Source organism: Lissotriton vulgaris, chromosome 2_2, assembly GCF_964263255.1.
Source record: "Lissotriton vulgaris chromosome 2_2, aLisVul1.2, whole genome shotgun sequence".
In the NCBI taxonomy this organism is placed as follows: domain Eukaryota; kingdom Metazoa; phylum Chordata; class Amphibia; order Caudata; family Salamandridae; genus Lissotriton; species Lissotriton vulgaris.
In genome coordinates, this window is record NC_141688.1 from 48,091,197 (window position 1) to 48,163,285 (window position 72,089).

Genomic DNA, 72,089 nt, shown 5'->3' on the forward strand with positions numbered 1-72,089 from the left:
GCCCCTCCTAGACCTCAAAGGATAAGTCAACGCGTTAGGCAACCCCTGTATGACATATGAGGGAAAGCACAGGATTTCTGTGTCAAAGTGGGCCTCCACATCGCTCAGGACTTACCGCCAGTAGTCCTGCAGGAACCTGCATTCCCAGAGGATGTGTGTTAACGTACCCAAGTGGCCACAGCCCCGCCAGCAGAGAGGATCTTTACTACTATCCATCTCATAGAGACGCTCTGGGGTGTAGTACCAATACGTCGCAACTTTCGTGAGCGTGTCTGTGAGCCCCATGTGATAGGCTGAGTGTCGCGCTCTGTAGTATATTCCTTCCTATTCCTTGTGTGAGAGAGTTCTCCCCAGCTGCCGCTCCCACCGTGCCCTACTCACGCTGTATGTGTACTTGTGTTTGTGCATGAATGTCTTATAAAGGTCTGAGATAAGCTGCTTGTCAGATGTGTGGGAAATCAGCCAGCGCTCAAAGTCCGTCATCTGCCTGTCCGCTGTAGCTCTAATCGCGGGGTTAAGAGCCCAGTGTCTGACCTGAAAATATCGGAGTCTCTCAGATTCGGGGAGGCCTTACTCTTGACGGAACTGTGAGAAGGGGATGGCTCCCTCCGGCCCGTACATATGGCAAAGAGCACGGCAGCCCGCCGGTTTCCAACGTTCGAAGGCCTTCTTATCCTACCCCGGTTGGAAGTCAGGATTGTCAAGGATGGGCGTAAGCGGCGACGGTAAGGTAGTAAGACCTAGTGAGACCCCTACCCGATCCCAGATCTCCATCGGGACTCGCGTGATGAACGACGCATACAGGTTGGGCGGCCTGTTTACACGGTGCATGAACGGTATCTCCTGCAGGGTCCTCCCGGTGATCGCCTGGTCCTGGAACAACCAGTGTTTCCCGGACTCCCAGCGGCCCCATTCTGCCAGAAAGCATAGCTGTGACGCCTGGAAGTATGTTGCTAGATTCGGGATACCAATTCTGCCCTGCTCCGATGCTAGCCTCGCTATCTGCGCCTTCAGGCGGGGCTTCCTCCCATTCCAAATAAATTGTGAAAGCTCTGACTGTGCCAGCTTAATCCAGCCCTTGGGTGGAGCAAGGGGTATAGTGCGAAAGATGTACAATATTTGGGGTAGAACCGTCATCTTGACTGCCGCAACTCATCCGAGCCATGACAGAGGGTAGTGTTTCCACTGCCCTAGCTCCTGCCTGATTTACCGCCGTCGCTGGGAGTAATTAATATCCACCGTGGTCTGAAGAGAGGGGGCTAAACGTATCCCGAGGTACAGGACCGCTTCCGTGGCCCACTGCAGAGGAAACTTGCCTTGCAACTCTGCGCGAGTGCCTGGGTCTAAGGACAGGTCTAACGCTTCCGACTTCGTCATGTTGACTTTGAAGCCTGACACTCGACCAAACCTGGTTAGGTTGTCGAGGCATGTCGGGAGAGAGCTCTGGGGTTCAGCAAGGGACAAGAGGACATCATCGGCATACAGGCTTATAGTATGCACGACCCCTCCGAACTTGATCCCCTTGACCTCCGGGTCCATCCGAATTAACTGCACCAGCGGCTCCATATATAACTCGAACAGCAGGGGAGATAGTGGACATCCCTGTCTGGTGTCCTGTTCGATCTTGAAATGCGGCGAGGGGCACCCGTTCACCTGGACCATAGCCAAGGGGTATTTATAGCAGTTCAATACTCTGGTTCTGAACTTAGGACCCATACCCGCCTTTACCAAGACCTTCTCCAAATAGGGCCAGTGCACCCGATCGAATGCCTTCTTGGCCTCGATCGCCAACATCATGTATTCCCCTTGCGTTCAAGATGCTTTTTCCAAGAGATGGAGGGCTCGTTTGGTGTTGTCGGAGGTTTGACGCTCCGGTATGAACCCCGACTGGTCCGGATTGATCAGTCCCCCCATGTATGGGGCCAACCTGGAAGCAAGAATCCCCGTGTAGAGATTGAGGTCAACGTTCAGAAGGGAGATGGGCCTATATGCCCCACAGTCCATGTGATCCTTACCCGGCTTAGGTATGACCGCAATGGAGGCTTCAAGTAGATCTCCCGAGATCGTCCCCTCCTCGGCGAATGAGGAGAATAGCCTAGAGAGCAGTGGGGCCAGCTGTACGCAGAAGGTCTTATAAAAGCTCGCGGGGAAGCCATCCGGGCCAGGAGCCTTGCCCAGCTTAAGTCGGGAGATAGCCGAGATAACCTCCTCCGGCCGGATGTCCTTCTCCAGACTGTCAATCTGTTCTTGGGTCAGCGCCGGCAATGGGATCAACGCTAAGAAATCCAGTTCGGCCTCTGGGTCTGACGGGCTGGCCTCATATAGCTCTGTGTAGTAATCACTGAAGGCCTCAGCTATTGCCCGGTCCCCCGTGACAGGTAGACCGTCCCCTCCTCGCAGCTCCCAAACCTCCAGTTTCTGCGTGATTGTGCTCAACTTGTGCGCCAGTAGGCGCCCACATCTGTCACCGCCAGTGTAATAAACATGCTTGAGCCTCAATGTAGCATATTCCGCCCTGTCTAAATCTAATGCGCCAGTTGCTGACATGCAGCTTTCAATTGACGCCATATTCGAGGAGCCCCTGTCCTCCTATGAATCAGCTCCAGTTCCCTAGTCTCCTGGGTGAGTTTGTCTCTTTTAATTTGGTGGTCCGCGTTCTCCGCCGCCGAGATAGAGATAAATTCTCCCCGTAAAACCGCCTTCATAGCTGCCCACTGAGTGGCCGGTGTGGTGTCCTCGGTACTGTTGTGCGACAGATACTCTTTTATCTCCCTTTGGATTGTGGCGACCGTTTCCCCTTTGTGCAGCAACAATTCTCGTAGTCGCCACACCCTATTGGCCCGTGGTGTCACCGGCCCGGAAAGTGTGATGGTGACTGGCGCATGATCGGAAAGAGACGCTGTGCCAATTTCGACACCCATGACAAGAGACTGCGTAGGCACCGAGACAAGCAAGTAATCTAGGCGTGCGTATGCTTTGTGTGCAGCCAAAAAGTGAGTGTAGTCCCTTTCCCCGGGGTGTAGTGTGCGCCAAACATCTACTAACCCTAGTTCCTTCAAGCGAAGCACCCGTGCCGGTGAAAGCGCCCCCACCTGACTAGTGCGCTGGCATTACCTATCTAGCAAGTTGTCAAAGACTAGGTTGAGATCCCCTCCAAGCAAGAGATGATGATCTATCGTGTCAGTGGCTTCAGCAAGCGCTTTATGCAGGAATTTCTCCTGCCCCTCATTGGGCCCGTAGATGGAGCCAATCGTGTAGTTCATTCCACCAATTGCAAACCTATAGACTAACAATCGGCCTTTAATTTCCGCAATTTTACCCAATACCTTGCCCCTAAATTTGCGTGCAACTAGAATTGCCACTCCGGCTTCTTGTCTGAACAGGAGGAATAGAACTGAAGGGGGAACTTACTAGACTGAAGGTGATGACAATCCCTACCTTTGCAGACACTTACTTAAGCCAATTGTTCAATAGACCCACTACTATTTTCTGTTGTTATAAGTTTGTATTAAGGGGTTATAGTAGTAGGGTCTTTAACCATCCCCTTGGGCCCTCCCCTCTCTCTTTTGTGTGTAATGATGACAATCCCTAGCCAGCAGATGTGTTTCTTGTAAGAGGCATATGTCTGCCTGGGACTGTTCCAGAAACAGTAGGACAGCTTTACACTTCACCGGATTGTTCAGTCCTCTCACGTTCAGCGTGAGAACAACCACTTCACTCAACCCCATCTAAGGGAATATGACCCTGCATTGCCATGATATCGGGCTCGATCCCAGCGCCAAGCCTCTGCACTCGCAAACAACCCTCCAGGACATCGGACAGCCCCCTCTCCTGCCGACCAAAGACCCACCCCAACCCCCTCAACCCCTTCTACCCTCTCAACCCCATCCCCCGACCAACTCCATCACCACCCCCTCCTCTCCCCTCCCCAAACTTTAGAACGTAGAAACTGAATATGTCCATTGTCCACACCTGACCAATCAGTGTGGAAAACAAGTTGGGGAAATATGTCTGGATCCATCGATTCTCCCACCCGCCGCCGACCACCGCTTCACTCCTTGCCCACACTCAGGGACTCCGGGGCGTTGAGATCAGAGTTCATCCGTTGTCCGTTGCCGCCAACTCCAGGGCTGCTGTTTCGACTGCCGCTCTCTGACCTTCCTGAATCTCCCCTGGAGGTGGGCGTCTCGGCCTGCACCTCCTTTTTTGCTGCCGCCATTGACTGGTGGATCTGGATTCTGGGACCCCCCCAGCGTGGGAGCCGCCCTCTGCCTCTGGCTCCTCAATGCCCAAGAGTTGGCACGAGTCTCTGAGCGACCTCAGCTGGTACACTTTATTCTCCCATTTGAACACCAGGCAGAACGGGTGACCCCAGCTGTACGGTATGCTGAGGCGTCGCAGTTCGGCGGTGACCGGCTTCAAAGACCTACGTTTTTTCAAAGTGATGGAGGCTAGATCCTGGTATAGGGTTGGTGAGTGACCGCCAAGGGAGATGGACCCCATCTGTCACGCCTTGCCTAGGATCTCTTCCTTAGTGAGGAAGTCTTGGACGCAGACTAAAATGTCTGCCGGCAGTGCCGCAGCTGCTCTGGCCGGGCCAGTCCGGTGCGCTCTGTCCAGGCGTATGTCCGTGTCCGCCGGCCTGCCCAAGATATGGTTGAAGAGGCTTTGAGTGAAATGAAAGAAGTCTTCAGTGTCAGGGGAGTGCTTCACCCCTCGGATCCTAATGTTATGCCGCCGAGAGCGGTTCTCCAAATCCTCGACATGGGATTGTAAGTCGACCTGTTGATCATGTATGCGTATGATCTCCTGCTGAAGCGCCTCAATCTCAACATCTCGGCTATCGCTCCTCGTCTCCAGGGCTGCCACTTTCTCTCCTATGGCATCTGTGTCCCGGCGAAGCTCCCAGATCTCCTCCTTCAGTTCAGTTTTAAGGAGTTGGAGGTCTTCTCGCAGTCCACTGAACAGGGACTCCAAGAAAGTCTTAGTGATGGGCTCCTCCGTACACTGCGACCCGGCGCTGGGCGAGCTGGCTGCCATTTTGTTGGTTCCTGCCTGTTGCCCAGGGACGTGGGGCTCCGTCTTCTTCCCCACGGTGCTAGGGGTGAACAGGTCCTTGATGGATCTATCTTTGCGCACTCTCCCCGCAGCCATGTCCCCCAACCCCGCGACAGGCGAGGAGCGGCATGGCATAGCACGCCGCCCTGGATTATCCGTGTGCAAAAGCTCAGTTCTGTGTTGGGGGGTCATGATCGTCAGCTCTGGAACCTTTCCGTGGAGCCCGCCGGCGCACTCTTCTCAGCCCTAGGGGTCGCCGAGCCCAGCTCCAGTGGTCCACCCAAGTCTTGCCGGTCAGCCCCCACTGCGAGTGCCCAGGTGTAGATCTCCAATCTCCCCCGCCCGAACTCAAGCCTCAGGGGTGAACTGCCACTGAATTGTGGAGATCGACTGCCCTTACATTGTGTGGGTGCATGTCTATCTGTGGCAGGGCAGGGCCAAGACACCTATGGTGCCTGTTGCTTGTCGCCTTACAAGATGGCGGCCAATGGTATGCTGCACCCCGGAGACCACAAGTCGCCCGGCCGTCTCCTAGGGCTGGTGATAAGCCCACTTTTGCCGCCTGCCGTGTGCCCTCTCTGGTCACTTCCTCTTCTCTCTGTCGGGCGGGTCACTCCACTCTGCCGCGGCATCGCGGCCCTGGGCTGTGCAAAACCGGGGAGGGGGGCCTCACAGAAACCCACCGCTCCTCACCTCCTCACGCCTGCGGGCAGGTCCCGATGATGCGGTCTTGGCACCTGCCCGCGGACAGGCGCCGTCGCAACCGGGTCACCTTGGCCTTCTCTCTGTCTTCTAGGCCGGTGGCGGCAGGTCCACAGAAGCCCCCCAGTGTGGAACCTCAGGGGGCCTCGCCCTGCACCGCGCGGGTCAGACCCGCCACCAAAGCACTGGACCGCGGTGAGCCGCGGCCCGCTCTGGATGTTTCAGGGCCGGGCACACAGCGCCGCCCATCTCGACCTCGCTTTCACTGCACCAGACTTCACAGGCCTCGCCAGGCCACACCCGGGCAGCCCGAACTCGGCATCCCACAGGCTCCGCTGCTATCTGTTCCAAGCTCCGCCGACAGCTGGTACCCAGGCGCAGCAATCGGGCCACACAGGAGTCCAAACCAGGGCAGGGAGGTGCTATAGAAATCGCTGATAAGGCGGCCGGCAGCGGGAGCTCCGAGAGGCACGTCCTCTCACACCGCCATCTTGGCCATGCCCCCCCCATTTTATATTTTAAACAGTTTTTTACAACACTGTAAACGATAATCAGTGCTGAGGTAATGATTTGTTTTCCTTAAAGTCGACAGCGTTTCGACTCTTCCAAAGATACAGGGACGCTTCAGCACCTAATGGAACCTTGGGACGTCGGGAACAGATAAAATTGGTGTGCACAGCCATGTGGGTGGAGTGAAAAAACACCGGTCAAGTGCAAAAGGAATGAAGGTAAAGATACTCAAACTGGACACGGGTACTCAGTGTGAGGGAAGGGGAGAGGGAGGAGGGCTGACAGCAGTAGATGAGGTAAAGCGAATGCAGCAAAGGAGATGATATCCGTGCTGAGTCATCAAGGTATTGGAAATGGAGCAGAGACGTAGTATTCAGGTGGGAACAAGGTGTGTCTCGGCTGTTGGTTATCTTCAGAATTAATCAGCGAAGGACGCTTGCAGTTGCTATGGGTCTCCCTTTCTGCAAATGGTTCAATGACCATTGACCAACAGCCGGGACACACCTTGTCCTCGCCTGAATACTACGTCTCTGCTCAATACCTTGATGTCTCAGCACGCTTTACCTCATCTACTGCTGTTTCTTGAGATACAATACACACCCTGGTTCTTCATGAGTAGAGTATCCCTTGTGTTTGTTAGATATTACTAGATATCAGAGATGGCAGCTTCGATAATTGAGGACTCCGCATCACAGTCTCGCAGCTCTCCTGAACCAACTCATCGGCAGCTGTGCTCCTCATCTCCGATGCCAGGATTTTGCGTCACAAGCTGTGTCAGCAGGATCTTCAACGTTGATGTAATAGGACCTTGCACCGCAGCCTCGCTGCATATCAGAACTGCTGCATTCCTCTGGCTCCACGGTGCATCTCCAACGCAGATCCATGCAACACTCCCCAACCAGAATTTAGGGTACTTTGTTCAGTGGACATATTTTGCTAAACCTGTTATGGACTCTTTTTTTGGTGTGTTTTAACTGTTTTACTGTTTGAAGTGTTGCAGAAATACTTTACAAATTGCCTCTGTGTTAAGCTTGGCTGATCTGCGCCAAGCTACCAAGGGAGTGAGAGCTAGTTAATTTGGGGTTTGCTTGTGCCTTACTCTGACAATGATTGTGGTTGATGCCTGACCATTCCTTACACCCTAGTCAACCAAGAGCCCACGACAGTGGTTTTGCCAAAATCAAGATGAGCAGATATGGTGATTTTAAACTGGACTCTTAGAGCAAGAATACATGATGAACTGGCTTGACAATATGAGGCTTGAAAGAAGGGATACGAACATTATACCCAGATTTCTGGCCTGCCTAATGGGAACTGGAGGGTTGTTCGTAAACTGCAGCAACCAGCAACGAGTTCATGGAGGGCTGGTATGATCAAAGATCAGAACTTCAGTTTTGTTGAGGTTAAGCTTGAAGTGGCTTTTAAATATCCAATGGGCAAAAACCACAAGAATTCGTTTGAAATGAGGAATTGTTCATGCACACAGTGAACGGTATATTTTCAGCACAGCTGTAAAAGAAAAAGACCAACGATCCTTTAAGTGGCTCCAAGAGGGCCACGGTCATGTTAATCAGCATAGAGCTCAAATATGAGCCTTGAGGAATTCCACAAGTCAACTGGAAAAACTGGAATTGTCAAAAGGAACAGAGCTATAGCTTGTTCTCAGCGTCCAAAAAAACATGGCCTTACTCCCCGATATTCATCGTTCTGTTCAGTACATTTGAGTGGAGCACTATTTGAACGGCTGCAGATCAAGTGTAATAGAGCCTATTTGTGAACCATGGGCAGGGGTACTAGATTTACACTGTACATCAGCACCATGGCCAGGGGTGCTTCATTTATACTGTATTTCAGCGCCATACAGTAAGGGTCCTACACTTGCACTGTTTATCAGCATCGTGGACAGAGGTGCTACACCTAACTTGCATTTTAGCACCATGGGCAGGGGAGCTGCACTTATACTATATGAGCACCATGGAGAGTGATACTACACTCACACTGTATGCATCATGGGCAGAGGTGCTGCACGTATATGTGTATCAGCATCACAGACAGAGTTGCTACACTTACATTATACATCAACGTAATAAAGTTACACTACACTTACACTGTATATCAGCATCCTATACAGAGGTAGTACATCTATATTTATTTCAGCACCCTGGTCGGGGTAGAGCACTTATACTGTATATCGACACCATGGACAAGGGTAAACACACTTACACTGTATGTTAACATCATGGACAAGGGTAAACACACTTACACTGTATGTTAACATTATGGACAAGGGTAAACACACTTACACTGTATGTTAACATCATAGACAGAGGTGCAACATGCATATTGTATCTCAGCACCATGGGCTGGGGTACTACACTAACACTGTATATCAGCATCACGGACACAGGAGTTGCACTTATACTTTACATCAGCACCATTAACAGGGGTACTGCACTTGCCCTCTATATCAGCACCGTGAACAGAGGTGCTACACCTAACTCGTATTTTAGCACTATTGGCGGGCGGACTACATTTATACCATGTATGAACAAAATGGAGAGGGATACTACACTCACACTGTATGCGTCACGGACAGAGGTGCTACACGTATATGTATATGAGCACCACGGACAGAGATGCTACACTTACATTGTATATCAACACCACTGAGAGCGATACTACTCTTACACTTTATAGCAGCATCATGGACAGAGGTAGAACACATATTTATTTCAGCACTATGGTCAGGAGTAATGTACTTATACCGTTGATCAGCACCATGGACAGGGGTACAGCGCTTACATCATTTATCAACATCAAACAGAGGTGCACCGTGAATGCGGTGTTTCAGCACCATGGACGGGGGCACTGCACCTCTGCTGTATATCAGCGCCATGGACGGCGGTACAGCGTTTACACTCCATTATATACACTATGTTTTCTATTGTATTTCATCACTATGGACGGGGGTTCTGCATTTATACTGTATATCAGAGCCATGGAGGTACTGCACTTACACTGAGTATCAGCTTCACGGACTGTGGTGCTACACTTATACATACTGCATTTTTAAGCACGGAGAGCAGGTTTACTCAACTTGTACTATATATTCGCACCATGGACTGAGATTATGTTCATGTGAGGCCCCATGGACAGGCGCACCGCCCACACACATCATATCATCGCCATGGACAGTATCGATCTAAGAACTGTGGAGAAGTGCGTCATTGTCTGAGTACTGTGGATAAAGCCCCAAGGACAGTGTTTGTTGTCCGGAAATTACATCAGCGAAATGTTCAAGAATGAATATCTCTTAATGAAAGCCCAACCAAAAATAAGGACAGGTCACGGCCGTTTGCGTGGGGTCAACAAACACCTTCCCGGCATTGCCGAAGTTGCTCCTCATTGAATAAGGCATCAGAGTACCAGACCAGCCAAGAGCACAGTGCTTGCTTTGGAATCAGTCGAGATTTGCTAACTCTATGAAGCTATGAACGTAGTTATGTCAATCTTTCATCAAAATACCCGGCAGGTGGCAAAGGCTCCAAATCCCCCCCCCCCAGGCCCCCCCCCCCCCTTTAAACCCCCTCCCGACCCTCCTTCCCTTCACCCCGCGACAAAATCTACAAATTCGGGCATGGGGCACAGTTAGCTAAACTGATTTGCCGCTATTCACACAATTCCTGCCCAGTGCTTAAGCAGGGATTCGACTCGAGAACCTACAAGTGTCCAAATAAACACACGTGTAGGGCACGCCTCAAGGGGCATGCCCTGGCGTGCCCTGGAATGTTATTTCTCTGGTGGCCTCTAAATTACTCGAGTTGAGCCTCCCAAAAGGAACCAAGCGGGCAAGAATGGCAAGGAACTAGCTGAGTTTAAATGGTATGGGACTAGAGATACAAGTACGATCACAAATTCCAGAATATCGGGGTTTAAATAATGTCTGAAAAAAGTATTGTCTCCCAAACATTGTTTACACAAATGGCGCACAATGTTACACAACCTAGATGAGAGAGAACCTCAGTCTGAAACTTTGGGGCATATTTACAAGGGTCTTGCCTCATGTTCGCAGCCACATAACGCCCCAAGTCATATTTATGAAGTCATGCAAAGCCAATTTGCCTGGCTAAGCTTCAGAAATATAGAGTAAGGCAAGCAAGCGCAAACTGCTACTTTGCCTTACTCTGCGAAAGGGAGGCTTTCCATGGGCATTGTGGTGGGTGCTCCTATGCAACTTTTATGGTTTTTGATAGATTCCCAGATTTACAATGACTTGTAAATCTGGCAATTTGTCAAACTCTTACGCCTCCTCAGGTGAGGCGTACAAGAAGAAATATGTCTATTTCGCCTTGTTTTTTACTCTATCAATGTGGGCTGCCTTCTGCAGCAGACACAGAAAGTGGAAACACCTCTATGGGTTGTTTTTGTACAAGAAAGTGCTTTGCGTAGCTTCATGAACATGACTTGGGGCTTTGTGTTGTGTCTGTACCATGTTGCATGGTGCAAGCATGATGCAAGGCCCTCCTAAATGCCCCTCTGTCTTCATACCAACCACTATCAGGCACTGATAGAATCTGTGAGATGGGATTCATCGGCTCTTTCCTGCACAGAGTAGCCCATTTGTTCATCCGTGTCACATTATCAGCTGCTGTGATAGGACGAACTGGCCTTTTTTATTCATTGGACTGGTGTTCTGACAGGGTTCGCACTTCCAATTAAAAGGCTTCCTCACATAACCTCTTTCTGCAATGCCTCATTGAGTCACTGCCTCCCTGAAAATAAACTATTTTCTTTTCCTCTGCACGCTGTATACAGTCTGTGTTATCCATCTCCCTGGAGTAATTCTGGTAAGGGAGCTCTACGTTTGGGATCGATAATCATCACATTGCCTCCTGTTAGACAAGCAATATATCATTCAGGGATTACTGCAGCTGTAATGGCGCATGCATGGCTGTCACTGAGCTCATGGTCGTTACCGCAGGACACTACAGACGGGCCTTCCCTGGCTGCACATATTCATCTGTGTCTCTTACACCCTTCGGCATGTCACTGTGGCGCGTGCTTGGTTTCTGCTTGAAGAAAGTCTTGGACTTTTTCTAGATCAGGGGTGTCCAACGTAAGCCCAGGAGGGCTGTGCCCGTCCTATACCTTTAGGATGATCACTGGCCCAATTACTTCACTTTAGTGGATCTAAGTGTACCTTTCGAGTATATTTCAAAACTGTTGCACGAGCACCCCTGGTCTTCATAAACAGTGGCTTAAGTACAATCGGATCTCATGTTAGCTGCTGTTAAGTCGCTAACCATAATGAAGAAACGATACAAGTAGAGGCGAGTGAATTACTTTGTTCTGTGCCTTCCAACATTCTACTTTCTCCGACCCTGTTTGTTGTGCAGATTCCTGTTCTTTCCCCAAAGGTAACTTCATGTCAATTGCCTTCTGACAAGCATTGATCAGTGTTCTCAGGGCCCTAGACCCACACTTCAGCTTCCATCTGTTTGAGTTTCATTATTTATCTGAGACAGTCCTCTATAAGTCAATGGGATGTGATTACTGTGCTCCCTGACCATGTTGCCTTTCCGACTACACCCCAGGAGTCTTGTCTTTGGCTGTTCTTCCTGGGCCTTCCACTGACCTTTTTTACACTGTTGCTGCTGCGGGGCCTGTCTAGTGGTTGATGATCTTGAAGCGGAATGCATTCCTTGTGATGAACTGTCCTGATCAAGTTGCATCAATCATGCTGTCTTTCTTCTCCATCACCATTAGTGGTTTCAAGTCATCTGGGTATGCAGCTTCTTCCTATATTGTGGTTTGACTTCCGCCATTCCCCTCCCTTTAAGACAACTTCGTGAGTTTGCCTCTGGGCATCTTCATATGGCTTCATCTTCTTCTCTCTAGCAGTGTCCCTGACTAGCCCTCCTCACTTAGGGCGGTTCATTACAGCAGTTAGGATGACTGGGCATTCTTCTGTTGTTAAGTGTGGTGTAGTTCAATATGCTCGGAGGACCAGACAAGGTGCCTTTGTGACTGCTAAGGCCTTAATATTGGTTGGTTGTATTGACCGAGTTAGTGTGTGAATGAACCCTTCCGCCATACAATTTACTTGTGGCCATACAGATGTTATGAGTTGGTGTTCTATGACCAGTTGAGCTAGAAAGTCTCGGAATTCTGCAACTGTGAGTGGTGGTCATTTTCTGACTTAAGGCTCTCCGGGAGTCACCAGGCTGCACAGATTTCATCTGGTGGCTGAATCGCCACTGAGAAGCAGATGGAAGCGACAATCTTCACAATTGGGGTATTGGCTATATTCATCCATTAATATAGAAGGTATTTACCAGAGGACATGGGACCAAGGAAATCTATGACAATGAGGTCCTATGCTTGAAGTTTTGTAGACATTGTTGTCGGTGGCTGTTTTGATGATGCGGAGATGCACTTGCATATGTAAAACATCTGCAGTTCTAGTTCCAACATGTCATCTAGATTTGGGAACCACTGGCATTCTGTTGGAGACCTCTTGGTGGCTACTACTCCTTTCTGTCTTTTGTGTCCGAGGTCAATGGCTTGTTTTTGCAGGCTCCTGGGGAGAAAAATTCTAGCACCCCTAAAAATAAGGCCTTTTTTCGTGATTGCTAGTTTTTCTTGAATGATGTGGAATGCTTTGATTTACTTGGGGTCTCCTTCAAATTTGCTGCTGTGTATCCACATTTGGGCCTGTTGGAAGGTTGATTTTTGGTAGCGGTAAGTGTGCACCTACCACTAGTAATAAGGCCACCAACGCAATGTAAGGTCCAGTCAAGGTCTCAATACATTAGCCCATGGCTCAACCCTGGTAATTGGCTGTGAGCAGGCAAGCTTTATTCAGGATACAAAAAGGGGTGGGGTCGCACACTACTCACACACCGGCGGAAGTTGCCCCTAAGGACTCTGGTCATTGTAGTAGAGTGTTCGCGATGCATCATCTTTCGATCTTGCTATCTTCGCTGTCTTCGCCATCCCTGGACATGTGTTTCGGGTTATCAACCCTCGTCAGCAGGGATAGGCAGTGTTCTGGGGTCGCCGATGGCTGCCAATATCTGCCAGGTATAGTACCACTCCGGCGCGTAGGTGCGGGATCCCAGGCTCGTCAGCCCGCTGCTCAAGGGAGCTTTAAGTTACAAAAAGGGGTGGGGTCGCACACTACTCACACACCGGCGGAAGTTGCCCCTAAGGACTCTGGTCATTGTAGTAGAGTGTTCGCGATGCATCATCTTTCGATCTTGCTATCTTCGCTGTCTTCGCCGTCCCTGGACACGTGTTTCGGGTTTTCAACCCTCGTCAGCAGGGATAGGCAGTGTTCTGGGGTAGCCGATGGCTGCCAATATCTGCCAAGTATAGTACCACTCCGGCGCGTAGGTGCGGGATCCCAGGCTCGTCAGCCCGCTGCTCAAGGGAGCTTCAAGTTACAAAACACGTGTCCAGGGATGGCGAAGACAGCGAAGATAGCAAGATCGAAAGATGATGCATCGCGAACACTCCACTACAATGACCAGAGTCCTTAGGGGCAACTTCCGCCGGTGTGTGAGTAGTGTGCGACCCCACCCCTTTTTGTAACTTAAAGCTCCCTTGAGCAGCGGGCTGACGAGCCTGGGATCCCGCACCTACGCGCCGGAGTGGTACTATACCTGGCAGATATTGGCAGCCATCGGCGACCCCAGAACACTGCCTATCCCTGCTGACGAGGGTTGAAAACCCGAAACACGTGTCCAGGGATGGCGAAGACAGCGAAGATAGCAAGATCGAAAGATGATGCATCGCGAACACTCTACTACAATGACCAGTGTCCTTAGGGGCAACTTCCGCCGGTGTGTGAGTAGTGTGCGACCCCACCCCCTTTTTGTAACTTGAAGCTCCCTTGAGCAGCGGGCTGACGAGCCTGGGATCCCGCACCTGCGCGCCGGAGTGGTACTATACCTGGCAGATATTGGCAGCCATCGGCGACCCCAGAACACTGCCTATCCCTGCTGACGAGGGTTGAAAACCCGGAACACGTGTCCAGGGATGGCGAAGACAGCGAAGATAGCAAGATCGAAAGATGATGCATCGCGAACACTCTACTACAATGACCAGAGTCCTTAGGGGCAACTTCCGCCGGTGTGTGAGTAGTGTGCGACCCCACCCCCTTTAAGCTTTATTTAGGAGACAGGTGTGTGAAACATTTAAAAACACCAATACGTTAAATAAGTAAGACACAACATATAATTAAAACATTATAAACATAGAACAACATTTTATGATTCAATTGACACCAAAACTGCAAAACTCTAATTTAGGGAAACAGATATATTATTATTAAAGAATAAACTATTTTTAGGGCCTGAAAAAATTAGCATCAGCTTGTTACATCTGGTCATATTTGACTTGGACAAAATCCAAGTTTGAGGCCGACCGAGATGGAGCCGTAGCAGGATAAACTAAGCAGGAGACCCCGGTCAAAACTGTTTGCTTTGTAACCATGACAGCGAGTTCCCATATAGCTCTAGATTTCTCGGTTAGTCAGTTGGCTGGAGATACCGGCTGGATGGTAGCTGCCGTCGTGGGTCCTTTTCCTGTAATAAAAGTACTTTTGAAAATGTACTCTACCTGTGCCCGGATCTTCTTGCCTGCTCTTCACATTTTGGTAGCAGGAGTGGGATGAAAGATCTCGCCGACCCACTGACTGCCGTTCTGTTCCTGCTGCCTGGATTTCCTTAAAAACAAAGACAAACAAGGACCGCTCAGCATAGCAACTGCATCTTCAGAGTGGATGCTGTCCCGCATGTATGCCATCTGCCGTCGTTTGAAGAGGTTTGGGTGAGTATCTTTGCAGTCGCACGAGGATTCTGTCCATCTCACATCTATTACGCCCATCGAGCCGCGCACGAGGTTTCCGTGCGGCTCGTGTATCCAGCTCGTTCCATCTCCTACCTGGTTTCCGCACCACAGTGAGAGGTGGTCCTGTGATGCAGGCTTCCTCTGTAGCATTGCTATGACAGCACGTGTAATCTGTAATCTGATGTAATCTGGTAGACAGTAATTGATGCAGGGAAGATGTTTATTAAAAGCAAACAGCTTAAACATCAACAGAGCTCAGAAGTCTCTCTCTCAGTGCTCAACTCCTAGAAACAGAATGTTCAGGCACAGAAGAAACTTAACAATTCTAAATGATCTAATACAGAGAATACTACACACTTTCCCCCCTAAAAAAAATAAAAAAATAAATAAGATTAATGAACAAAATCCCGCAATTTAACAGGAGTTTGTTTGATACGAGAACTTTTCCTTAAATCAACCACATTGCTAGGTTCTGTAATAACATTATCCACATGTTTGTCATTGTCAAAGGATAAGCAAGGAACAGAATCATGAGATGAGCTAGAACTCATAGAACTAGACGCTGCAGAATCAGAAATTGGTGCATCACCCCCAAATGTGTCTAACAGGGCAGAATAATTTTCATCAATGTCACCAGATTTGGATGAACAAGGTTTTTGCAAATTTCCCATTTTACATAAAGATATACGTATGAAATTCCAAATTTTGCCACCCTCTACTCTGACAGCCTTGCTAAAAGCTTCCAAAACTCTGCAAGGATAAGACCATTTAGCCCACCTATTGCCATGAAGATTTCCAAATTTGACGTGAACAAAATCACCAACCTTGATTTTCGAACCACGAGTTGAAGTTTGTGAAGAATTACCTCTCATCCTTTCCTGATACTTCAAAACCTTATCTCTAACTTGATAAAAATCAAAAGACGTATTACAGGGTATTTTAATTTTCATCCACAAATGTAAAAGTTTTGAACCAGGTTTTCTACCACGTAACATTTCAAAAGGGGAAAAACCTGTAACAGAATTAGGAGAAGTGCAGTATGACAACAGAGTCGCACGTAACGCTTTTCTCCACTCCAAACCACTTCTGATAGCTAACTGGATCGACTCTTTAATTAATCTATTGAAGCGTTCTGTTTGACCATTGGCCTGAGGGTTGTAATTAGAAACTCTGTTATGTACTATCCCACATCTATCAAGAAACAATTGAAATTATTTGCTGATAAACTGAGGACCATTGTCCGAAACAATTTCTGCAGGAATACCCTCCCTGTAAAAGACTTCGTCCAAAAATTCAATCACTTGTGCTGATTGCTGAACCAATGTTATCAACAACCTTCATTTCTGGCCATTTAGAGAAGTAATCAATTAACACCAAAGCAAATACATCCTTATTAGCAGACAAATTCAGTGGACCAATAATATCGATACCAAGTTTTTTCCACGGACTTGTGAAAAATTCAATAGGGGAAATGTCAACAGCCACAGGTGTAACAGATTTGTCACTCTTAGCACATGGAGGACATAACCTAACCCATTTATCAACCATACCATCAACTCCTGGCCACCAATAAAATTCCCTTATACGCCTTTTTGTGCTGGACATGCCCATATGGCCTTCATGAGCCATTAAAATTATCTTTAGCCCGATTCATGAAGCTAAATTGTGCTCGCAAAGGGCCAGATTCTGAGAATCTGGCCCTTTGCGAGTTCAATTTTTGCATTTGGAATTCATCATCCCAAATGCAAAAATCGCTATTTGCGAATTCGCATATTTGCGAGGAATTGGATTTAAGGAATCTCTATTATAGATTCCTTAAATGCAATTCATTAACCAATTGGAAATTGCGAATTCACAATATTTGGTCGCTATTTACCACGAAGTCTGACTTCGTGGTAAATAGCGAAAAAATAGTAAAAAGGTATTTAGTGCATTTTTTTCTGTTGCATGTTGCACACACACATGTCCTTTGGACATGTGTGTGTGCAACACCTGTTTAAATTTGCATTCCAGGGGTGCTACAGGGTGTCCTTTGGACACCCCTGGCACCCTTGAAATTGCTATCTTATTTGCAATTAGCAAATTGCTAATCGCAAATAACTCCCCATTCATTCCTATGGGCCTAAAGGAATGAATGGGGAGTTATTCCTTATTTGCGATTAGCAATTTGCTAATCGCCAATAAGGAATGTGTAGGAATCGCAATTTATTTTGCGATTCCTACATGAATCCTGTTTTGCGGGTCTGTAATAGCGATTCCTTATGAATCGCTATTAAAGACTCGCAAAACAGGTCTTTCATGAATCTAGCAGCTTATCCCTTAAAGTCCTTGGAGGAACAATTTTATCACCTCTAATTATGAAACCGTGATCAAACGTAAGTTCATCTTTTATTTTGTAAAAGGATGAAAGATCACCAGATAATTTGCGACATTCAGCCCAACCTAATTGCATGAACTTTATGACTTCAGACAAATCTTTATCCTGACCCATAGCAGTTGTCCATTCAGTTTCAGAAATAACCTCCGACAAAACTTTAGAGTTCTCACCGTTAAAATCTTCAATACAAAATGCTACATCAAGATCTGTACAAATATTGGCAATATCCAGAGTGTCAGATGACGGCAACTGAGACATACAGTCGGCATGTACATTAAAACGACCTAGTACATATTCGACCACACACTGATACTCTTGTAATTTAGCAGCTAAACGTGCCAAACGCGCAGTCAAGGTTCTACCACCATCAGCTGTTAACATGTTGATTAATGGCTTGTGATCAGTTCGTAGGCGAAACTTGGTACCCCATAAAAACTGTCTAAAATGTTGCACAGTCCAAGTACAAGCCAATAATTCTTTTTCAATGGTGGAATAGTTATATTCAGCACCACAAAGAGTTCTTGATGCATACGAGACTACATACTCTTCATCCATGTTTCTTTGCATTAATACAGAACCCAACCCAACATTGCTAGCATCAACTGAAACAATGCAATCTTTACCAATTTCAAATGGTCGTAGAAAAGGAGCATTCACAATTTCCTTTTTAAGCAAATCAAATGAACACTGTTGTTCCTTGTTCCAAGCAAATTTTACATTTTTCTTTAGTAAAGATCTCTACGGATGAACCTTGGAAGAATAGTCTTCTACAAATTTGCTATAAAATTCTGTGAGACCAAGAAATGATACAAGCTGTTCCTTTGTAGAAGGAGCTGGGGCATTGGAAATACTTTGAATGTGATTGAATTTGGGGTTGATACCTTGGGAAGAAATCTCATGACCGAGATACTCCACTTTACTCTGTCTAAATTTACATTTAGAGGATTTCAAAGCCAAACCTTTTTCCTGTACACATTGTAATACTTTATCTACATTTTTATCATGGTCTTCATAGTCTTTTCCAAAAATTAAAATATCATCCTGGAAGGCGATAGCACCATCGCATCCATCCAGAACTTCTGTCATGAGTCTCTGGAAAACCGAAGCTGCACTGGCTAGGCCAAATGGCATGCGGCGATACTGAAACATACCTATGGAGTGATAAAGGTAGTTAAAAATGTTGATTCTTCATGCAAGACCACCTGTTGCTATGCGCTAGCAAGGTCTAATGTGGAAAATTCACAAGCGCCAGAAAGTGTGGAAACTAATTCATGAATATGAGGTAAGGGGTGCCTGTCAATCCAAATCTCTTTATTTAAGCTACGAAGATCCACACATAAACGAAGCTCGCCATTGCTTTTAAGGGACAAAACTACTGGAGAAACCCAGGGAGAAGATTCTGTGGGTTCAACTATTTTTTTTGATACAAAATCAGACAGAATTAATTTGAGTTTGTCCCGGTAAGCCAATGGAACATTTCTAACCCTATGTCGAACAGGAACAGCATCCTCCTTGAGGATAATTTTATGTTAGAAATTAAAAATTTCCCTAAATTGTCGTCGAAGATTGAGGGAAACGTATTCCTTACTTTACTTGCAAACTCATCTTCCTCAGGAGACACAACATACACAGGTGGAGATGCATTAGGTTCAAGTTTAATGTCCATTTCGTGTTGATATGGCCAACCAAGGATAGATGCTCCGTTGGTTGCAACGTAAACCTTCCCTCTGGTTGGCCTGTCCTTAAACCTAAGATCAGCCCACTTGAACCCATCAAGGTCAATGTTATTACCAGAATAACCACCTGGTTGAACATCAGGTGGTAATAATTTATACTTATACTTAGTATCCCCAATACACAGTAAACTGTTGATTTCTGCCGCTTGTTCAGAGTCTTCACTTTCTTCAACTGCTACTAAATGAACTTTTTGCAAAGATCTACACATCTTATTAAAATGTCCCGGCTGTTTGCATTTAATGCAAACTGTATTCCATGCAGGACATCCTCTGTAGCTTCCTGCAAGGTCAGTACCACCACATCTATAGCAAACTATTTGAGATTTTTTTCCAAAAGACTTATTATCCTTTCCAAAATTCTCTTTTTTTATAGGATAGAAAGGAGTTTTCCTAATATTGAGATGGTCTTTTACTACAGCTACTTCAGGAATTATTTCCTTACATTTGATTGCCTGACGTCTGATTTCGCTAACAAAAATTTCTGATTGTTTAATTCCTTTAGCTATATTAAGTACAGCACTTAAGGAAGATTCAGTTCCCATCCATAACCGCTCTTGAATTTTCTTACTCTTCGTCTTCATCATTATCTGATCCCTCAAAACTTGTTCAAAATTAATTGTTTCAAATGCACACAAACTAGCTAAAGTCCGCAATGCAGCTACATAATCTTCAATAGATTCTTTTTTTTTTTTTTTTAATATTTTTATTGAGAAGTTTTTTCCCCTTTTTACATACAGGGCACGGCACTATTTACATTAAACAAGACATATCATATTTTGAGAAAAGATGAGGGGTGAAGAAAAAAGCATAAAAAATAAGGGAAAAAAGAGAGAAGAAAAACCAAATAATACCTAAAAAGGTAAAAAAAAAAGGGAGAAAGATCGCCAACCAGAGGAGATGAATATGAAATATAAGAACACAGATATTGAGAGTCCAAGCAAAGTTACACTAATTTTCCCTCCTGATTGGGCCAACATCGACATACATAAATGTAGCTTAAAAAAAACATCTTGACATGATATCTTATTCAAACATTTCAATCCATACTCTCTTCTTTCCAGTGAGTGATGGGATCCCAAATTTGTCTCCCAGTTTTTCCTTCCCTTTTTCCCTTTCCTTGCATAGATTTCAATTTCCAAGTTATATATTGATAGTAATTTAGCCAGCCATTGATGAAATGACGGTGGTAAAGGATCCAGCCATGCAGATGCAATACAGAGCCTCATAATTGACATAGCTAAAAATAAACAGGATTCCCCTCTATCCGAGTGTTGACCCTCATCCTCCCTTATACCCAAAAGAATTATTGAGGGGGTAAGGGGAACATTTGTTCCTAATACTAGATTCAAGAACCCCTGTATACCTTTTATAAGTGGCTGCAGGTGAGGACATGTTGCAAATACGTGTATTAAATCTGCCTCTGTGTTTCCACATCTAAAACAGTTAGTTCCTACCGTTCCACCCCATTGGGCAATCTTTGCAGGCGTATGGTATAGATGGTATAGTGTTTTATAATGTTGCGCCTGGAGAGGTGCTGAGCATAACAGTGTGTACCCCATTTCCAGAGACATATAAAAGCTTTCCTCCCTGACTTCCAAGCTGTCTTTCCATTTGTTTGCCCATTTTTCGATATCATCCTCAATTGAATTTAATAACTCAGCATAGAATCTCTTTATAGTACATTCCTCACCAGCTTCGATCAATTCCATGATTGCATTTTTACTAAACCCTGACACTCCACCTTTTTTATTATGCAAGGAACTCCTTATTTGTAAGTACTTAAAAAATTGCCTTTTATCTTTTGCAAACTTAGCTTGTATTTCGGAAAACTGGTAGACCCCTTGCTGTCCCATAAGGTCACTTATCCTTCTAACTCCTTTTCTTTCCCATTCTGCAAATGTGATATCGGAGACTACTTCCACAGGTAGGTTTGGATTTCCTCTCAATCTAGTGTATAAGTTATACCGCCCCAGCCCGAACCTTTTAGCAAAGGCTTTCCAGACAGCATGAGCCGCTAAAAGCGTTTTAAACCTTGTCCTTTTGTAGTAGCTGATTTCCGTATATTTAAAAAATATATTTTCTGCTTCTGGACCCAATAATAAACCATAGATTGCTAGTGATCCCACCTCATTCCAGCCTTCAGATTCTCCTCCTCCCACTAAGCCAACCATGTTTTGTAGGGCTGCTGCCCAATAGTAAAACTTTAAATCTGGCAGTGCCCACCCCCCCCCTCCCGTGGAAGTGTCATAAATCTAAGTGCTCTCCTGGTTTTCCCCTTTGCCCATATGAATCTATTAATCATATCTTCTATTTTCTTGAACAATTTAGCCTCGAATAGTAAAGGTATTGCTCTAAAAAAATAAAGAAAATTAGGTAAAACCAGCATCTTTACTACATTTGTTCGTCCCACAATTGATAAATGTAGATTATCTAGTCTATCTAGGTCTTTCCGTACTTTGTTGACTAAAGGTGTTAAATTCTTTTCCGCTAAGTGGTCTAAATCGGCTGAGATAGATACTCCCAAGTATGTACCCGCCTGAACAACTCGGGTATCTGTGCACGTGGTGTTATGATTTTTGATTATTTGGGTCTTATTGGTATTAAATTTATATCCCGAGATTTCTCCAAACTTCAAAGCCTCTATTTCCACCTGAGCAATAGCCTCCATTGGTGTTGGTGTAATTATTGCGACATCGTCAGCATACGCTAGTATTTTACAATGACCAATTCGAGTAGGCAATGGTTTAATTATGTGACACATCTCTATTCTCCGTATTAGTGGGTCCATATACATTGCAAATAGCAATGGGGAACAAGGGCAGCCTTGTCTCGTGCCTCTCCTTATCTGGAATTGTGTTGTAATACCCGCGTTCACGCGCACGGAGGCCACAGGGTCTATATATAACGCCTGGATTGCTTTAATAAAGTTTTTTTTGACTCCTGATCTTTCGAGAGTATGCCACAGGTAGTCCTAGGAGACTCGGTCGAATGCTTTTTCAGCATCTAGCAACATAATCGCCATTGGGTCCCCTGAGACTGCTGTGGCATCGAATAAAGTTATTACCTTGCGTGTATGGTGCGTAGTGCCCCTTCCAGGTATAAAGCCATGTTGGTTATTGCTCACTACTCTGTCTATTATTTTGGCATATCTTGTTGCTAATACTTTAGAATTTTTTTTAGTATCCGTGTTCATCAAAGTAATGGGCCTATATGACCCTGGTTCTTCCGGAGGCTTCCCTTTTTTTAAAATGATCACTATTTCAGCCTCTCCCCATGACCTAGGTATTGAATCTCCTATTTGTGCCTGTTGCAATGTCCTGACCATATCGACTTCTAAGATGTCCCAGAATACTTTATAAAATTCTATTGGAATCTGGTCTGGGCCTGCAGCTTTTCCAGAGGGGAGATTTGAGATAGCATTTTTAATTTCTTCCCCCTGAAAAACTTCCTCTAAAGTATCTGCCTCTTCATCCAAAAATCTAGTCACCGGGATTTCCTGTAGATAATCTCTAATTTTAGTATCATCTCCCCTTATTGGTTCCTCATATAACTTCTCATAGAAAGTTCTGAACACTTCCCTTATCTCCCCTGCCTCTGTATGAATCCTACCAGAGGTATCCCTAATCTCCCTTACCGTTCCTAGCGCTTCTTGCTTCCTTGTTCTAACAGCTAATGTTCTGCCCACTGTATCACTGAATTCGTGGCATTTTTCTCTTTTTGCTGTATATAGTTTTGCAGCCTTTTTTGCAATGTCTCCCTCTGCATCCCCTTTCACTTTTAGGAGTTCCAAAATTGCATTATCTAACGGGGTGCCACTTACTATACATTCCTCTAATTTCTCTTCAGACTTGAGCACTGCCTTTGCGAGTTCCATATTTCTTATCTGTTCCTGTTTTCTCTTATAGGAATTAAAGCTCAGAGTTTCCCCCTGGATCCATGCTTTAAAAGCATCCCATACTACCCCTACAGTAGAACTATCTCTATTAATCTCGAAGAATTCTCTGATCCATACTTTCATATGATCCACATATTTTTCTTCCTGCAGTAAACCTCTTTCAAAAGTCCACTGTCTTCGCTCTCGAGCATTTACCGGTTTTGGTAGTGTAAGGATTAGAGGGTTGTGATCACTTAGGATCTGCGGGAGTCTTTCTATTCTTGATTCCTGTATGAGTGCATTTGATACAAAAAAATAATCCAATCTTACGCAAATTTTATGTGGGGCCGAATAGTATGTATATCCCTTATTTCCCATTTTTTTTCCCCCAGACATCAGATAGTGTATTATTTGCCACTAAACCCTGCAGGGCATAGCATACCCGCCTCTTTCTACCAGAATATTTACCGAATGAGCCTAAGCCTAGACCATCAGCACCATTGATATTCAAGTCCCCTGCCAAAATGATTCTAGGTGCCCAAGTAGCTAGTTCCACATCTAAAAATTGAAAAATCTCCGGGTCATCCTCGGTTGATCCATATACAGTTACCAGCGTGGTCCATTCCCCATCTATCACACATTCAACCATTGCCCATCTCCCCCATTGGTCTTGTGCTTTTTTTCCTAGGAGCAGATTTTTATTTCTGGATAGTATGGCTACCCCTCTCTTTTTAACACCTTGCTGTGAACTTACTAAGACCTGAATGCCCAGTTGTTTTAGACAAAATTCTTGTGAAATCATGACATGTGTCTCTTGTAGAAAGATAAAGTCCACATTCATTTGTCTTAGTAGTACTGAAGTTTTGGACCTTTTCTGAGCATCGTTTAGCCCCCACACATTCCATGTTACATATCTAGTTCCCATAAGTGATTCATTTTTTTGTTACCATATAAATTTATATTTTACATTTTATTTTATTTTACCATATTTCCCATCTCCTCACATCTGTACCCCTCAACCATTAAATCCCTTTCTTTCATCCCCAAGTCTCTTGCCCTGTCTCCTCTTTTCCCCTCCTCTGTCTCTGTTTCTGTGAACGATTCTATCATTTGGTGCCCTACCGTGCCCTGTATTCCCAGCCCCCTCCCCTGACCCCTGCCCTCCCACCCTCCCTTACTGGCAAACAGGTCAGTAATGACCTGTGTCTGACAGCCAATCTCCCCCAGGAGGCCTCTCCCCCTGCCGCTCTCCCATAATCTCAATACCCTTTAATTTAACCTACTTTGTCGGGTTTGTTTTATCCATGCTACTCCCTCCCTCATTCGCTCATTCGCTTATTCTAAGTTCTCCCTTTCACTTCTTCTTTTTTTGCAACATATGAGCAGTTTGTCTGATAGTTACAGCTCTCTCATTTTGCGCTTTCCCATCTCTTTGTGCCTTCCCCTCTTTTAGGTAAGACAAGTATTCCTGTGCCACTATTTCCGAAAAGAAGACCCTGAATTGGCCATTAAGGCCGACCTTGAGTCGACATGGAAACATCAAGTATACCTCGCATCCCACATTCTGGAAAGGCGTTATTAGTTGCCTCAATCGCCACCTTCTCTCCACAGTAGTGTGGCAGAAGTCTGGACGGGCAAAGAACGTTATGTCCTTGTAGGAGCGCTTAGCTGTCGGCTTCGCCTTGCTGATCACCTCCTCTCTTAATAAGAAATTGCCCACATATACTAGGATGGCCCTCGATTTGGTGTTTACGTTATTTCTTTTTTGTGTCAAAGGGAACCTGTGCGCACGTTGCACTTCCTTATCCCAGTCCCATTTATCCATTTCTGGGAAAGCTCCTTTCAACAATTCCACAGTAAAAGCACGCACATCCACCCTCTCCTTCCCTTCTTCAATCCCAAGCAGTCTGATATTGTTACGCCTCTGTCTATTCTCGAAATCTTCGAGCTTCCATAGCACATCTGATGATATTTTTTCTTGTTCGTCTCTATACTCCTGTAGTTTTACGACATCATCTTCTACTATGCCTGTCCTCTCCTCCACCTCCACCAATCTACCAGCCATTTCCGCATACATTTTGTCAACCTTTCGTAGAGACCCTTGTATTTTTTTATTTGCTTGTTTGGCTCTTTGGCTCTCCCGTCGAGCCTCCCCTTGTATCTGCTTTAGGGTTGAAAACAAAAGGTCGAAGCTCGCTGCATAGTCCTTGCCCTGCATCTGGGTCTGAGCTTGTGGTTTATCAGCGCCACCAACTGCACCCTCCTGGTACAGCTGCGAGGTGGCTGCATAATCCCAGTCCAGTTTTTTAGCCACACCTGCTTGTATAACACTCCCACGTTTCTTTGCTCTTCTATGATTCCTTCCCTTGTTTCTGCTTGACTTACTCACTAAGTTTCGCTTTAATACGGTATTGTGTGACTCTGACTCAGTATCTAACTCTGAGGTATCAGTCTGCGATACCTCAGAACCGCTTTCCGTGGATGTTGGTGTGTCACCTAGATCATCAGATAAGTTCTGACTTGATTCTGATTCCTCAGCCTCTTCCTCATTCTCATCCCTGTCATCATCGTTCCAAGTGAAGTAGCAGTCATCACTGGGTGAGCCAGTGGTCGCAAGCATGTGCTCAATCCTACTGTTCATATTCCCTTTATCCATGCCCTCAATTCCTGCTTGATTGTCATCTGGGACCCCCTTGTGAATATTGTTTTTGTTAATACCATTTTTAGCGTTGCTCGTGTTATCCACCAAGATATCCGCAAAATTGTTTACTGGACCATCAATGTCTGCTATCTTGTTACCGGGAGAAATGTGTATCAGTTCAGGTGTAGGAATGCTCTCGGCCCCTCCCCCTTGCTCCTTACCCGCTTGAACCATTGTATTTCCATCCGGTTCTGTTTCTCCCATTAAACCACTTATATCGCCAGGTTGAAAATCAGGCATTGTTACTGTTGGCAGCGATGGTGTGACCACTGAAGGGACTTCTACCACAATTGTATTCTTACTCAGCTCTGTTTCACCAATTAAACCACTCGTATCGCCAGACACTGCGCCTGTCTTCATTAGCGTAGCCGTCTGTTTTAGGCCCATGGATTCCATAAGCTCATTTCTTCTTAGATCTTCTTTCCCGGCTCCGTTCACTGTTCCCTTTGCAGAATCCAGAGCTGAGTCCTTGCCTGCCGTCAGCTCGCTGCTGAATCCCGCTGCGGCGCTCCTTTCGTACATCTGACACATCACAGCTGCTGCCCCGGATCGCTCGCTCCTTGGCTCACTGACGTCATCCTCCAGGCTCCTCGCAGCCTCTAAGCGGTCAGCCTCAGTTACATCCTGCAATCCAGGCCGCTGCTCTGTAACACTTCCTGACCTGTAACAGCCATTCAGATCTGCATCGTTCACGCTTACGAGAGCATCCCCAGCGCTCTCGGCTCTCAGCGACGGGAATGACTCGAACAGAGTCGGCTGCCGCAGGGTAGCTTCTTTCGAAGATTCAGAACCAGCATCATTTCCTTTTGTGAGTCCTTTTCTGATTAATTCTTTCTTTTTCCTCTTTTCCGCTTCTTTGTCTTGTTTTCTCCTTTCCGTGGCAGCTAATCTCTCTTCTTCTCGAGCTTTAGCAGCCTCCCTCCGCAATTGGGCTCTATGCCGTGCCTTCGTCCTTACATTTGTTGATATCTCGGCATCGCTAGCACGCAAATCTTCCTCCTCGCTTCCAGCCATATCCTTGCCTGTCTTCAAAGCCTTCGGAGCCATGAGTTGCCTCCCAATGCGCCAGCTATTCTGGAGTCGATGAATCACCTCCACAATCGCAGCTCCAGCCATCTGCCAAATGGTATATGACTCTCTCTTATAGACAACAGTGGTTTGTGCAATGGGCCCCTCGATGAAATCAAACCAGCTGAGCAAATCCTTAATCATCACGCTATGTAGTGACTTAATAATTCAGCTAAACAGATCAGCTTCTGCTCGTTATTTTGGGCTAAAGTTCGGACACAGCTTCAATAGTTTGACTAGCTCTCTTAACTCCGCTTCATATTTACAGAATTGTAGCACATCCCGGTGTCCTTCTTAACGAATCCAGGTCTCCCGACTTTTCACCACGGGAGAGCGTTCGGGTGCTGCTGCCTCCAACGGTCTGTCGGCGGCCATCTTGCCTCCATCTTCAATAGATTCATCTACTTTCTGTACCCGGGAATAGAATTTGAATCTCTCCATAACTGTGTTGATCTTTCTACCAAATCTTATGCTCATTTGTTTGGCAGTCACTTCAAAAACATTGATATCACCAGAGTTCTCTATAGCAGGAAGATTAGCTAGTTTCTTCAAACCAGCTCCTCCTAAACAATTTCTTAAAAGTGCAAGTTTTCTTTTAGGAGAACACCCATCTTCTTCTAATACATCTACATTGGCCAAAAACATTGGGTACCATAGGTCCCATTCCATTTTTGGTTCACCTGCCACTGGTAAGAAATGTGGAGGGGCGGTGATATTGGACATATTGAATGACCTATAATACACAACTTTACACAAATAATTTGTTAGATATGTACGTAGAATACAAAAGGTTGAATATTTAAATAATAAATTAAAATAATAAATGTAGTCACCGATTTCCTTATTGATGAAATGTACATGTTTTCATGTAGAAGTCAAGTCAACAATAAAAATAACCGGTAGCGCTCTTACTTGAACACAGCCTTGAAAGAAAACAAAAATGTTGAATATAGCTGCCAAATACCTCCACAAAGTGCTACAAATTCCTCTAGATAGCGGCATGAAAATGCTGAAATTGTAAAGTTACTGTCTTACTCCGTGATCCACGTTGCTTTGGGTTGCTGGTAATGAAAAAAAAACAAAATGGCAGTCAAAACATAACGTGGTGCGTGAAGATATGTGCCGATGTCATTAGGTTAACAGGCTTCCTGACACAGCAAACTTCGTGACATAGACGCTGTGAGAATTCCAAGGAGACAGCGAAGCAGCGAGCCGCGCGATGACAATGAGTAAGAAATGCACTTTTGAATAATGCTTTATGGACGTTGTCGCTAAAAGATGTTGCTGGTATCAACAATGAGTATCTTAAAACCACATTGAATAAAATCGCTTTACATCCACACTTTAAGAATGCTTTAGCAACACCGCTGTCCGATAATGACAGCTGAAAACACGATATTTGGTGCAGAACACAGGATTGAACGGATTGAATAGACCAAATGACTGATCACAGTCAGGCAAAGATTGGTTAAAACATCCAAAATGACATTTAGAAAAAAAAATTGTTTAATGCTGATCCAATGCCTCTGCATCTGAACTATTTCCACAGCGCTTTGGGTCCAAATACACAACAGTGCTTCACGTTAAATGTACCAATGTGACAATAATAACATTCAAAACCATAAGATGTAGATAATCAGCCGCTGGTGCAATCAAAACACAGACCTAATGAACAGCCGCAGGTGCAATCACCACACAAATTTAACACATTAAATACCTTTTGAGAGCAGTGAACGCTGTTTGCCAAAAATGAAGATAAATAAAAAAAAATCTTCTTGTAGGGTTCCTTTCCTTTGTAAAATCCCAAATCGTCGCCAAAATTGTGAAGTAATCAGGTAGACAGTAATTGATGCAGGAAAGACATTTATTCATAGCAAACAGCTTAAACATCCATAGAGCTCCGAAGTCTCTCTCTCAGTGCTCAACTCCCAGAAACAGAATTTTCAGGCACAGAAGAAACATAACAATTCTAAATGATCTAATACAGAGAATACAACAGCACGCCCACCGGATCTGACGTCAGGGCATTGGGTTAGCATGCAGCCATCTTGGTTGTGGCCTGTTCAGCTATTTTCATTGGCATGGTCCTTCATCGGGTTGGGAAGCCAGTATCTCTTCAGAATATTTTCTTGCTGCAGGGATTTCGCTTCTTAGAATTGCAGGTCTTCCTACAGAGACTTCAACTTTCTTTGGGGCAAGTTTATTTTCCTGTTTTCCTGCTGAAAGAGACATTTTGCACACTGATTAGGGAGAACACTTATACTGGTTTGGAAACTGGATCTGGCACTGCTGCTCCAACTCGGGTAACATATTAAAACGGTGTGCTACCTGTCTGTGAGGCTTCTTTACTCTTTTCGCCTTCACCACAGTGGAGAGTCCTTGTGTTCTGCTTGGAACTCTGCTTAATCTCAGCAAAGCATTTCTTAAGTCGTGGCCTCTGCCCAAAGAGTCATTCAGCCTCCACCTTTTCGCTCAAAGCTGGTACGCCAGAAATTAAATGGGAGGAGTGGCTAAAGATTTTAGAAAATTACACAACTGCAATCCTCCTAGGAATATAGCTCTGTTGTTTAATCATTTAGGGATAGCTGCGCAGAGGTTAATTGGCAATCATCCCCCTATACCCGCACCGGAGGAGAGGGTGCCCCTTGGAACCCTTATCTTGAAGCCAAAGAGAGGATGAGAAAACAGTTCTCTGGAGAGTCAAGCGTTTTACTTGAAAGATTTAACTTTGCTATGTGAAAACAGTCAGCTTAGGAGTCTGTGGAAGAGTATGTGGCTACTCTCAGGATCTTACGTTCAATTGTGAGTTTGGACCCAATGTTGATACTCACATACAGGACCAGTTTGTGTTTTACTGCTTCTCCAAGAAAATCTGAGATCGTTTACTCACCTGCCGTATTGTTTTCAAATTTCAGAGCGCATGGCTGCCCGTGAGCGTCCCAGCGCTAGTAATAGAATGTGTGAGGGCAAATGCGGGGAAATTAGGGAAACAGTCAGGTCTTAAGGAGCTTACGAAAGGAAAGGAGATTGGGTTGGGCGTGGATGTCCAGTTGGAGTGAGTTCCAGAGTTTGGAGGCGTTTTACGAAAAGAGGCGGCCTCCTGATCGGGCCCTCTTGATCCTTGGTATGGCGGTCAAATGTAGATGCGTGGATCGAAGAGTTCTGATGGTTTTGTATGGGGAAATAAGGTCCTTTAGAATAGGCAGGGCCTCGCCATGCAGAATTTTATGGGTAACGCACAGGGCCTTAAAATGTACTCTTTCGAAGATGGGCAGCCAGAGCAGTGACCTGAGGGCCGGCTTAGCTGAGCTGCGGTTATTGGCGCCCGTTAAAATCCGAGCCGCAGTATTTTGCACAACCTGCAGTTTAGCTGTCACTTTCTGTGGAGCGCCCAAATACAATGCATTGCTGTAGTCCAGTCTGGATAGTATAAGGCCCTGTTTCAAAAGCTTCCTGGACTGAATGGGCAGCAGCGAAAGGATTTTTCGTGCCGTTCGAAGAAGGACGAAACAGGCTCCCGCAGTTTTTCTGGCTTGAGTATTAAGTGTGAGGCCTTGATCGAGCCAGATCCCCAAGCTTTTAATGTCTGATTTAGGAGTTGGAGGCAGTCCCATACACGGAGGCAACAGCGTCTCTGGGCGGAAATAAGACTGGTTGCCCATAACCATGATCTCTGTCTTGTCGCTGTTAAGATTGAGATGGGACCTGTTCATCCAGCTGGCTATGTCACTGAGATAGGAGTACAGATCGATGGAAGGGCTGTCCTGTTGACTGAGTGCCACACCCAGCTGGGTATCGTCGGCGTAAGTCAAGAGCTTAATGCCATAGGGGGTAACAATTTTTTCAAGAGGGGACATATAGACATTAAAAAGCGTGGGGCTCAGGGATGAACCCTGGGGGACGCCACAGTGTATTGGGGTTGTATTGGATATAAAACTGCCCTCTGCCACCTGAAATGACCGATTATGTAAAAAGGATCTCAGCCAAGACAGAGCAAGTCCTGAAATACCCAAGTCCCTCAACCGCTGAACCAGCGTTTGATGGTTAACAGTGTTGAATCCCGTGCTCAGATCCAGGAGGATCACTGCCACTGATCCCCCTAAATCTATGATCTTCCTCGCCTCTTCCACCACTGCTATCCCACCTTGGCTGAGACCTTGGATGTGGCCAAATGGATTGAGCGGACTATAGTTACTTCTAAAGTACTGGTAAACCATATGGGCAGTTACAACTGTCTGTTAGCTCAGTTTTGAGTAAAGAGGTTGTGTGTGCTGGTACCAATAGATATGCTAATGAGAGGAGGGTCCATGGGAATCAGCCAACTCGCGGGCAGCAAATATGAAATAGATGCGGTTCCAGGAACCACATTGGCAATGCCATAAGATGGGTGATTTTCAGGGGATTTGTAGAGGTGCTGTGGCAGTGAGTAATTTTAACATTAGAGTCAAGATTAGCAGTGTGAGTCTTGAGGATGTTGAAGTGAGATGTGTGACAACACCGCCAAGTTCTCTAATGATCAATTAACATTGGATTTGCCCACAATTGTATCTGCTGTCTCTGGCAGGGTTATCAAAGACCCCACTGTGGATGCCTTTATAGATGGCTAGCAGGTGCATTTGATGGCTCATTCGAGGGTGCCTGTTACTATTTTGGATGATTATACTTGATGCGAGGACCTGGGCCAAGGATGCATTGTACAGAGGCTGTTCCAAGAGGCTGCTTAGGTGATGTGGGTCTATGCAGAGGGTCCAATCCACATAGTAGCTGCAATGCATCAGTTCTGCTCAGGATTTCACTGCTCAGCAGAAATGTATCGGTTCAACTTGCAGAGCACCTTAGTACCACTTCCAAGGGTCTAGGTCTGGGTTAGCACCACTTAGCAGCGTAGACTCGCAGATGACAGAGTCCAGGTGCTGGGGTTTAAGTTGTTGGAGCATTCAGTCTCTGAGGCTAAAGTTAGGAGGCTAGCCAACTAACCTTTGGAGCCACTCAGGTGTTCCTGGGTTCAACAGATACAGGTCCAGTTCTTCTCACCCAGTCAAGAGGGCAGCAGGCAGCAGGCAGCAGGTCAGCACAGCAGGGCAGCAGTCCTTTAGAGCAGCAGCCCTTTCAGAAGCACAGATGCCCTTCCTGACTGAGTATCCACTGGTCCAGAAATGTGTCTGGGTCCATTATTTACACCCAGTTGGTACTTTGAAATGGGGGAAGCTTCTAGAGGGGTTCCTTTGAAGTGCACAGGTGCCTTACCTTCCTGGCCCTGACACAAGACTAACTACAGGGGTAATGCAGCCCTTTGTGTGGTGGCAGGGCACAACCTATTCAAGTGTATGTTGGGCTATAACCAGCTCCTCTCTCCTATCCTAACAGTGCTGGCCCATCTAGGCAAACCTAAGCTCCCTATAGTGTGTGGCTGTCTAGGAGCAATACATAAAGCTAACAGGAACCAAATGATTGGGGCAAAACAAAGCTAACTTTCTAAAAGAATTGAACAACAGGGGGTGGTGATGGACAGAGTTTCTGAATTAAGCAGAATACTCTCACCCAGTCAAGAGATCAGGGCTTAATCCAACACCGTTTTTTAGCTCACTGCACCATCCCAGCTCAGAACCTGGCTATATGCAAATTAGTCTGTCCCTGGCCCAGTGTATCATGGGAACAGGGCAAACCAAACTACCAAGCCAATTCTTTCACTGGTAAGGAAACAAGCTACCGGGGACCGGTTTCTGGCATTTCAGCCGTCTTCGGCCCGGCTTGCTTGAATCCTGATGGTGCAATGAGCTAGGGACTCACGTCTGAGTATACCCTTCCACGCTTATGGTGGACAAAATAATTAAACTAAAAAACGGTGTTGGATTAAGCCCTGATCTCTTGACTGGGTGAGAGTATTCTGATTAATTCTGAAACTCTGTCCATCACCACCCCCCTGTTGTTTAATTAACTTTCTAAAAGAGGCATTTTCAAAATTGTCATGAAAAATCCGACTTTGTCATCAAAGAGGGATTTAGACACCAAACTCGATCTGTCTATCTGGCCCCAATTGGTAGTTATAGCTTATACAATGTTATCCTATGGGAGAGGTTTGCTGTGCACTAGTGAAAACCTTTTTTCACTACTACGACATGTAATCCTTAAAAGTACAGGTGCAACTTTTAAAATGCTCTGCATTCTGCCCTTTGGGGTGTTTGGGACCGACCTTAGTGGTGACTTATTCATTTTAAAAAGGAAGTTTTCAGCCTTGTAGAAAGTTTATTTTTACAGGTCTAGATGGCAGTTTAAAATGCACACACAGGCTGCAATGACATGTTTAAAAGGCTACTAAAGTGGGTGGTATAATTAGTGCCATAGGCCCAATGGTAATATATTAGTCTATAAGTTAAATGCTACCACTGGATTGCAACACTTGTTGTTCTATCCAATGAGTGGTACTCTACCATTGTAGCCTGGCTGTGCAGCATTAAAACTCCAAAATCACAGTGTCAAAATAACCTCTTTGGACAGACCTAAACCTTCCTTTTAAATATTATTAATTCACCCCTATGTAGACTTTATATCCATAAGACAGGGTGCATAGCATTAACAAGTAGGACATATAAAACATTTAACATTAAACATGTCCTTACAGTGACAAAAGCCCGGAAAGCAATTTTCAAATGAAGCAGGGTTGGCTGTTCTATAGGGATACAATATTAGGTTTAATGAATGTTATCTCTACCTAGAAAACAGCTACAAATGTAATTGAATAATTTATTACAAGCCCAATTTACTGGTGTGATCTGATTTGTAATAGAAATTTTGTAAAGAAGACTTTAAAAATAAAAGTTACTGTTGTCCTTCCTAAAGTGTCTGGAAGATGAAGCTACTTTTTTCCCACCAACTTCGTCCAGCCAGTCTTTGGCATTTTAATAGTCAGTAATGATGTGACCTTGCTCCCATGTAGGGGACAAAAGGCCTTTTATATGGGCAGGTGTTGTAGTGCCCTTGGTAGGATGGCCTGTGCCTAAGGACTTCATTAACTTCAAAGAGGCCTACACTGTCACAAGCAGATGTAGCTAACAGCCAGGCCTGTACCCTTTTTTGTCCCCCATGCCAGACCAGCCTCCATCATAGTTGGCCTCTAGTTGACATCCAAGTATCAGATCTTGCTGGAGTGTTATTTCAAATCCACATCAGGAAAGCCTCCTCTATCATGTTTGTTGGCACTTTGGCAGGGACATTTTCTTCACCCCTCTCCCACCAGACAGACATGCCCCAATCACAATTCGCCTCTTTTTGAGTATACAGTGTCAAAGTCTGTTTGACAAGTCTGTTGGGTTCACATAGAATTGGAGCTCCCAGTATTCTGGTAATAATTTTTTTTAACATTTCCATCTGTATTTAGTCATATTTATTTTTGGGTCCATTTATCTGTATTTATCAACATTTATTTTGGTCGCAAGCAAAAGAAAACACTTCAGCTAGTGTTTGATCACATTTATTTAAATAGACAATGCACACTTGAGCTCAGTTGTTATAGGTCTGTATATATATACAGACCCTTAATAGACCTTTATATCAAACAGACTTTGACACTGTATATATATATGTCATCAGTGATGTCATTTGAGATGTCATCAGTGATATCATCAGTGATGTCACTGACCATGTCGTGAATGATAAAATATTTGACATCATCAGCAGTGGATTGCAGGTGCGCAAGTTATAGGTAGCAGAACTAACTATAACTGAGGAATTTTAATGGTTTGTACGAGTGAAATGTCCAGCTAACTAAAACACCCCTAAAAGCTAAGATCTTTTCTGTGAATTTCTAAGGTTTTTTAAATGCTAATTCCTAACTATAACATGTCTGAAACCAATGGTTTTTTCAGTGAATTTCAAAGGTTTTGTAAATGACAATTTTTAAATGTATTAATTGTTATATTTATTTTTCATACTGATTTACTACACTTTTTTAAACTATTTATTTTTGATATTTTATTTTTTAAAGTACATTATAACTATATATTATTCATTACATTACAAAATATACTTTCTCAGAACAAATTACTTTAGTTTAAATGCTTTGTAAAGAGGCAATAGACTTTTAAGTACAGTAGTTACAGTTGTTGCAATGGGCAACACAATTTCAAACACAATGCAACATTGACCTCAATGGGAATTTCTAGTTAAAAGCAATTAGTTACTTTATGGATTACTTTTGTAACCACAGGACTGGTTCCTAGATTCAGTCCTGGGACATCTCCTGTAAACAGTTGCGTAAAATCGTTTTAGTCACAGAAGTGATTTTTAAGGAATATTATTGTATTTTAAAAGGTGACACTTAGAAACTTTTTCACATAGAATCACCAATGTTATCCAATGGGAGGAAATTCACTTAGCAAGTAAGTAGTGTTATCGTTACTTTTTCTTACTCAGTGGTGGATCCTGGATCTAGCACTGGTGCATCTCCTGTAAACAACTAAAGAATGCGTTTAAGTTATACAGGCGATTTTTAAGGAATATTTGTAGTTTGTGAAAATCGATTCTTAGATACTTTTCTTGTGAAAACCAGACAATGGATTCCTATGGAAAGAAATACTGCTACTGGTAAGTACGCTTAGAATTACTTTTCAGGGTCAGTGCTGGGCTCAAAGGTGCAGCACTGGTTTCTCTCCTGATGACAGGTGAGTAAATTGGAAATCGTTATTCGAATGATTTTAGGTGAATATTTTAAAGTTTGAAAACTCCACACTTAGAAGGAAATTCAAGTTACTGGTAAGTACGGTGAGAATTACTTTTCAGGATCAGAACTAGGCTCAAAGATGCAGGACTGAGGTATCTCCTGATAACAGGTGAGTAAATCAGAATTCGTAGTTCAGCTGATCTTAGAGAGTCACTGGGGTCAACTAGCCCACTAGGTACCTCCAATATGCACCACAGAGCTGTGTTGCAGAGAAGAGTATAAAAAAGGGGCATGGCCTCTGAACACCTCTCTGCAACGCAGCATCCTGGCACAATCTGGAGATACCTGTTGGGCTATTTGGCCCTCAGGGACAGTCAGTATCGAAAGAGAATGAATTCCCCAACTTAAAAACTGCAAAGGGGTACAGTGGTGAAGGAAGGGGACGTGGCCTGAGGTGACATGTCTGCAAACACGCTCTGTGGTGCGTTTTAAGTTATAGAATTAATTCCTCCTCAATCCTCTGGGTCCCTGGGGGCCAACTAGCCCACCAGGTACCTCCAGATTTTCAGAGATGTGGCAATCAACTGTGCATAAGGGAAGGAACTCACACATCAACAATAATGTATTTATTTTAATACTCGAATAGATAAAAAAAAAACAAATAGCACCTTTTTTTTAAAATAAGGATAATAGGGGTTTTGGATGGGGAAGTTTATTAAATTTGTGGGCAGAAACTGTTTTCAAAATAAATACAAAGGTATTTATTTTAATACTTGTATAATAAAAGAGAGAAAGAGATAAAAGAAAAAGAAAGAACAAATACATATGAGGAGTTAAAACGAAACTAAAACTTTATAACAAGTTTCACTTTTACAAAAACACGTTCGAAAGTTAAACAGTGGAAATGTGAGCACGTGTCAACTGAAAACGTGACAAAAAAATGGGAGGAGCACTAAATTAGTTCCATAGGAAACCAAAATGTACCAAAACGTATATAAACCACACCTGTAGGATGATTACTTTCGTTTCTGTGATTTAATTACGGGTGACCAAACTACGAGCAGGATAAAGTTTGCGATTCATCTTCAGTTTATCGTCCATTCCCTCAGAGGGAACATAAAGTCAATGTATATATTGTAATATATAAAACATTATGCCCCCTCCAGAGGAGTTGGATATATGTCGACGGAAGGTGAAAAGAATTTTAAAGAGAGGTAAATTAATAGTAAAAGTATATGCTTTATATACTATTCTAATGCAAGAATATTACTATGATTTCTAAATGTAGTATGTAAAAGTATAATTGTACTTTAGAAACAAAATGACGTAAGAACAGTTCATGTATTATCCTCGCAAATTAAAAATACTACGAAGACGCAGAAAAAAGAAAGTTTTAAATATGTATAAATCCAAAAAATATGATCAAGTAATTCTCTTTTTCTTCTAGAGTGAAAATGGGTTTATCAGTATGTATATTGTGTAGTACTGTGACGTATTTTCACTCATGAAGAACTGGAGGTTTATTGTTGCAAGCAGTAAACATGTAAAAAAATATTAATGTCATTTAAGAAATAATAAAATAACCCTTTTTAACAGTCACACTGTTTTCATGAAGAGTAATTGAAAAGACAAATAAGAAAGATGAAGTAGTGATGGAGTGTTTGTAGTAGCACTTCTATTCTACTTTATCTGAAAGTAAATCATGCCCTCTTATATTAATAAGAATTTGTGGCAACACTTTAAAAAAGATTTGAATAGAAAATAGTGTTTGTGGAGAAAAAAGGGAGTGTGTGCATGTTTATATAGCGTGTAGTCAACCCAAAACTATATCAGTAATTTATATGAGCACCGTATTTTCAGTACATTTTCAGAAAGGCGTAGATTACGTAATTTCTCTTCAATAACAGGATGTGTACGCTCCTCAGCGGCTCGAACACTGATTTCCAGCACCTAGATCGACAGTGTACCTGAATGACCACAAACGTTTATATATTAGCTGCCCTTCATGTGCCAAAAACTGCATCCTAAAGCTTTCATAGCCCTGTATTACTACAGCTACAACACTCCACTGAATGCACACATCGAGCATGGCTAGTTAGGCATGTCTTAAGGATGAGTGATACATTATGCAGGAAAGCATTCTATGGACACATGGGCCAGTATATTACTTTTTTGTTTTTAGGAACTCTTTTTTTACAACTTCTTTATCTCTCTCTTTTATTTTGTGAAAAAAGGTGGCAAATAAAATCATGCACTTTTCAGAATTGGTATAGCACTATTAAATGGAAATTGTTAGTGAATGTTCCTTTTACTCATTCCACTTATTGTAAGCAGTTTACGTGGATCAACTACGCCAGGAAGATTCTACTCTGCCTAGAGCATGGACTTCTGAGTGCACCTGAAAGGAATCCCAAATACAGTCTGAGCAGCTCTGATCTAATTTCAAATAACTACTTGGTGCCATTTATTGATTGTTCCCAAAATACTCCCACTCCGTTTCTCGTGCCGTTGAGTAGGCATTTCTGAACTGGAGTTACTTCTTTCTTTTACAGAGTTGGTCATTCCCCATTAGCTGCTGGTTTTTTTCTCGTATTTTATGGTTCCTCACTGGAAAACATTTACTTATGCTTATTATATTATTACATACACATGGGCCCTTGCCTTCTGTAATCTGTATATCTGTAATTGTTCACCCCTTCGCCGGTTGTATCCTGTGTCTGGTTCCCATTGTGTCCCTTTTTTGCCTTCTGTATCCCTGTGATTGTGTCCCCCTCGCTCCCCCATTTTCCTTTTGTGCCCCCCCGCTTCCCGCTTTGCCCTCTTTCCCGCCGCTGCTCCCTGCGGCCCGCCCCGCCCTTCCCATTCACCACCCCGCTCCCACCTCCCAGCTGCTCCTCCCTCCCTCAGCCCCTCATATGGAGGCCGCCCGGTGGTAAAGGGAGCGATCCTTGACCCTGCCTCCAGGTAGGTCGCCCCCCTAGCCACCGCGCAGTCCTCCCCGTGCTGTGAGCTGGTGCGACGCTCTGACCACTGCTGTTCCTCGCTTTCTCGCTTCTTCATGGTAAACTTGTGCCGATTTATTGTTGTTTCTCCCCTGCATTGCCCTTGCCTTCTGTAATCTGTATATCTGTAATTGTTCACCCCTTCGCCGTTTGTATCCTGTGTCTGGTTCCCATTGTGTCCCTTTTTTGCCTTCTGTATCCCTGTGATTGTGTACCCCTCACTACCCCATTTTCCTTCTGTGCCCCCCTGCTTCCCGCTTTGCCCTCTTTCCCGCCACTGCTCCCTGCGGCCCCGCCCCCCGCCGTTCCCATTCGCCACCCCGCTCCCACCTCCCATCTGCTCCCCCCACCCTCAGCCCCTCATATGGAGGCCCCACGGTGAACGTGCAGCGGACGCGCGCAGCGGGCGCGCCGATTGTGTGCCGAAGGCGTGCCAAAGGCAAGCCCGTCTGCGCCCGTCCGCGCCTGGACCATGCCCCCCAGTGCCAGGACCCCTGGCTCCCATCGACGCCAGACTACATGACGGACCTAAGACACCGCCACCCTCCACGAACTAAACGCCGGCCAAAGCCTTGCCTGCTACCGAGCCACCCCGAAACGCACCCACGGACCCTTCACATGCAAAGCCTGCAAATTCACCTGCCTCCGGACCTGGACCGCACCCGCCAAGCCGAGCACCAGCCACAACCACCTCAAGTGCATCCTGCTCAACACCCGCTCCGTTCACAGACACGCCGTCGAACTCTGGAACCTGCTCGACACAACATCACCAGATGTCGCCTTCCTCACGAAAACCTGGATGAACGCCTCCTCAGCGCCTGACATCGCCATCTCCATCCCGGACGGATACAAGATCGTCCGGAGGGACCGCGTCAACCAGACTGGAGGAGACATCGTCATCGTACACAAGAACACCATCCGCATCACGACCAGATCCGACGACACCTTCACCGCCGCCGAACACCTCCACTTCCAGATACACACCGACCCCAGGACCACACTCAGAGGCACCCTCATCTACAGACCCCTGGGACCACGCACACAATTCAGCGAAGACATCACAGACTTCACCAGCCCTCCCCTCCGCTGACTACATCCTCCTAGGGGACCTCAACTTCCACCTGGAGAACAACAAGGACAGCAACACCACCACCCTGCTGGACAACCTCGCCAACCTCGGACTCAAGCAACTGGTGAACACCCCCACCCACTACGTCGGCCACACGCTTGACCCAGTCTTCTCCTCCAGCAAGTACATCGCCTTCAGCAACTCCACTGGACTTCATTGGACTGACCACAGCTGCGTCCACATCAGCTTCAGAAGAACCACGACCACCCACCACCACCCGCAACAGGCTCCTCGCAGGAGCTGGAACAAGATCACCGCCGACCAGCTCACCACCTCCCTCAGCCAGAACCCTCCCACCAGCACAACGGACCCCAACAAAGCAGCCAGCAACCTCACACAGTGGATCACCAACTGCGCAGATGACCTCACACCACTGAAGACCCCTCCCAGCAGACACGGCAGCAAGAAAGCCTCTTGGTTCACTGACGAACTTAAGAACTCCAAGAAGAACTGCTGCGCCCTCGAGAAAGTCTGGCGCAATGACCAGACCACAGACAACAACATGACTGCCCTCAGGCACGCCACCCGAAAACACCACCTGCTGATCCGCACCACCAAGAAGACAGCATTCAAAGAATGAGTGGACAACAACGCCCACAACAGCAAGGAACTCTTCAGTATTGTCAAAGAGCTCTCCAACCCCAGCACCGGAAACAACGACATCACTCCCTCGCAAGACCTCTGCGACTCCCTCACCTCGTTCTTCCAGCGCAAGATCGCCGAAATACACAACAGTTTCGGCGCACCAACCACGCACCCAACCACCGAGCCTACGCCCCCCACCACCACCCTCTGCGTCTGGACCCCAGTCAGCACCGAAGACACCATCTGCACGATGAACACCATCCACTCCGGATCCCCAACCGACCCCTGCCACACCACGTCTTCAACAAAGCCGACTCCAGCATCGCACCCCACAAATGGATCCCTCGACCACTCGCAGTCCAGTTTCCGAGCTAACCACAGCACCGAGACCACCCTCATTGCAGCCACTGACGACATCAGATCCCTGCTCGACAACGGGGAGACAGCGGCCCTCATCCTCCTGGACCTCTCCGCAGCGTTCGACACTGCCTGCCACCGCACCCTAGTGCAGCGCCTCAGCAACATCGGAATCCAAGAGAAGGCACTGGAGTGGATCATCTTGTTCCTCGCCAGAAGAACCCAGAGAGTCCGCCTCCCCCATTCAGATCCGAGGCCACCGAAGTCATCTGTGGCGTACCACAGGGATCATCACTCAGCCCCACCCTCTTCAACGTCTACATGAGCCCCCTCGCAGCCATCGCACAGAAACACAACCTCAACATAATCTCCTATGCCGACGACACCCAGCTGATCCTCTCCCTCACCAACGACCCCTCCACCGCCAGAACCTGCCAACACGAAGGAATGAAAGATGTCGCCGAGTAGATGAAGAACAGCCGCCTGAAACTGAACTCAGACAAGACGGAAGTCCTCATCCTGGGGTCATCTCCCTCCACCTGGGACGACACCTGGTGGCCCCCCTGCCCTGGGCACCACTCCCAAGCCAACGGACCACGCACGCAACCTGGGCTTCATCCTGGACTCCTCCCTCTTGATGACCAGACAAGTCAACGCCGTCTCATCATCGTGCTTCAACACCCTGCGCATGCTCCAAAAGATCTTCCGATGGATCACCACCGAAACCAGGAAGACGGTCACCCAGGCACTCGTCACCAGCCGTCTGGACTACGGAAACACCCTCTACACCGGAGCCACAGCCAAACTTCAGAAAAGACTCCAACGCATCCAGAACACCCCCGCATGACTCGTCCTGGACATCCCCCGACACAGCAACATATCCGGGCATCTGAGAGACCTGCACTGGCTCCCCGTCAGCAAGAGGATCACGTTCAGACTCCTCACCCACGCACACAAGTCCCTCCACGACCTGGGCCCCAAGAACCTCAACAACCACCTGACCCTCTACACGCCCACCCGCCAGCTACGATCGACCAGCCTCGCCCTCGCCGCCGTTCCACGCATCCGCAGAGCCACCGCCTGAGGAAGATCCTTCTCCTACCTTGCAGCCAAGACATGGAACTACCTCCCCATCCACCTTCGGCTAACCCAGGACCATCTCTCCTTCAGAAAGCAACTCAAGAACTGGCTTTTCGAGCAGTAACGGACCCCTCCCCCGCAGCGCCTTGAGACCCTTCCGGGTGAGTAGCGCGCTATACAAATGCCATGATTGATTGTTTGATTGACATAAAATACAGTTCAACTGATTAGGAGACCTATTGCATTGTCCCTGCAAACATTGAACTCAGAGGGTGCTCTGTCCATGTCAATGAGTGTCACTGTAGCTGGTGTTTGATTGGTTGTGATGTCATTGACTGGGGGCGCATTATTCAGCTGCGCATCTTTCACTTTCAGTGGCATCAAACGATAAGCTAAGTGTAAACAAATACTCTCAGCAATTAATTGAAAAAGACACCTGGATTCTGAAAGAACTCTCTGAGCTCAACTTACTGTCTTGAAATAGTTTGGCAAAATAACCACCGCACCAGAAGACTTGCACCTTAACGGAACAACGGCCATAGCTCCGGAATCATGGTTAACAGCCTCGCGCAGCATTGGCATACGCCAGTCCAGCCCACTAAACTTACGCTTCCAGGAAACCACAACAAATTTAATGACACTTTCCTAACGCTAAAGCAACGATAATTTTAACGCTGTCCTTGTAAATATGCCCCCAATATCACGAGAAATACAGTGAAAATTATTGTTCGCAAGTGAAATCCTTGTTAATATGAGACTGTGCACTTAACATATCAATCCACCTCGCATATTAAACATGTTTAAGACTACTTCAGAACACATGTTAGGATCCGACATAAATCACAATTAGCAAGAGTTTTCTATCAGTCCTTAAATCCAGGGCTGCCTTGTAAATACAACGCTGTTGTCATACCTCCCTCTTCCTTTTTATGTTCCCATAGAAACACCTACCCTCCCACTGAGAATGCCTACATTGCAACTCATTGGAGATACGAAGCGACCCGTGAGTAAACCGGCAGCTAAAATGCATTAATGCATCTTAGCGTCACCTAGTAAATAGGGCAATATAATTTTCACAGCATTTTTGGCTTTTTAAAAAAAAATTGCGGTGTACTTGCACTTGTTAATATGCCCTCAAGTTTGCTATGACACAGCGAAAACCTTGACTCCCTCCCTGCCATAGCAAACAGCAGTGTCCCAGGAGTGGACACCCCGAGACACAGCAGGAGCCGCTCCGGGGGGTGGTGTTCCCCCAGGATTTACACTGCTCCGAAATAGAGAGCACGCGGCCCCCCCTCCCAAAATATGAAAAGCCCCAGATGGCGGTAATCCCCGGGGCTTTAACAGCACTTTGAGCTCCCTCACCCTGTTATTTTGTAGCACTGATGAATGACAGTCCCTGGGCTATATGGCCCATCTGGACAACTATCAAATGTAATATTTTAGATCCCGAGATTTGACCATCCTGGGAGCTCATTTTTAAACAAGCACAGGAGCTCGCGCTTTGCTTTTATTTTTTTTATGGCAGATCCATGCACCCAGTGCACATTTCTCAGTTTAAAAAAAAAACATTTTTGGGGAGGCCATAGGGATCACTGTGGGAACCCCTGAGCAGGTCTAGAGGGTCAAAATATTTCTTACTTGCCCCCTTTATACATTTTGAACACTTGTTCCACTAATTTCTAGAGCCTCGCTTCTACCAAAGCACAAAATGGCTTCGAACACTTCCTGGTTTAGAATGTTGACAACCACTTGACAGCCAATTAGCATTCAGTGCATGATCGGGAAGGTGCACTTAGTATGTGCGCAAGATACGCGCATCTACCGAGGCCATAGATATATATGGACTTTTACTTGTAATTTTCTCAGACACTACTGAACATATTTACACCATTTAAACAAAAGGCACAAGTCTGAACCATGGACTACCTCTTTGCAAATTTGGTATAATTCCGTTCAACCGTTTGGCCTGTAGCCGCAATGAACATTTCCTGAAGAAAATTGCATGGGGAAAACACGTTTTAGGAATCCCCTTTTTCTCAGCCCCCGTTTCACAAATCACCTCAAGGCTTTCAGGATAGGAGCGGACCGGAGCGCCCAACCAGTTTAGAAAATGTTTGCAAAGATTCGTCAACCGGCGCGAAAGTTTCCAAATAGAATGTTGCAGACTTCCTATGGAAAATAGGTCCTAACTATAACTACCTACTGGAGAACGCCAGTAGGTAAAAAACATGTATATATAAATATATATCTTTTACAAATGTTCCCGTAGCAGAGGGAACTGCTTGCGTCGGTGCCCGCGTTGGAGACCGGGAGCGTGTCTCCTAGTAATCCAAAAACAAAGGCAAGGACGCGGCACTCTTCTAGTCACGGTAGATTTATTAAGGTCTCAAGCAAAACTCCTACGCGTTTCGAACAAACGTTCTTGGTCACGGCAGTGTTCTACAAATGTCCCTTTTCTCTTTCCACATTATATACATGCTCACTTCAAATTGCTCAGTGAGGGATTATGGGCCTTGTAGTTTTTACATTAATTGTATGTTAAATAATAATTTTTAACATTATTCGTACATCATTTGAATGGGTCGTAAATGTGGGTAGCATTACATAAAGGAGCTACTCAAGGAATGTATTTACTGACTGAAATAAACAATCTTATACAAAATTAATGCATAATGTCCGTTTGTGCTTATGGTTAGGCACCACTTACAGGACTATCAACAATTACTGTTTCTTGTTTTAGTTGCTTCATGTTTTACGGACTAAGTGCCGTATGCCCCACATTTTGACCCTCTAATAAACATTTTTAGGCCATCAAATTTGATCACACAGAAATAGGGGGTCATTAGGATGGCGGACGGAAGTGCCTCCGCAGACCCTGAGTATGCGGAACAGGCCTATTTTCCGTGCGCCCGTCGCGGACACTCCGACCGCCAAATCAGGATACGAAATACGTGCCAAAATCCGTCCGCGGCGGTAGAACAAGGTCCGCCGCACCACCACACCCAACTACGCTGCGGACGTAACCTTACCAGAGACTCCGCCGTACGGACTGACGACTAGGACCGACCTCCAAATCAAGATGGCGGAAAACACACATAAAAGCGCTGCGGATAAACAACCTGCCTGAACACGGCGGATGCTCCACAGCGACCATACCCACCACGAGCCGCACGCCGACATGGACCCTGCACTACAGGCTTACCCGATACTCTACGCGATCCAGTACGTCCTCGTCTTGGCCCACCATCGACGACGACGCAGGTAGGCACCTAAGCATTCGCTGTCTGAAGAGGAGTACCGGCAAGGGCGGTGACGTAGGGAGGGGGGAGTGACAAGTCCCAAAATGCACAAACGCCTGTGTACGGCTACGCCTCCAAGGGCCGTGACCCAGGTAGGGGAGAGTGACACGTAGCAGAAGCAGGGCACAAGTCGGGGTACCACGCGGGTGGACGGCGTCCCCCCACCAATTTAACAGGGAGCATGATAACCATAAACTGCAACTGAGTGGAAGCCACCTTTTGTGTCGTCACTTCCTGTCGTGATGTCAGCGTCCCCCCACTTCTTTTTGCAGGACTTGGGTCCTGAGCAGAACCCACCGCCCCCAAGAAAATACCAATCCACACCAGCATCACACACGCAAGAATGACTCTGACAAAGCACGACACATTAATCCCCATTTATTTAAGCAGATTCGGAGCAAAGTCACAGTCTAGGATGGAGCATGGCCATAGTGGACACCAGAGCAGGTACATCAGATGCAGTACATCAGTATGAGGATAGCAACAGGGCAGTGTGGACACCAGAGCAGGTACATCAGATGCAGTACATCAGTATGAGGATAGCAACAGGGCAGCAACAGGGCAGTGTGGACACCAGAGCAGGTACATCAGACGCAGTACATCAGTATGAGGATAGCAACAGGGCAGTGTGGACACCAGAGCAGGTACATCAGATGCAGTACATCAGTATGAGGATAGCAACAGGGCAGTGTGGACACCAGAGCAGGTACATCAGATGCAGTACATCAGTATGAGGATAGCAACAGGGCAGCAACAGGGCAGTGTGGACACCAGAGCAGGTACATCAGATGCAGTACATCAGTATGAGGATAGCAACAGGGCAGTGTGGACACCAGAGCAGGTACATCAGATGCAGTACATCAGTATGAGGATAGCAACAGGGCAGTGTGGACACCAGAGCAGGTACATCAGATGCAGTACATCAGTATCAGAACAACAACAGGGCAGCAACAGGGCAGTGTGGACACCAGAGCAGGTACACCAGATGCAGTACATCAGTATGAGGATAGCAACAGGGCAGTGTGGACACCAGAGCAGGTACATCAGATGCAGTACATCAGTATCAGAACAGCAACAGGGCAGCAACAGGGCAGTGTGGACACCAGAGCAGGTACATCAGATGCAGTACATCAGTATGAGGATAGCAAAAGGGCAGTGTGGACACCAGAGCAGGTACATCAGATGCAGTACATCAGTATCAGAACAGCAACAGGGCAGCAACAGGGCAGTGTGGACACCAGAGCAGGTACATCAGAGGGCACAGTACAGCAACTTACAGCACACTATCAGGTGGATTGCGTGAAGTACCCGCATCGGACACACTGGCAGCACCAGAAACCGGAGTGTGACACACAGCCACAGATGTAGTGACTGACACGTGAGCCACAGACCCAGATACACTGCCAGCACCTGATGCAGGAGTGTGACACACCGACACAGCCCGAGTTACTGACACATGGCCCATAGACCCAGATACACTGCCAGCACCTGATGCAGGAGTGTGACACACCGACACAGCCCGAGTTACTGACACATGGCCCATAGACCCAGATACACTGCCAGCACCTGATGCAGGAGTGTGACACACCGACACAGCCCGAGTTACTGACACATGGCCCATAGACCCAGATACACTGCCAGCACCTGATGCAGGAGTGTGACACACCGACACAGCCCGAGTTACTGACACATGGCCCATAGACCCAGATACACTGCCAGCACCTGATACAGGACATGTCTCGACTGATACCCTGCCACTAACAGACACATGCGAGTCAACTGCACCAGCGCCACTGTGACCACTGAAATGATGAGCCACAGGGCTGTATGGTCCAGGAGGCAGGGTGGCTCTGGGAGCGGGGGATAGTTGCAATTGGCCGATATCGGATTGTGCATGTGTCAATGCTGTGTGTCTACGCTTCTTTTGGACATGTACCTGCACCCTGGACAGGACAGGACTCACAAGTCGACCGGACTGAGAAGCAATGTCACCCACCATGGGAGGTGCATGTGCTGGGGGGGGAATGGTCTCTGGGGACGTGCTGGAGCCTGCTTGTCGTTTGCTGTGTGGCTGCCTTGTGGGCTCTGCAACATGTGTCATGGGGGATGCCACGACAGGGTCCACCTGCATCCGTCCCTGACGGGCCATGATGGGAGTGGAGGTAAGGGGTGACTCCACTGCTGAGTCTTCTGTATTCCGTTTGCCAGAAAACAGCTGTCTCAGAGCAACTATGGGTGATGTATGCCTGTCCCTGACAGCACCACTGTTCATGGGCGAGTCCTTGGGCCTTGGATGTTCCATTTCTGTCGGAGTACTGTAGTCTGTGGACTTGCCCTGTTCCCTGGATGGTGCCCTCTTCCAGGCAGCAGACTTGTCGTCTGTGGTGTACATATCAGCAGGACACCCCTTCTGCCCGTGTGTGTCCCTGCCCCTGGGACTGTCCGTGCTCCTCTTAGGTGCGTTTGTCTTGTGACTATTCTTGTCCCTGCCCTTGGGAGTGGCACCTTCCTTCGTAGTATCCCTGCCCTTGGGAGTGCCTACATCCTTCCTGCTGTCCCTGCCCTTGGGAGTGGCACCTTCCTTCGTAGTATCCCTGCCCTTGGGAGTGACTACATCCTTCCTACTGTCCCTGGCCTTGGGAGTGGCACCTTCCTTCGTAGTATCCCTGCCCTTGGGAGTGACTACATCCTTCCTGCTGTCCCTGGCCTTGGGAGTGGCACCTTCCTTCGTAGTATCCCCGCCCTTGGGAGTGGCACCTTCCTTCGTAGTCTCCCTGCCCTTGGGAGTGCTTACATCCTTCCTGCTGTCCCTGGCCTTGGGAGTGGCACCTTCCTTCGTAGGCTCCCTGCCCATGGGAGTGCCTACATCCTTCCTGCTTTCCCTGCCCTTGGGAGTGCCTACATCCTTCCTGCTTTCCCTGCCCTTGGGAGTGCCTACATCCTTCCTGCTTTCCCTGCCCTTGGGAGTGGCACCTTCCTTCCTAGTGTCCCTGGCACTGGGAGTATGTGAGCCCTCAAGAGATGTATTCGTCTTCTCACTGTCCTCGTACAGGGTAATGTCAATGGAAGCGGGAGTGAGTCTTGGCCTGGTAGTACCTTGTGTGTGGGATGGCTGTGCAGCATGTGTAGCCATTGCACCCAACCCCTCTTTTGCCTCACGTGTGTGTACTCCACTACATCTGACGTTGTCCTTGTGAACACAGTTACCTGACCTAGGGGATGGGGTCCGAGGCCTCCGTGCCTTGACGTGCTGGCTGACGCTGCTTCTAGTGCAATAACCTCTATTAGAGTCCAGATCAGAAAATTCACTCCCCCCTGACACATCCTGAGTTGTAGATGGTGGAACAGAAGTACCACCCAGTCCATGCGACTGTGCAATGGCAGACGACACACTGTTAGACAATGACTGCAGTGTCCTGTGTACACCAGCCAGATCACCATGCATACCTTCCATGAATGCCACCACCTGCCCTAACTTCCTATCGTGGTCTTGGAATGCATTAATCATATTGGTCTGGCCCACACACAGCTGTCGCAGCAGATCTACAGCCTCTGCACAAAGTGAATTTTGGGTCACCGAGGCTGGGGCAGCGGTGCCGACACCGAACGCCACTCTGCTCCCCCTACTCCTGCGTGCACGAACAGTACATGGTGCAGTTGCCGGCAGGGTGGGCCCTGTGTGCTGTGTCCCGACCGAAGGTGTAGGTTGTCCACTCCCAGTCTGTGACAACAGTGCTGACTCACCAACACTGTCGGAAGTTGATGACGATGTTGTCTCCACATGCGAGTCCTCCGGGACGGTCCTGTCCCCCTCTCCGCCGCTGGCCCCTTCGGTGTCAGTCTGCGTGTGCGCGACGTCTGATCCGGATGCATTGCCTTCTGTAACCTCCGCCGTCTGTGGCTGAGTGCCCTCTGCCAAAGCTGAAAAGCACAGGAAATGGGTGTAAGTAATGGGCACACACACGTACAGTACTGCTGCGGAATCCCTATAGCCACTGATGACACTGTCCATCGATCCCCCAACCTGCACACAGCCCACCCAAAGCAGTCATCCTCACAGGAATTCTGTGGCGTTGGCCGTAATACATGTACAGCATGCACACTGGGCATGAGGAACTACATCAGCACACAAGTGTTGCCAAGGGGTGACGGAGCACTACAGCATGTGCATGACAACTGAACAGCTTAGCAGGTGGCGTCTCAACATTCCGCATGTGCAAGTGAAAAGTTAACTGTGGCAATCTCACCAACATGCCATTGGAAATAGACTCACGATAGACGGAAGACCCTAATGTGTGTGGGCAACCATACATGCATTGCACTCACAAGCAACATACACTGACAGTAAGCTTACCGCCACGTTGCTGTTCATCCACACGCAACCGCTCGGACAGATCAGGATGCGTCACAGCTATGATACGGTGCATGAGAGGGGTCATTGAGCGTCGGGCCAGAAGTGCCGTCCGTGGAATCAGCCCTAGTGTCACTTCCGCTACATTCTTGCTCAGTCTGGAAATGTCGTCCCAGTGTTTGTGGCAGTGTGTATGTCGTCTATTGGACACCCCCGCTGCTCGTACTTCACGTGCAATGCTCCTCCACACGTCCTTGCGAAGGTGCAGCTTTACCTACCATGATGGGAGACAAAAGGGTGGAAGTCAGGGGACAGTTGGCCAGTCACACAGATAGGAGCAACACATTACTCTCAGCAGCCATGCACATATCGATTTTTTTGTTGTTCACACATCACACCGCCAAGTTTCCCAGAGACCAGGTGCCATATCACACCTCATGCACCACAACTCATCCCCCACGACACTTACCGCCTGTCCGGGTGCGCCGTACAGGCGTCCGTAGTTGCGTAGCACAGCGTCCACGAGGACATCCAGCTCCGCGGCGGTGAAGGGACGAGACCGGATCTCTTTGACTCCAGACATGGCAAGGTCACGGAGTATGGCACTAGAGCGGCAGTCGGTGGTCAGCTCCGCAGCAGCAGGTGGAGGTGATGGTCACAGGCAGCAGTCGGTGCTCAGCTCCGCATCAGCAGCAGGTGGCGGTGATGGTCACAGGCACCAGTCGGTGCTCAGCTCCGCATCAGCAGCAGGTGGCGGTGATGGTCACAGGCAGCAGTCGGTGCTCAGCTCCGCATCAGCAGCAGGTGGCGGTGATGGCCATTGGTCCGCCGTGAGAGCGTGTTTGGAATTGGGCCAATGATTGGCCCTGGTGTTGCGGTGAACACCATACGGTACTTGCAATTGGCCAACCGTGGCCCATGTCCACACCTCCCATTGGCTGCACTTGCACAGACCGTCACGCTCACACACCGGCAACTGCACGTGCTAGAGACCGGGACGGATGCATCATTTGCAACAAAGTTGTAACTGTGGCGCCACCATGGCGGGGCACGTATTCGGCGGGGGAGGTGGAGGCCAATACAGCCATTAGGTGATGTCCATGCACATGACAGGTCATGACCCCCTTACAGTGACATTGCATCAGCCAGCCTACACCGGCCGGCCCAGCTCTACACACTACCGCCCTGCCAGACCTAGGCCATGACCGCCGTTGCGGGCGTGCCAACTACCGCCGCTTCAGGCCCCTCCACTACCGCCGTGCCAGACCTAGGCCATGACCGCCGTGCCAGGGCCTCCAGGGCACGGCGGTAGTGGAGGGGGCCTGAAGCGGCGGTAGTTGTCACGGCCGCAACGGCGGTCATGGCCTAGGTCTGGCACGGCGGTAGTGGAGGGGCCTGAAGCGGCGGTAGTTGGCACGGCCGCAACGGCGGTCATGGCCTAGGTCTGGCACGGCGGTAGTGGAGGGGCCTGAAGCGGCGGTAGTTGGCACGCCCGCAACGGCGGTCATGGCCTAGGTCTGGCACGGCGGTAGTGGGTAGAGCTGGGCCGGCCGGTGTAGGCTGGCTGATGCAATGTCACTGTAAGGGGGTCATGACCTGTCATGTGCATGGACATCAGCTTATGGCTGTATTGGCCTCCACCTCCCCCGCCGAATACGTGCCCCGCCATGGTGGCGCCACAGTTACAACTTTGTTGCAAATGAAGCATCCGTCCCGGTGTCTAGCACGTGCAGACAATTGGAATGTTGAACGCGGGCCACGTATGGCCAGACGTCAACAGCGGAAGCAGTGCACCGCCATGGCGGCGTCAATGAGTGCATGTCAGCTGACGATGCACGATGCACTATGTTTAATTGTCTGCAGCTGCATGATGAGGGTTGTGTGCGTGATTGCGTGACTCCACACTTCAGGCTCTATCCCATGTTTTACATGCCATGCCCATCGGTGTGCCACTAATGACCGTCACTTTTGGGTCATGTCACATGCCTTGTTGGCAGTGATGTTGAGGTGCAACAGAGTGCATTGGACATGTTGCAACACATCATGTAGCTGGTGGGTGCACATTGCTACGTCAATCCATGTTGTTGTGACAATCAGAGGTGTCACACATGAGCAAAGCGTACACTGCCTATTACATTATGGATAGAGTGCGGTGACATGTGTGTGAGTTGCACAGACATGCGTTGTATGTCAATTGACTTCCATTCCATTTACTCCCACACAGGAGGGCTCAAAATGTCCATCGCCCATATACTGTGCTGGAGGACATGGTGGACGAGGAGGTGATCCGGAAATTCAGGCTTGATCGACGTAGATTGCTGGAGCTTGTGAACAAGTTGTCTCGTCACCTGCAGCCACGGAGAACTTATCCAGGCTCAATTTCACCCACCCAAAAGGTGATGGCGGCACTCCATTTTTTTGCGACAGGCACATTCCAGTACACTATAGGACATGCCGGGGGAATGTCACAGGCCATGTTCAGCACGGTACTCAAGGATGTACTGACAGCCATGATGCTGTACAAGCATGAGTACATACATTTTCCACAGGCGGCAGAGTTGGCAGCGGTCAAGGCAGACTTTTATGCACTGGGTCGCATTCCACACGTTGTGGGTTCAATTGATGGCACGCATATTGCGATAATTCCGCCACGGGCACGTGAGCAGGTGTTTCGGAATCGGAAGCACTTCCACTCCCTTAACGTGCAGGTGGTGTGCCAGGCCGACAACATTATCTCACATGTGTGTGCAAGATTTCCTGGCTCTGCACATGACGCCCACATCATGCGGAGCAGCATAGTCCCACGACTGATGGCAAATCTGCGTCCGGCACAAGCCTGGCTTGTTGGTGAGTATGCTGTGGTGAGTGGAGTGATATCTGGGTGGCTTGGTGTGGCCACATGTTCAGGTACTGATGTCTCTCTCTCTCTAATTCCCACATACACAGGCGACTCGGCTTACCCAAACAGGCCTTGGCTTCTGAGTCCAATTCGCAATCCCACCACAGCAGGAGAAATGCGATACAACGATGCCCATGGTAGGACACGTCGAGTGGTGGAACGAACTTTTGGCCTGCTTAAGTCTAGGTTTCGGTGCCTAGATAAGACTGGAGGGGCCCTGCCTTACGCACCTGGCAAAGTATGCATGATTGTGATGGCCTGCTGCATGCTCCACAACCTGGCTGTGCGGAATAACATTGCACTGATCTTGGACCCAGATGAACAGCAAGTTCCTCGCCCTCCCGACTCACCCATGTCGACTGATGAGGATAGTGGTGAGGAGGAAGGTGTGGACCAGAGGCGCCAGCTCATTGAACGCTACTTCCCTTGACTGTGAGTGTGCCCCTCTTGTGCTGCTTGTGTATGCCCTGTGTCGGTGTGCTGCTCTAGTGTCATTGTGTTGGGGATCATCTATGTGTTTTGTTATGTGATGTATGCATGTGTGTGTGTGTCTTCATTTATGAGTACATGCACTCCTCCATGATGTGTGTAGTGTCAGCCATTCGTGTAGTGATGTGTGTGGTTTGTTGTAAGTTGCACTGCAGTGAGTTGGGATGAGTGTGATGCTGTTTACTAACGTCTGTTTGCGGGTTCTATGTTTCCCTAGGTCACTCCGTTGCGGCATGATTCTGTACCTGTTGGATCCCTGAACCTGGTTACGTCTGTTTCTGATGCAATCATGTGAATAAACATGGAGACAACACATCATTGAGTGAGTAAGTGGTATTTATTTACAGATTGTGCATTGGGGTAGGTGCATATTTACAAAGGAGTGAAGGGGTGGGGGAGTGAGAGTCCAAGGTAATGGTAGATGAAATGGCCGTGCAGACACCACATAGGGTGGTGTGTGCCTACTGCAGCAGGCCTGTGGGAGGTGTGACCGGATACTTTCCAGGTTGTATCGGAGCCTCAGGTAGTCCAATGAGTCACTGTCGGCTCCTCTTGGAGCGTGTGCCATGTGCTCCAACACTGCTCTCGGCCACCTCGTTCCTCGGACGGCCCCTCCGTCTTTGTGCCGGGACGGGGTCAGCTAGGGGCGCAGGCTGATCCGGTACCACATCCGCCGCCAGGGGCGCAGTCGGCGGTGGCGGTGTTGTGGCCGGTGCCGTTGTTTGAGGGGGGGGGGTGGTGTTGGCGGATGCCCTGGCGCTGAAAATGTCGACCAGTTGGCCAAGCCGCCTCTCGATGGCCCCCAACATGGCGGTGTTTTCTACAAAGTCCTGGTGGGCCCAGTCTGCATGTTCCTGGCTACGTGCATAGCCCGCCTCCACCCGGACTAGTGCTTCATGGCACTGTTGCACAGCATTCAGTGTTGTGTCCTCAGCCCTTCTTTCCACCCTGCTCCTGCCTGCAGGATCTGCCCTTGCAGTGGTGGGCTGCCTGACTGTCTCCCTGCGTGGCTCGGATGGCGCAGGCCCAGCGTTGGCGGCGGGGTTGGGCATGGTGGCAGGGGCAGAAGTGGTGGTAGTAGTGGTGGTGGTGGAGGTGGTGCTGGAGGCAGCTGTGCAGGTCCGAGTCGCCGGTGTTGTTGTGATGCCAGTGCCCGTTGTGGTTGTAGTTGCAGGTGTGACCTGCGTGCCAGAGGTCCCTGGCTGGGTGCTTGGTCCGGCACCATCCTCTGCCCCGGAGGTGGCTGCACAATCGTCCCATGAGTGCTCGGAGTTTGGGGATGCTGGAGGCCTGGTGTCAATGGCGGCAGTCAGATTGGGATCTCCTGCAAAAGAAGAATGTGATGATGAGTAATGTTGCCTAGACGTGTACATGTATTAGTGGTTGACATTCAGTCGGCATTGGCACACACCCCACCCACCACCACCACCCTCTCTATGCACCTGGGGGCCTGTTGGAAGTTGTAGTCCCGACCCCTCACACACCACACTCACCACCACCACCCTCTCTATGGACATTGGGGCCTGTTGGAAGTTGTAGTCCCGACCCCTCACACACCACACCCACCACCACCACCCTCTCTATGGACATGGGGGCCTGTTGGAAGTTGTAGTCCCGACCCCTCACACACCCCACCCACCACCACCACCCTCTCTATGGACATGGGGGCCTGTTGGAAGTTGTAGTCCCGACCCCTCACACACCACACCCAACACCACCACCCTCTCTATGGACATGGGGGCCTGTTGGAAGTAGGACTAGTGACCCCTCACACACCCCACCCACCACCACCACCCTCTCTATGCACCTGGGGGCCTGTTGGAAGTCGGAGTAGTGACCCCTCACACACCACACCCACCACCACCACCCTCTCTATGGACATGGGGGCCTGTTGGAAGTTGTAGTCCCGACCCCTCACACACCACACCCACCACCACCACCCTCTCTATGGACATGGGGGCCTGTTGGAAGTTGTAGTCCCGACCCCTCACACACCCCACCCACCACCACCACCCTCTCTATGGACCTGGGGGCCTGTTGGAAGTCGGAGTAGTGACCCCTCACACACCACACCCAACACCACCACCCTCTCTATGGACATGGGGGCCTGTTGGAAGTTGTAGTCCCGACCCCTCACACACCACACCCACCACCACCACCCTCTCTATGGACATTGGGGCCTGTTGGAAGTTGTTGTCCCGACCCCTCACACACCACACCCACCACCACCACCCTCTCTATGGACATGGGGGCCTGTTGGAAGTTGTAGTCCCGACCCCTCACACACCACACCCACCACCACCACCCTCTCTATGGACATGGGGGCCTGTTGGAAGTTGTAGTCCCGACCCCTCACACACCACACCCACCACCACCACCCTCTCTATGGACATGGGGGCCTGTTGGAAGTTGTAGTTCCGACCCCTCACACACCCCACCCACCACCACCACCCTCTCTATGGACCTGGGGGCCTGTTGGAAGTCGGAGTAGTGACCCCTCACACACCACACCCAACACCACCCCCCTCTCTATGGACATGGGGGCCTGTTGGAAGTTGTAGTCCCGACCCCTCACACACCACACCCACCACCACCACCCTCTCTATGGACATTGGGGCCTGTTGGAAGTTGTAGTTCCGACCCCTCACACACCACACCCACCACCACTACCACCCTCTCTATGGACATGGGGGCCTGTGGGAGTGCTTTTGAGGTTGGTGAGTATGTGGACTGCATGCAAGGCTGGGGTATGTGGGATGTGTCTTCAGAGTTGTGTTGCCCACACCGTGTTGTTGTGTTTGTGGTGGTTGGTTGGTACTTACCAGCCTCTTCTCCATCAGGAAGTCCATCGAGGGTGTCAGGGTGCAGGATGGTCAGCACCTTCTCCTCCCACTCGGTGTATGGTAGGGGCTCCGGGGGGGTTCCACCGCCGGTGTGGTTGGCCCGGAGGAAGTTCCTGGCTCTAATAGACTTCACCCGGGTCTTCAGGTCGTGCCACCGCCTCTGGATGTCAGCCTTGGTTCTCGGAACGCTCCCGGAGGCATTGACCCTGGTCACGATACGGTCCCACAGGCTGTTCTTCCGAGCTATGCTCGTCTGCTGCACGAGGGACCCGAAGATTTGGGGTTCCACACGAAGGATCTCTTCCACCATTACCTTGAGCTCGGTGTCGGAGAATTTGGGATTCTTTTTGGGAGCCATGGTGCTCGGGGGGTGTGTATGTGTGGGGTGCGGAGGTGCAGGTGTGTGCTGTTTGGGTATGGTGTGGATGGGTGTTTGTGTGCAGGGTGTGTTTGGGTGTGGGTAATGTGTCTGAATCAAATAGTTTGCTGTTAGTCAATTCAAGTATTGTCTCCTGCTGTCAGCTATGCTGGGATGCAGAGGATTTCGGGACTGGGTGGGAGTCAATTTATAGTCTGTGTGTTGGCCCTGTGTGAATGTTGATTGGCAGTCAGGTGATAGGTGGGTGTGTTGTCAGGTGTGGTCTATGCAGTTTTTGGGGGTGGGTAAATGTGTCTTGTGTTTGGTTTAGATGTGTCAGGTGGGTTGTCGGCCATTTTGCTGTGTTTGGTGATGGATTCTGTCGGTATGTATGCCATTGGATTGACTGTAGGGATGTTGGACTTCCGCAGTGGTGCCCCGTTTCTCATTGCATTGCTCCCGCCGCGGACGTGGATCGCGGTGGCTACCGAGGTACTTGCGGAGTTATCCTAATTGCGGACACGGAAAGTACGCAGGTATCGCGGGGGAGGATGTTGTTCTCCTGGTCATGTGCGTACGCGGCGGTCGGTGTTTTGTGGGTTCCGTCCGCATGGCGCGGAATCGGGTGTACTTCAACCGCCGCGGACGGGGATTGTTGTTCTCCGTCCGCCGCGGTCGGCGTTTTGGTCACATTTGATCCTAATCGCTAATGCGGTTTTTCCGCGGCAAGGTCAGGAGTATCTTGCCACCTTCCGCGGCGGACGGAGTACGTTTCCGTCCGCCATCCTAATCGGCCCCTTAATGTCAATGTCTTATTAAGTCATTATAGGTGTACGTGCATCTCCTCGTCTGCATTCAATCCTCTGGGCTGTTTGGTCTTAAATCTGATTATTAATTTGGACTCCAGTCGTCTCAATTTCAAAAGTCTATCACCCCCCCTTTCCTGTGTGGGGATGGATGCTAGTCCCAAATACTTAATATCTTGCCATGTTTTTCCCATATGCGATTTCAAGTGTTTTGCCATGGCATATGCGGTGTCGTTGTTTTGTATAGCCCTTATGTGTTCTAAGATTCTTTTCTTTAGGGGGCATTTTGTACTCCCTATGTATTCTTTTCCACACTGGCATCTTAGCATATACACCACAAATGAAGATTCACAAGTAATTTTTGTTTTGATTGTGAATATATATATTTTGATATATATATTACCTACTGGCGGTCGCCAGTAGGTATATATAGTTAGGATTTTTTCAAATAGGGATTTCTGAAAATGTTATGTTGAAGAACTTTGGCGTTGATGGACGGAATTGGCTGAAATTTTCAGGAAAATGGCACATTCTGTTTCTGAGCATCCCCTGAAAGTTTGGGGGGGTTTCGTCAAGCGGGGGCCGAGAAAAAAGGGGGGTCCCAAAACATGTTTTTAACATTGAGTTTTCCATAGGGCGGTTGGACTCACTTTTAGCTCGAATGGCTGAATGGATTTCCACAAAACTTGGCAAAATTGTAGGGACTGGTAGCCCGATGTGCCTTTGCTATGTCTCAAGATATATGCTCCAGTGGTTTTTACGAAAATTAACTTTGAAAAATATATACTGGGCTACATTGGGCTATATATATGTTAGAGCCCAAATGTAGCCCAATGTAGCCCAATGTAGCCCAATGTAGCCCAATGTAGCCCAAAGATGGCCACCAGAGACAAAAAAAAACAAATGTAGCCCAGATAACAGCCAGATGTAGCCCAACTATAGCCCAGTGACAGAATGTCCCAGAGTGTTCTAAAGAACAACTAGAGCGCTAACAGTCTTACTTATGACAAAAGTATGGCACACCTGAAGTCATCTTGATTGGAATAAAGTGTTAACACTTAAAACATTTAATTTGCAAAGCATCAAAATGAGGGGTTTCATTTTGCCATAGAAATGTTATATATATATGTATATATATATATATATATATATATATATATATATATATATATATATATATATATATATATATATATATATATATATATATATATATATATATATATATATATCCTACTGGCGATCGCCAGTAGGTATATATAGTTAGGATTTTTTTTTATTGGGATTTCTGAAAATTCTATGTTGAATAACTTTGGCGTTGATGGACGGAATTGGCTGAAATTTTTAGGAAAATGGCACATTTTGTTTCTGACCGTCCCCTGAAAGTTTGGGGGGGGGGGGTTGGTCAAGTGGGGGCCGAGAAAAAAGGGGGGTCCCAAAACGTGTTTTTAACATTGAGTTTTCCATAGGGCGGTTGGACTCACTTTTAGCTGGAACGGCTGAATGGATTTCTATGAAACTTGGCAAAATTGTAGAGACTGTTTGCCCGATGTGCCTTTGGTAGGTCTCAAGATATTGCTCCAGTGGATTTTGAGGAATTAACTTTCAAAAAAATATATATATCTGTGACAGCGTCCCGGTTAGCGCCCCGGTTCGCGTACCAGACGCGTAACGGAACTTCGCGAGGAGAAGCGGATTGGCTCTCCGGTGACTCTCAACATTCTAAACAGTCCAGAGCGGCCGCCATCTTGTCTCTCGGTAGGATCGAGAGACAAGAGGTGGAAATTAACGAAGGGGGAAATGAATGAAAGGGGCAAGGTAGACCCCTCCTGACCCCCTAGGATTGATGTGGGGGTTATTAAAGGGCCCCGCGGGGCAAAAAAATAAAATACATTTTTTTTCGATTTTTCGCGGTGGAAGCGCTACCCGGTACCCGAACCGGGTAGCTCACCGGTAGCGTAACGGGAGTCCGCCATCTTGTGTTTCGGACGAATTTAGTCACAAGATGGAGGATAAACAATGTTGGGAATGGGTATAAGGGGGCACGGGAGACATATCCTGAACCCCTAGGTTTTCTGAGGGTGGCTGAGGAGGCCCATATATGTAAAAAAAAAAAACTTTTTTGTTTCAAATTTTCGCACGGTTAGCGCCCGGTCCGCGCACCGGGTAGCGTTCCGGAAAGTGTAACAAGGGGAAAACCAAGGGAAATAGTAAAATAATATTTTAGGGTGCTTTGAGGTAGGGTAGCTCTGAATAGAGCTGTTGTGTTGTGTGGGTGATGTAAGTACCAACATGTAGGTACCAATGAAGAGTCTAAAATTCAATGTACACCGTCTCCTCTGTAGACATTTTGTATGTTCTAATATGGGTTATTTAAATGTAAATGTGTGGAAAAGCACTTCATGCTTTAAAGCAATTGTATTTTTGAACTGATTGTTCTTTCCTCTTAGTCCTCCTCTTTGTTTTTTTTTCCTCACACTCTTCTTCAGCATGATAGTTGATAAATTCATTCCCTCAAAAAATTTATATACATAAAAAAATTATATTAAATACATATAAACTATATTTTTCCTTTAAAAGAAGAATACATTTTACAGCATTTGATATTTGCTATTAAAAAACCATTGAAATTCACTAAAAAAAACATAGGTTATAGACCATATATAGTTAGGAATTAGAATTTACAAAACCTTGAAAATTCACTGAAAAAACCATAGGTTATAGACCATAAATAGTTAGGAATTAGCATTTACAAAACCTTATTTTACTCACACAAAAGCATTGAAATTCGCATATATAGTTAGTTGCACTAACTATATATCGCGCACCCGCAATCCACTGCTGATCATGTCACATATTACATCATTCATGACATGGTCAGTGACATCACTGAGGACATCACTGATGACATCTCAAATGACATCACTTATGACATCACTGATGACAACATCCAGTGACTGTATGTTTCTGTAAAGTTAAAATATCTCTTACATATTGAAGAATGAGTGGATGTATAAGTGTCGGGATGAAGGATTTAGTAGGTGCATGACTGACTGTATGAGTGAGTGATTAAATGTGTCTCACTGAGTGCATGGGTTAGTGACTAAACTGTCTTAATTTGTGCATCATTATGTCTGTTGTTCTGTAAACTGCTGCATGTGTTGATCAGTAGCTATATGAGTAACTATATGGGTTATTGATTGGTTGCCCAAGTATGTGTATGCGAGACTTAGTGTGTGTGTGGGTGGCTGGGAGGTGTATGACTCTGTGCATAGATGTGTGAGCAGTTGATTCACTAGATGTATGGGTTCAAAAGTGCATGTGGAAACAGCTGTATGGGCGGTTGACTGTGTGCATGAGTGTATTGGTGAGTGAATGGATATCTCAGTGCTACATGTCAAAGTAAGTACATATGTAAAACACAGTACATGTGAGAGTTTACATATATAAATAACTATGCATAAGAGCCAGTGAATGTGTGAGTGGCTGTATGGATCATTGTGAACTTGTATCAGGGATTGTATAAGAGAGTAAATATATGTTAGTATATGTTTGAATAAGTAAGGTGTGTATAACTGTATAGTTGAGGAAATAGAGGTGTGATTGATTCTTTGCATGACTGACTAGGTGTGTGAGTAACTCCATGGATGAGTGACAGTCTGTGAGTGTCTGTTTACACTGAGTGTATCTAAGGTTATATTAGAGTCTGAAGAGGTTCATCGTATTATCACATGAATGATGTCATCAGTGATGTGATCAGTAATGTCAAATGAGATGTCATCAGTGATGTCATCAGTGATGTCATTTGAGATGTCATCAGTGATGTCATTTGAGATGTCATCAGTGATGTCATCAGTGATGTCACCGACCATGTCATGAATGATGTAATATGTGACATGATCAGCAGTGGATTGCGGGTGCGCGATATATAGTAAGTGCAACTAACTATATATGCGAAGTTCAATGGTTTTGTGTGAGTAAAATAAGGTTTTGTAAATGCTAATTCCTAACTATATATGGTCTATAACCTATGGTTTTTTCAGTGAATATATATATATATATATATATATATATATATATATATATATATATATATATATATATATATATATATATATATACACACAAACAGCCAGAACTGCAACCTGGATCAGAGAACCAGAACAGATGACCAAACGAATCCTCAGTAAGGCAAAATGTAGTTTTTTATTTAAGGCAAACTGAGCAGCAAAACTGACGAGTTTCGGGCCACAATGCCTGTATTTTTCAAATGCTTGTGCAAATCATGTGACACATCACGTGACATAAATAAAAAGGGAAAAAGTACTGTTTTCATATATATAGAACAAACGTACAACGAGGGAAAGTATAATATTCCCATTCACATGTCAACGTTGAAATATACTAATAAATATGACGGAGTACATTAATTGTCTAAACAACAAAATTTCTGCATGAATGCATAAATTTGATCAAAACAGTTCATAACTCATTAAGATGTGATCTGTGCAAATTACCGCCATTATGTAAACATAATATGAATAATACAGTTTCAGTTTTAAAAAGCATATATTAAATACTTAAAAACACTTTGAATACAAAAATGAATTGTTATTCTTAAAAACTGTTTAAATCATAATATGCAAACTTGAGCGATATAAATACACCCTTTGTATAAACAAATTATTACTTGATCCTAAACTGTAAGAATCTCAAGTCTAATGTATACTCTATCGGGGACATCTCTAAAATGATGGCAACCCCTAGATTAGTTAGTCATGATAAATTGGGGACATCATTGACTGATGGCAACCCCTCTACATAGTATTGCCTATATTGAAACAGTACCAATTTCCATCTTATAGTGTACCTAACACCTTATTAGTAAATGTGCAACCAATATGTGAAAAGGAAACAACCTATTTTTTCATCTTGAACAACATTTAGACAGGTCAAAGAAAGATAAGGGTGAAGTGACAAAACAACACAATAATGTTTGTTTATATATATATGAACACACCTCCTTCTCAGGAATGAATACGCACTCGCAGGATCTTCTGTTCTTAAGTTTTAATCATTCGCAATTTCCAGCATCATATAAATACCAACGCGTTTCGCCACCAAACTGGCGGCTTTTTCACGGTGGATATTTACTATTACACAAAATCCTCCATTAACCCCTTCGCTGCGGCGGCTATTCCGCCGCAGCGCTAAAGGGGCGGGGCGGCCGCGCGGCCGCCGCATGCTGGTGACAGAACCGCTCCGTCACCAGCTACAGTTGAGCTGTGCTGGTGACGGAGCGGTTCCGTCATGACCCGCCCCGCTCTTTAGAACGCCCGCGCAGGCGCGAAATCAGCGCCGCGCAGGCGCGGCGGCCGGGCCATGACGGAACCGCTCCGTCATCAGCACAGCTCAACTGTAGCTGATGACGGAGCGATTCCGTCATCAGCATGGAAGGGGTTAAGAAGTGATCTACAAAACACGTGATTTCTCATGTCACTTCCTGTTGCTAATTGCTAAGAACTATGGGGTTTGTAGCTCAACTGTTACATTCTGTACCCAAAAAACATGTATAAATGTTTACAATTTATGGCAATTGGCATATTCTGTTAGAAATTCATTACTTATTTCAATAAATGTTAGATTTCTGTATTGCGGACCCACGATGTTTACATTTTTACTGTAGTTGATTTGTACTATTGATTTATCAAACTTCATCAATAGCACTATACCCACAAGATCAAATTAATCGGCCACATTATTTTTGATGAGGGGTACCCGTACTGTATTTAATCAGGTTACCCTCAACCACTAGATCGTTACTACTATTTATTGATTATATGGTATTTGCATCATATGGACTATTACTCCCCCCCAGTGGCCTTTTTTTTATGTTTTGTGGTTATTATTGTGTCCGAGCCCTCCAGTGGGAGCTGGTTTTAACTTTGGTCCAATTGTATCATTAGAATGATTTTTGTCTTTAACAGAAATTTAATGTGTGTTTGTATATCTCTATTTGTGCCGTGCCGTTTGTAAAACCCCCACTTCTTCTCAGCTTTTTTCATGTGTTCTTAACAATGAACCGAGGAAGAATTCATATGTTTAGCTCTGCGTTCGACTATTTACAACATGATACAATATTCATTTTATAAGGATATCTGTTACTACAAATGTACGTACAGTTCCTCACTTTGATTCAGACCATTTGGGTGTGAAATTTGAAAGTTAAAAATTTGTCGTGATTCTCCGCATCTCAATTTTCGCTCTCTGTCACCACCTCTCACATGTGGGATAATTGTCTCTAGGGCATAGAATTTTAAGAGTTTCCAATCTCCATTATGCATGGCTTCCATATGTTTCGCAACGGCATTCCCTCTGTCCTTATTTACCGTTGCCCTAACATGTTCAAGAATCATTTTTTTCAATTCATTTTTCGTGCTACCAATATATTTCAAAGCACAAGGACATTCGATCACATATACAACAAAGTCAGTCTTGCAATTTATCAGTTGTTTGATTATCCAAGATTTGTTATTTGGTAAGATTACTTCTGTTTTGTTGACTGGATTCTGACATACTTTACACTGTTGACATTTCACAAAGCCTTTCATTTTCTAACCACTGAATGCCCTTCTTCTTTTTCACTAGATCTTGATGATGACTGTGCGCAAGTCTATCTCTTAAATTTGTGGCACGTCTGAAAGTGACCCCTGGGTGTTTTCCCACTATTTTCCCAGTAGTTTGATCTGTTTATAGCAATTTCCAATTCTTTCTTAAAATGCCAACAATCTGTTTGGATTCTCTTGTATGATTAATGGGGGTGACCTAGTTGCTAGGACACCCCCGCGCCGCACGGCCACCAGCTGCTGCGTGCGCCTCCCTGCCCGTGTGCCCCACTGCCTCGCTGCCGTCTCGTGACCACGCCCCCTGCCTCAGAGGGGCGTGGTCCGTGCTCGCTCGTCCTGCCTATTGTTGTTTTTGCCGTTCTGTTTTAATTGTTGTTTTTTTGCCCATCTGTATTGCCTGTATTATCTGTCCGGTTTTGTATTTGGTCATCTCCTTCCTGTGTAGCCTTTTGTTGTGACCCCGTCCTCCCTCCCCACTTCCCGCCACCGCCGATTACCCCGCCCCTTTTTCTTCTGTACCCTCCCCGCTCCCGCCTCCCAGCTGCTCCGCCCCCCCGCGCACTTCGCCATATATGGCGACCGTGCGAACGCGCAGCGGGCGTGCCGTTTGTGCGCCGAAGGCGCGCCAAAGGTAAGCCCGTCTACGCCCGTCCGCGCCTGGACCGCGCCCAGTGCCAGGACCCCTGGCCCACGAGGACCCCGACCGACCCGCCTAACGTACACCGCCGCCACCCTCATCGCACTCAACACCAGCCGAATCCCTGGATGCTAGCGAGCCACCCCACGACGCACCCACGGACCCTTCAGCTGCCACGCCTGCAAGTTCACCTGCATCCGGACCTGCCTCGCACCAGCACCCACCAAGACGAACACCAGCAGCACCCACCTCAAGTGCATCCTGCTCAACACCCGCTCCGTCCACAGACACGCCATCGAACTCTGGAACCTCCTCGACACCACAGCTCCAGACGTTGCCTTCCTCACGGAGACCTGGATGAACGCCTCTTCAGCTCCCGACATCGCCATCGCCATCCCAGAGGGCTACAAGATCACCCGGAGGGATCGCACCGCCAACCAGATGGGAGGAGGCATCGCCATCATCCACAGGAACACCATCCGTCTCACGACTAGCACCGACAACACCCTGACCACCGCCGAACACCTGCATTTCCAGATCCACACCGACCCGAAGACCACCCTCAGAGGCACCCTGATCTACCGGCCTCCGGGACCACGCACCCAATTCAGCGAGGAAATCGCCGACTTCGTCAGCCCGCATGCCCTCCCCTCCGCCGACTACATCCTCCTAGGGGACCTCAACTTCCACCTGGAGAACAACAACGACCGCAACACCAGCACCCTGCTCGACAACCTCGCCAATCTTGGACTCAAGCATCTGGTGTCCACCCCCACCCACCTCGCCGGACACACACTCGACGCAGTCTTCTCATCCAGCACAGACATCGACTTCAGCCACGCCACAGAGCTTCAATGGACGGACCACAGCTGCGTCCACTTCACCTTCAAAAGAACGATGACCCACCACCACCAACAACAGACCGCCCGCAGAAGCAGGAACAAGATCACAGCCGACCAACTCGCCACCTCCCTGAGCCAGCACCCTCCGGCCAGCTCAGCGAACCCCAGCCAAGCCGCCGAAAACCTCACGAAGTGGAGCAGCAACTGCGCGGACGAGCTCGCCCCGCTGAGGACCCCGCCCAGCAGACCCGGCAGCAAGAAAGCCCCATGGTTCACCGACGAACTCAAGAGCTCCAAGAAGAACTGCCGAGCCCTCGAGAAAGTCTGGAGAAGGGAACCAACACCAGACAACATGACCACCTTCAAGCTTGCCACCCGGAAGCACCACCAGCTGATCCGCGCTGCCAAGAAAACTGCTTTCAAGGACCGGCTGGACAACAACGCACATAACTGCAAGGAACTCTTCAACATCGTGAAAGAGCTATCCAACCCCAGCGCAGGTAACAACGACATCACCCCATCGCAAGACCTCTGCAACTCCCTCGCCTCATACTTCCACAACAAGATCGCGGACATACACAACAGCTTCAACAACCAACCAACGCACACCACGACCGAACAACCACCCCCCACCACCACCCTCCACGCCTGGACTCCGATCAGCACCGAAGACACCATCCGCACGATGAACTCCATCCACTCCGGATCTCCGACCGACCCCTGCCCTCACCACGTCTTCAACAAGGCCGACGCTGTCATCGCACCCCACCTGCGAGACATCATCAACACTTCCTTCGACACCGCCACCTTCCCGGAGAGCTGGAAGCACGCCGAACTCAGCGCTCTACTCAAGAAACCCACAGCGGACCCCACCGAACTCAAGAATTACCGCCCCATCTCGCTCCTCCCGTTCCCAGCCAAAGTCATCGAGAAGACCGTCAACAAGCAGCTGGCCACCTTCCTGGAGACGAATGGATCCCTCGACCCCTCACAGTCTGGCTTCCGAGACAACCACAGCACCGAGACCGCCCTCATCGCCGCCACCAATGACATCCGAGCCCGATGGACAACGGAGAAACAGCGGCCCTCATCCTCCTAGACCTCTCCGCGGCATTCGACACCGTCTGCCACCGCACCCTAATACAGCGCCTCAGCAACGTCGGTATCCAGGAGAAGGCTCTGGAATGGATCATCTCCTTCCTCGACGGAAGAACACAGAGAGTCCGCCTACCACCGTACAAGTCAGAGGCCACCGAAGTCATCTGCGGCGTCCCTCAAGGATCCTCGCTGAGCCCCACCCTCTTCAACGTCTACATGAGCCCCCTCGCGGCCATCGCACGCCAACACAACCTCAGCATAATCTCCTACGCCGACGACACCCAGCTGATCCTCTCCCTGACCAACGACCCCACCGCCGCCAGAGCCAACCTGCACGAAGGGATGAAAAAGGTAGCCGAGTGGATGACGACCAGCCGCCTGAAACTGAACTCAGACAAGACGGAGGTCCTCATCCTGGGCTGTTCACCCTCCGCCTGGGACGACTCCTGGTGGCCTCCCGCCCTGGGCACCGCACCCACACCGACAGACCACGCACGAAACCTGGGCTTCATCCTGGACTCCTCCCTCTCCATGACCAGGCAAGTCAACAACGTCTCCTCGGCGTGCTTCAACATCCTACGCATGCTACGGAAGATCTTCTGGTGGATCCCCACCGAGACCAGGAAGACCGTCACCCAGGCCCTCGTCACTAGTCGACTGGACTACGGCAACGCCCTCTACGCCGGCACCACCGCCAAGCTTCAGAAGAGACTCCAGCGGATCCAGAATGCCTCAGCCAGACTCATCCTCGACATCCCACGAACCAGCCACATCTCCGGACATCTGAGAGACCTGCACTGGCTCCCCATCAACAAAAGAATCACCTTCCGCCTCCTCACCCACGCACACAAAGCCCTACACGACCAAGGCCCGAGCTACCTCAACAACCGAATCAACTTCTACTCTCCCAAACGCCACCTCCGATCGGCCAACCACGCCCTCGCCGCCGTCCCCCGCATCCGAAGAGCGACTTCAGGAGGGAGATCCTTCTCCTACCTGGCCGCCAAGACCTGGAACGCCCTCCCGACCGACCTGCGCCTGACCCAAGACCACCTCTCCTTCAGGAAGAAGCTGAAGACCTGGCTGTTCGAGCAGTAGCGGCACCCCCCTCCCCCCAGCGCCTTGAGACCCTACGGGTAAGTAGTGCGCTCTATAAATGCCATTGATTGATTGATTGATGATGAGTCTCACATGTGATTTTTCTGATTGTGAGCTATCCTTGCATTTTGATTTTATTTGTAAGGTGTCCTGTCTTTTCTTCTCATTGGCCTAAGGTGACATGTGTGCAAACACGCCCTGTGGCGCTTTTTAAGTTGGAGAACTAATTTCTCTTCAATCCTGATGTCCCCTGTGGGCCAACTAGCCCACCAGGTACCTCCAATATGCGCCAGGGAACTGCGTTGCAGAGAGATGTTCAGAGGCAATGCCCCCTTTTTACAAAACTCTGCAACGCAGCTGCGTGGCGCTTACCGGAGGTAACTGGTGGGCTAGTTGGCCCCTAGGGGACCTCTGGATTGAAGAGGAATTAATTCCCCAACTTAAAACGTGCCACATGGCATGTTTGCACACATATCACCTCAAGCCCTGCCCCCTACCTTCACCACTGTGCAAATGTACCCCATAGCACGTTTTAAGTTGGGGGATTAAATTCCCTTGAATACGGGGGGTCCCTGGAGGTCAACTAGCCCACCAGGAACCTCCAGTATGGGTTGCAGAGAGGTGTAAAAAGGGGCATGGCCTCATTACACCTCTCTGCAACTCAGCCCCCTGGCGCATTTCCAGAGTGGGAACTAAATCCCCTTGAATACTAGGGGCCAACTAGCCCACCAGGAACCTCAAGTATGCGCCAGGGGGCTGCGTTGAAGACAGATGTAAAAAGCGGTGCGGCCTCATTACACCTCTCTGCAACACAGCCCTCTGGTGCATACTGGAGGTTCCTGGTGGGCTAGTTGGCCCCCAGGGACCCCCAGTATTCAAGGGGAATTAGTTCCTCCTCTGCAAACGCGCCAGAGGGCGCATTTGCAGAGAGGTGCAATGAGGGGGCGTGGCCTCCTCCCCGATCCCGTTTTTTTAAATTTACTTTTAAGAAGGAGGGCTGTGTAGCCCCCTTCTTTTTTTTTTTGGCCCCTGGGTAGCCCATCCCTGAGGGCCTGCCCCCAAATTTTTAAAAGAACAATTTTGGAAAGGGGGCCTTGTGGCCCCCCTTCCGAGGCCTTATTGGCCCTGGGGACCCCATCCCCCGGGGCATTGCCTTTTCTGAAAAAAAAATCTTTCGGAGGGGGGCAGCCTTGCCCCCTCCTGTGGCCTCTTATGGCCCCGGGGTTCCCATCCCCCGGGATCGTTTTTAATTTTTTGAAAAAAAATTTGTGGAGGGTGGCCTCGTAGCCCCCCTCCCGGGCCACTACTAGCCACAGGGACCCCATCCCCCGGGGCTGGCCCTCCTTGTTAGGGGCCGTGGGGGTCCCCAATTCCCCCCACAGTCCTAGCCAGCACCCCGCATCATGCAGGAGCCGGCATTGCTTTTCTACATAGGGAACAGCTAACATCCATGTAGAAAAGCAATCAGCTTTGGTTTTTGGAAGAGAGAGCATGTTTCCTACTCTCTCTTCCAAAAACCAAAACAGTTTGCTATGGTAGGGCGGGAGCCGCGAGGCTCCCGCCCTACAGTAGCAAACTACAGTGTCGCGGGGGGTAGGGACCCTGGAACACTGCAGGAGCCAGCATTGGGGGGTGATACAAAAGGGGGTGGTGATGGACGTGTGTCCCTTGCTCACTTTGCCACTGGATTCAAGCAAGCCTGGCTGAAGACGGCTGTAATGCCAGAAACCGGTCCTAGGAAGCTTGAATCCGGTCCAGGGAAGGCATGGCTTGGCAGTTCGGACTAGACTGTTCCCATGAGGCACAGGGTCAGACAGATTTGCATATGGCCATGTCTGAACTGGGGTGGCAGAGTGGGCTAAAGAACGGTGATGGATTAAACCCAGATCTGTTGACTGGGTGTGAGTGTTTGATTGGTTCAGATGCTCCGTCCATCAACCCCCCCTTTTGTACCGCTTTGTTCGCCATAAGTTTGCAGGGTATGCTCAGACGTGAGCCCCTTGCTCACTTTGCCATTGGATTCAAGCAAGCCTGGCTGAAGACGGCTGTAATGCCAGAAACCGGTCCTAGGAAGCTTGAATCCAGTCCAGGAAAGGCATGGCTTGGCAGTTCGGGCTGGACTGTTCCCATGAGGCACAGGGTCAGACTGATTTGCATATGGCCATGTCTGAACTGGGGTGGCAGAGTGGGCTAAAGAACGGTGATGGATTAAAACCAGATCTGTTGACTGGGTGTGAGTGTTTTATTGGTTCAGATGCTCCGTCCATCACCACCCCCTATTGTACCGCTTTGTTCACCATTAGTTGGCAGGGTATGCTAAGACGTGAGTCCCTTGCTCACTTTGCCACTGGATTCAAGCAAGCCTGGCTGAAGACGGCTGTAATGCCAGAAACCGGTCATAGGAAGCTTTAATCTGGTCCAGGGAAGGCATGGCTTGGCAGTTCGGGCTGGACTGCTCCCATGAGGCACAGGGTCAGACTGATTTGCATATGGCCATGTCTGAACTGGGGTGGCAGAGTGGGCTAAAGAACGGTGATGGATTAAACCCAGATCTGTTGACTGGGTGTGAGTGTTTGATTGGTTCAGAATCTCCGACCATCACCGCCCCCTTTTGTACGGCATTGGGGGGTGCCAGTCCCCAGGGCCACCACATGGCTCCATGAGGGGGGCCGCGCGGCCCACTCCCAACATTTAAAAGCTGGGGGGTGGTGGTCTTGGGGGCTGGGGTGTCCGTCACAGACCCCCCTATTTTGAATATTAGAGCCCCGGGGAGGTGGCGGTCCCCGGGGCGTGTGGGGGGGCTGGAGACACCGACACAGGTTTTTTCAATATATTTTAGAAGCCTCGGGGGTGGTGGTCCCCAGGGCTGCGGGGGCTGTAAGCCCCCATACATACCTTTAAAGCCCCGGGGGTGGCGGTCCCCGGTGCTGCGAGGGGCCGTGAGCCCTCCCATACATAATTTTAAAGCCCCGGGAGGTTGCGGTCCCCCGATTAATATTATAAAAAAGAAGCCCCGGGGTGGCAGGTCCCGGGGTGGCAGTCCCTGATGCTGCGGGTGGGCAGTGAGCCCCCCGCATACATAATGTGAAAGCCCCAGGGTGTGGTGGTCCCCGGGGCTGGGGGGCCCCTCTGGGGCCCCCATTATTATAAAACACATTGCTCGCGGGACTTGGCCCACCCAGGGGCTAATTAACTATTTTTTTTTGGGTTCGGCAGGATACGTGTATCCTACGTGCATCCCGTGATTTAAAAAAATAAATAAAAATGTTTGGCCTCGGGGGTCCTTGTGGGACCCCCTAAGCAGGCCTATAGGGTCAGGGTGTTTCTACCCTGCCCCCTTTTCTTGTTTTTCACGTTTCTTTTTCTGTTTTCTTGTGCCTCGACTGTACCGAGGCACAAGATGGCTGCCAACACTTCCTATTTTGGAGTGTTGACAGCCAATTAGCATAAAGCTTGTGCTCGGGAGGATACGCATACCCTACTCTGTCCATAGATATATGTATGATTTTACTTTTGATTTTCTCAGGAACTACAGAACGGATTTACACCATTTAACAAAAAGCATGAACTGTGAACTAAACTCTACCTTTTTGCCAAATTTGGTGTAATTCCGTTCAGCAGCTCGGGCTGTAGCCGCGGCTAAATGTCCCTATGGAAATTTGCATGGGGAAAACACGTTTTGGGACCCCCCTTTTTTCTCGGCCCCCACTTGACAAATCACCCCGAAACTTTCAGGATAGGAGCGGAGCGGGCCATTTTCTTGGAGAATTTTGCGAAGCTTCGTCAACTGGTGCCAAAGTTAATCTAAATAGAATGTTGCGGATTTCCTTTGGAAACTAGGTCCTAACTGTAACTACCTACTGGTGACCGCCAGTAGGCAATATATATATATATATATATATTACCTACTGGCGATAGCCAGTAGGTATATATAGTTAGGATTTTTTCTCTATGGAACTTTTGAAAATTCTATGCCTAATAACTTTGGCGTTTGAGGACGGAATTGGCTGAAATTTTCAGGAAAATGGCACATTTTGTTTCTGAGCAGCTCCTGGAAATTTGGGGGGGGTTCGTCAAGGGGGGGCCGAGAAAAAAGGGGGGTCCCAAAACGCGTTTTTCCCATGTTAATTTCCATAGGGCGGTTGGCCTCACTTTTAGCCCGAACGGCTGAATGGATTTCCACGAAACTTGGCAAAATTGTAGGGACTGTTAGCCCGATGTGCCTTTGCTAGGTCTCAATATATGTGCTTCAGTGGATTTTGAGAAATTAACGTTTAAAACAAGATATATATCTGTAACAGCGCTCCGGGTAGCGCTCCGGTTCGTGAACTTTTCGCGTATCGGAACTTTGCGAAGCGAAGCTGATTGGCTCTCCGGTGTCTGTCAACATTCTAAACAGTCCGTAGCGGCCGCCATCTTGTCTCTCGGTAGGATCGAGAGACAAGAGGAGGCCAAAACAAAGGGGGAAATGAAGGAAAGGGGGCAAGGTAGACCCCTTCTGACCCCCTAGGATTGATGAGGGGGATATTATAGAGCCACGCGGGGCCCCAAAAAAAAATACTTCCGATTTTTTCGCCGTAGAGACGCGTCTTGGTACGCGAACCGGGCAGCTAACCGGGCAGCTAACCGGGAAGCTAACCGGCAGTGTAACGGGAGTCTGAGGAGTAGCTGATTGGCTGTCAACATTGTAAACAGTCTGGAGCAGCCGCCATCTTGTCTCTCGGTAGGATCGAGAGACAAGAGGAGACCAAAACAAAGAGGGAAATGAAGGAAAGAGGGCAAAGTAGACCTCTTCTGACCCCATAGGATTGATGAGGGGGATATTATAAAGCCACGCGGGGCCAAAAAAAAAAAAATTATTTTTTCGCCGTAGAGACGCGTCTTGGTACGCGAACCGGGCAGCTAACCGGGCAGCTAACCGGGAAGCTAACCGGCAGTGTAACAGGAGTCTGAGGAGAAGCTGATTGGCTGTTATCATTGTAAACAGTCTGGAGCGGCCGCCATCTTGTCTCTCTGTGGGATCGAGAGACAAGAGGTGGAAAAAAAAAG